This window comes from Microdochium trichocladiopsis (genome assembly GCF_020744255.1).
Source record: "Microdochium trichocladiopsis strain MPI-CAGE-CH-0230 chromosome Unknown B0I36scaffold_2, whole genome shotgun sequence".
Lineage (NCBI taxonomy): Eukaryota > Fungi > Ascomycota > Sordariomycetes > Xylariales > Microdochiaceae > Microdochium > Microdochium trichocladiopsis.
The window spans coordinates 4594956-4647500 of record NW_025763545.1 but is presented as its reverse complement, the minus strand read 5'-3'; the positions used below and the strand labels follow the sequence as shown (position 1 = coordinate 4647500).

At 55.5% G+C, this 52545-nt stretch overlaps 14 protein-coding genes across 14 annotated transcripts; 4 read left to right on the top strand and 10 right to left on the bottom strand.

Annotated features, from left to right (window-relative positions):
• Positions 1-3591: 3591 nt before the first annotated feature.
• Positions 3592-4369, top strand: B0I36DRAFT_346417 (uncharacterized protein; the record flags this gene model as incomplete). Its single annotated transcript, XM_046156461.1, has 2 exons — positions 3592-3735; positions 3866-4369. The coding sequence occupies 2 exons, from the start codon at positions 3592-3594 to the stop codon at positions 4367-4369; spliced, it is 648 nt and encodes a 215-aa protein (XP_046017598.1).
• A 641-nt stretch (positions 4370-5010) lies between these two features.
• Positions 5011-6151, bottom strand: B0I36DRAFT_316385 (uncharacterized protein). Its single transcript, XM_046153026.1, has one exon. The coding sequence runs from the start codon at positions 6000-6002 to the stop codon at positions 5175-5177; it is 828 nt and encodes a 275-aa protein (XP_046017597.1). The 5' UTR covers positions 6003-6151; the 3' UTR covers positions 5011-5174.
• Positions 6152-8757: 2606 nt separating this feature from the next.
• Positions 8758-9815, bottom strand: B0I36DRAFT_316383 (uncharacterized protein). Its single transcript, XM_046153025.1, has one exon. The coding sequence runs from the start codon at positions 9599-9601 to the stop codon at positions 9020-9022; it is 582 nt and encodes a 193-aa protein (XP_046017596.1). The 5' UTR covers positions 9602-9815; the 3' UTR covers positions 8758-9019.
• Positions 9816-10499: 684 nt separating this feature from the next.
• B0I36DRAFT_316382 (uncharacterized protein) lies at positions 10500-11755 on the bottom strand (the record flags this gene model as incomplete). Its single annotated transcript, XM_046153024.1, has 1 exon — positions 10500-11755. Exon 1 carries the CDS (start codon positions 11705-11707, stop codon positions 10502-10504), a length of 1206 nt encoding a protein of 401 aa, XP_046017595.1. The 5' UTR covers positions 11708-11755.
• A 4524-nt stretch (positions 11756-16279) lies between these two features.
• Positions 16280-17390, bottom strand: B0I36DRAFT_316377 (uncharacterized protein). The gene has a single exon (XM_046153023.1). It carries the CDS (start codon positions 17112-17114, stop codon positions 16470-16472), a length of 645 nt encoding a protein of 214 aa, XP_046017594.1. The 5' UTR covers positions 17115-17390; the 3' UTR covers positions 16280-16469.
• Positions 17391-20120: 2730 nt separating this feature from the next.
• Positions 20121-20996, bottom strand: B0I36DRAFT_316374 (uncharacterized protein; the record flags this gene model as incomplete). The annotated part of the gene is made up of 1 exon (XM_046153022.1): positions 20121-20996. The coding sequence occupies one exon, from the start codon at positions 20994-20996 to the stop codon at positions 20121-20123; it is 876 nt and encodes a 291-aa protein (XP_046017593.1).
• Positions 20997-25612: 4616 nt separating this feature from the next.
• On the bottom strand, positions 25613-26670 carry B0I36DRAFT_316372 (uncharacterized protein). Its single transcript, XM_046153021.1, has one exon. The coding sequence runs from the start codon at positions 26454-26456 to the stop codon at positions 25875-25877; it is 582 nt and encodes a 193-aa protein (XP_046017592.1). The 5' UTR covers positions 26457-26670; the 3' UTR covers positions 25613-25874.
• Positions 26671-31565: 4895 nt separating this feature from the next.
• On the top strand, positions 31566-32665 carry B0I36DRAFT_346415 (uncharacterized protein; the record flags this gene model as incomplete). The annotated part of the gene is made up of 3 exons (XM_046156460.1): positions 31566-31669; positions 31830-32307; positions 32594-32665. The coding sequence occupies 3 exons, from the start codon at positions 31566-31568 to the stop codon at positions 32663-32665; spliced, it is 654 nt and encodes a 217-aa protein (XP_046017591.1).
• Positions 32666-35322: 2657 nt separating this feature from the next.
• On the top strand, positions 35323-36158 carry B0I36DRAFT_428849 (uncharacterized protein; the record flags this gene model as incomplete). The annotated part of the gene is made up of 2 exons (XM_046162470.1): positions 35323-35426; positions 35587-36158. The coding sequence occupies 2 exons, from the start codon at positions 35323-35325 to the stop codon at positions 36116-36118; spliced, it is 636 nt and encodes a 211-aa protein (XP_046017590.1). The 3' UTR covers positions 36119-36158.
• A 1121-nt stretch (positions 36159-37279) lies between these two features.
• On the top strand, positions 37280-38057 carry B0I36DRAFT_346413 (uncharacterized protein; the record flags this gene model as incomplete). Its single annotated transcript, XM_046156459.1, has 2 exons — positions 37280-37423; positions 37554-38057. The coding sequence occupies 2 exons, from the start codon at positions 37280-37282 to the stop codon at positions 38055-38057; spliced, it is 648 nt and encodes a 215-aa protein (XP_046017589.1).
• A 677-nt stretch (positions 38058-38734) lies between these two features.
• On the bottom strand, positions 38735-39837 carry B0I36DRAFT_316363 (uncharacterized protein). Its single transcript, XM_046153020.1, has 2 exons — positions 39680-39837; positions 38735-39584 (listed from the first exon to the last, which is right to left on the bottom strand). The coding sequence occupies exons 1-2, from the start codon at positions 39759-39761 to the stop codon at positions 38908-38910; spliced, it is 759 nt and encodes a 252-aa protein (XP_046017588.1). The 5' UTR covers positions 39762-39837; the 3' UTR covers positions 38735-38907.
• A 2429-nt stretch (positions 39838-42266) lies between these two features.
• On the bottom strand, positions 42267-43526 carry B0I36DRAFT_316359 (uncharacterized protein). Its single transcript, XM_046153019.1, has 2 exons — positions 42772-43526; positions 42267-42712 (listed from the first exon to the last, which is right to left on the bottom strand). Exons 1-2 carry the CDS (start codon positions 43470-43472, stop codon positions 42508-42510), a joined length of 906 nt encoding a protein of 301 aa, XP_046017587.1. The 5' UTR covers positions 43473-43526; the 3' UTR covers positions 42267-42507.
• Positions 43527-44151: 625 nt separating this feature from the next.
• B0I36DRAFT_316357 (uncharacterized protein) lies at positions 44152-45411 on the bottom strand. Its single transcript, XM_046153018.1, has 2 exons — positions 44657-45411; positions 44152-44597 (listed from the first exon to the last, which is right to left on the bottom strand). Exons 1-2 carry the CDS (start codon positions 45355-45357, stop codon positions 44393-44395), a joined length of 906 nt encoding a protein of 301 aa, XP_046017586.1. The 5' UTR covers positions 45358-45411; the 3' UTR covers positions 44152-44392.
• Positions 45412-47150: 1739 nt separating this feature from the next.
• B0I36DRAFT_316353 (uncharacterized protein) lies at positions 47151-48241 on the bottom strand. Its single transcript, XM_046153017.1, has one exon. The coding sequence runs from the start codon at positions 48095-48097 to the stop codon at positions 47303-47305; it is 795 nt and encodes a 264-aa protein (XP_046017585.1). The 5' UTR covers positions 48098-48241; the 3' UTR covers positions 47151-47302.
• Between the last annotated feature and the right edge of the window lie 4304 nt (positions 48242-52545).

Here is a 52545-nt window from a genome sequence, read left to right as displayed (position 1 = left end):
TAATTGCTTATACTTAGACATGCATGGCTTAATCTTTGAGACAAGCATATGACTACTGGCAGAATCAACCAGGTAACTATCGTGCGCCGGGGTTGGCCAACCACCTGCCGAAGCAGGCGGAAGAATTAGTTACTGATCGTTACACTACAGTGAAGTAGTGAGACGGCACAGCGTGTCCGGGCAGAAGCCCTTCGCGCCATGAACCGCCTTCCGCTTTTCCCCTCTACATTCCCCAGAGCACTGGTCCACCGCACACCTACAGAGGCCGAACCCGACCACAAAAAGAAGCGATTCATCGCTCCAGGCTACCAACGACACCACCAGTGTCCCCGCCTGCCGGCATCTAGCATCGTCTCGCACCCTGCGCAGCACGTCATCCACCTCTCGTCCCTCCCTCGGTACTGCCACAGCAGCAATCGTGTGTCCTCCCTCCTTCCACACTTCCTCCGTATGTAGCAAGGACGGATCAACCGTCCCCTGGCCTCGCGCCATCCGCACAACGATCCCCCTGTTGTCAGTCCCTGCTGTCGCTCTGCTGTGTTTCTGCCAGAAAAAGAAAAGAAGAAGAAATGAAATCCTCTGCATTCTTCCAGGAGGGCTCCCGCCCTCCTTTGTAGTTTGCCATGTGGGAGAAAGTGGCCCACTTTCGTCCCTTTTAGGTAACAGATATGGGCCAGCAGGCCCATCTCTGATAGGGTAGCAAGAGATGGAGCGAGGCTCCACTCTGTCAACGGTCAACGCCCATCTTACAAGTGAATCATACAGAGCTCGCACCAAATGCTCGCTAGATGGGCGTTCTGATTCGCTCAAATCGCGAAATATTCCCTGTCGTATCCACTTTGGTCAACGAACTTCGTTGACGACGACCCCTTGGCTCGCCGTCGCCTCGTCCGTCTGTTGGTCACGCGCCATGCCACCTTCGGCGTCAGCCACGCTCCCAGCTTCCAGCGTTGTTGTTGTTATAGCCATATGTTCTACTAGTAGTAACAGCATTCATTCTTCATGTCTCTTCGAGTTATTCGCCACGGCTGCTGCGCAGCTAGTGGCACAGGGCTGCCGCCCCGTACCCCGCGGTTCCGGAAAAGAAGTACCTCTTTTTAAGGAATTTATCTGCACAAGCAGGGTAAAAGCATGTCTTAGGACACGCATCTTGGTGGGTGAAGCTGCACACACACAGCGTTTGCAGGATCTCACGATCTTTTTAGGTGGTTTGTTCCACTTCTTAGTCAATCATTTCATGCAATCACTCTGTTCATTTGTCTGTGGTTCCACGGATCACGCTGCTCATCATCATGTCTGCTCACGCCGTGCATGTACTGGTTCGACTGACACAGTCTTTCTATTACCTCCTGCTACCACTCCGATTCTATGCTCTGCCGACACTGAAAACACACAAGCCCACCCAGGGCTGCACAACACGGAGAAGTGCCCCGCACCGACCAACAGCCAAGCTGCACCACGATACTCTCGCGGAGGATGACCCAGGGCTCACGCCCCAGGCTCCCAGGAAATCGTCCTCATCACACTGATCATGGACTCATGCTGCTTACCATCAACACGATACCGCCAGAAGGTGAAATGCACGTCACGCGTCCCACTGCCGTTCCTCATCTCGCCCGACCGGGCCGAAAGCACCCAGAGACCACGCTCCATATAGTCCTCCGAGCGCTCCGGTTCCCAGAACCAGGTATACACGAAAGGCTCCCGCCCGCATGCAAGTAGCCTCGGTCGAACTACCTCGAGGAAGTTCTCCATATCATGATCCGAGATCTCACCCTTCGGTGCTGGTGTAAAGCAACACTGTCGTCCATCTCTCCGACGCTCACAGGGGCACCGCCAACGGCCCCATGACTGACAAGAAGCAGGGAAGCCCCTCCGGCTCCCGCACTGATGCCAACGCTCTATCTGTCCCGGACAGACATCGCTGCGCACAAAGAGCCACCAGTCGAGCACCGCCTGGTCGTGCACCGTCCTCTCTGATCGTCTCACTCCTCCGGTATCGCACAACTTCTCCCACTCCGTATGCGCAATCTCCTCCCGGATCTTCTCGTTGCGCTCCCGCATCGCCACGGTCTTCCGCAACCGCGACATATCCACGCTATCCGCTTTCGCCATCTCCGCCACCGCGCGGTTCACATCTCTGACCATCTCGCTCCACTCCACATCTGCCTGCCGTCAGTCATGCCTCGTTCCCACCATCGGCATAGATTTCTTGCTACCACAGTAGCCTGCCGCTCCCGCGTCTCTCAGGATCAAATACCTTCAGCAACAGCCGACTCCGTCGCGCCCTCTACTCGACTCTCCGTCCCAGAGGTACCGCGCAAGCGCGAAAGGAGACCCATCTCGAATTCCTCGCTCTGGGGAACACCCTCCGTGTACTGTTCTCGTCCCTGCTATCGCTCTGCTATTGCTTGCTCCTGCAAAGTAGAAGGAAGAAATGTCCTGCCAGTTCATTCTTCGAGGAGGGCTCCCGCCCTCCCTTTGTACTTTCAAGGTTGGTCCAAAGTGGCCCACTTTGTCCCTTTTAGGTAACGGATTGTGGCCAGCAGGCCACATCCTCATAGGTCAAACAGGTAGGTCCGAAGGACCCACTCTGTCAACGGTCAACGCCCATCTTACAAGTGAATCATACAGAGCGCCCATACAAATGGTCGCGAAGATGGGCTGTGATTCGTCCAATCGACGAAATATTCCCTGTCGTATCCACTTTGGTCAACGAACTTCGTTGACGACGACCCCTTGGCTCGCCGTCGCCTCGTCCGTCTGTTGGTCACGCGCCATGCCACCTTCGGCGTCAGCCACGCTCCCAGCTTCCAGCGTTGTTGTTGCATAGCCATTATGTCTCTCTAGTAGTAGACAATATGATTTCATCATTTCACTTCCGTGTATTAAGCAGCGTCGCTACGCTCGAGCTGCACAGGGCTGCCGCCCCGTACCCCGCGGATCCGGAACTCTAGCTCTCTTTTTAAGGAATTTATCGGTACCAGACCGAAAGCATGCTTGAAGGCACGCATCTTTGTGGGGTGAAGCCACAACTTGTGACTGTTAGTGCATCTCACGATGATTACTGGTGTTTCGCACACTACTTTCATTGCATCACTCCGCTCTTCTGGTTGTTCCACTACACATTTCATTTGATTGTTCATCTACTTGGTTGTTCCACGATGCACTTCGTCTACTATTCATCACTCATTTCATTTGCTCATTTGTTCATGTCACAGATCATTTCATTCACTGCAGTTCTACTTCCTAGTTGCACAGCCTCCTGCCCGAGTAAAGGACACCGTCCTGTCCTACAAGGATCATGGTAATACCGATGCATCGCACGATGTTCTCCGGCGCACAGCACCAGAGGAAGAAAGGAGGAAAGAAGGGAAAAGGCTTCGCCACCTCACCTACCTGGTCTGAACACACCTCTCCCTCTCCCGGGAAGAGAGAATAGCACCCAAGAGAAGAATCCTCCCTCATGACAACGCACCTCCACGGTACAACCCGTGCATCCACCCGGAAGAACCCTCTGCTAGGGATCTGGCTCCTCGTTCTCTTGTCCTCCTGCCCGCAAGTCGGAAGCACTGGGCTGTTTCGGCACACATGCCTTCAAGCAAGCCAAAGGCTGGCGAACATCTCCACGCCGCCTCTCACGGCAGCACCTTCGCGCTCCTGACTCTACTGCCGCTTGCCCCCGCTCGCGGCTCACAGACAGCCTGTCGGACTGACTTCCACTGCCGAACCAAGGTCGTTGCTCCAACCAGACGCCCATGTCCTCCTGCGACACACTCTCCACTAGAGCTCGTCCCTCGCCCGCCTGTGCTAGCGCACGCAACCACTGACGCACACTCTCACCCTGCCCACTCCGCTCGGGCAGAACAATAACAGTCAAAGACCACACATCTCCGCCCTCCTGGCCACAAGAGAAGAGACCATCCTGTTCCTTCCTGACGAACCACCGCGAGGCACAAGTGCCCAGCCGTCGGTACCACACACCGACATCTGCACTCCGTCCAAGGAGAGTAGTAACGATCCTCCAGTCCCCGTCCCGCTCTCGCACCTCTGTCTCCCCAGACAAGATAGAAGCCGCACTTACCCGTGCCCGCATCTCCAAGTAAAGGCTGCCCAGCCTTGTCAGGACTCGAATAGATCCCTCGTCCCCAACGATACCTGCCCTCCGGAAGGCAGCGTCCATCCTGGTTCCAAGGAAAGAGAAAAAAAAGAAAAGTGCACAACGATCCCCTGTTGTGGTACTCCGTCTGCCGCTCTGCTGTTTTCCTCCAAGAATGAAGGAAAGAAGGAAGAGAATGTCTGCACCCCATCCATCTCTTGGAAGGGCCCCAGCCCTTCCTTTAGTATCTTCGAAGGTGGTAGAAACTGACCCAGTTTCGTCCCAAATAGGTAACCAGACTGGGCCAGCAGGCCCAGTTCTGATTGGAAGGTAAGCGGGGGGTCAGGACCCACCCGCGTCAACGGTCAACGCCCATCTTACAAGTGAATCATACAGAGCTCGCACCAAATGCTCGCTAGATGGGCGTTCTGATTCGCTCAAATCGCGAAATATTCCCTGTCGTATCCACTTTGGTCAACGAACTTCGTTGACGACGACCCCTTGGCTCGCCGTCGCCTCGTCCGTCTGTTGGTCACGCGCCATGCCACCTTCGGCGTCAGCCACGCTCCCACACTCTGTGTTTGTTGTTGCATAGCCATGGTTTCTCTCTGTGAGTAGAAAATATGATTTCATCATTCACTCTCGTGTATTAAGCAGCGTCGCTACGCTCGAGCTGCACAGGGCTGCCGCCCCGTACCCCGCGGATCCGGAACTCTAGCCATCTTTTCCGACAGCATGCGGATTAAGTAGTGTAAGCATGTCTTAGCGACACGCATCTTCTAGTTTGAGGCCACACTTTCTCAGTGTTTATGTCATCTCACGATGATTCTTGGTGGTTACTCCACACTTTCACTCCATTCAATTGCTTGTTCCACACTTTCACTTCATTCATGGTTCACATCACGTTTCATCACGCTGTTTATGCAATATCTCTGGTTCTACACTCCGCCTCCATACTGGATTGTTCCACAACTTGTTCCATCGCACACGAGATGCGAAGAGGTCACAACCCGGTACAAAGCACCTCTCGCCAATTGGCTACGCGCACCTTGTCCAGCCACCGCTGGTGTTCATCTCAGCTAACGCCTGACGGAGAAGTCCGGTACTGCTGCCACAGCACCAACGAAAGATCTCTCTCGTCCGCCCCCGGCATGACAGAGATGAAGTCCCGGAGGTAGGGAGGCCCCAAGAGGCAAGGACAACACTCACGCTCCCCGACTCCGCACGAGGCCAGCTCCAGTACACGTCGCTGCTGGTCCATCCAGGAAAGAAACCCAAGACCCAAGGGTTTACATGCCTCCAAGCGCATCACCAAATGCTCCACTTCGCCAGCCATCAGGCTCAGACAGTCCACGCCAACTAGCTTGCCCAGCAGATGTACCGTATACGCCGTATACAGCAGACTCGCCAGAACCACGTCCCGATTCAGAGCGAAGCGCGACAGGTAAGCAAACACCAACTCACCTTGCGCCTCACTATCCTGGTGACACGTACACGTGCATCCAAGAGACCACTGCCTCTTAGGTCGGTCCATCAAATGTCGCACAGCGATCCAGTGCTTCGCACCGAGACGGTCCCTGTAGTAGCGTCCCGCACCAGCCCAGCCAACATGCACCAGCATGAGGCAGGACATGTCAAACGCAGACAACCTGTACAGCCCTCGTCCACAAGCCTCCGGGCGTCCATGACCTTCCAGCTCAATCCCAAACGTCTCCGCCCACGAGACCAGCGCACCTGTCAAGCTCCGCTCCAACCGTCCCAGGTCTACACTCTGGAGATCCGCACGCAGCTCCTCTCGCACCTCCCGTGCCAACCTCATCCAGCAGCTCTCCATCATCTCGCTGCTTCTTCCCGGGCCCGACAACAGGGCCACGGGTACACTCCTCACATGAGGAAAATACATTCGCTCCGGTGCCCCCCTCCGCTGTAGGCACTGCTCCTCCGGAGAAAGAAGGAAAGAAGAAGAAAGAAAATGCAACCGATCCTCCTGTTGTTGAGTCCCTCCTATCGCTCCACTGTGTTTCTCTCCGAGGAAAAAGAGGAAGAGAAATGAAATCCTTTGCCTTCTCTTGGGAAGGGTGCACACCCTTCCTTTGTACTTTCCATGTGGGAGAAAGTGTGCCCACTTTCATCCCTTTTCGGTAACGGAACTGGGCCACCAGGCCCCGTTCCTATAGGTCAGCCAGTCGGGGTCCAAGGACCCACTCTGTCAACGGTCAACGCCCATCTTACAAGTGAATCATACAGAGCGCCCATACAAATGGTCGCGAAGATGGGCTGTGATTCGTCCAATCGACGAAATATTCCCTGTCGTATCCACTTTGGTCAACGAACTTCGTTGACGACGACCCCTTGGCTCGCCGTCGCCTCGTCCGTCTGTTGGTCACGCGCCATGCCACCTTCGGCGTCAGCCACGCTCCCAGCTTCCAGCGTTGTTGTTGCATAGCCATTATGTCTCTCTAGTAGTAGACAATATGATTTCATCATTTCACTTCCGTGTATTAAGCAGCGTCGCTACGCTCGAGCTGCACAGGGCTGCCGCCCCGTACCCCGCCGATCCGGAATCTTAGCTCTCTTTTCCGACAGCATGTGGTACCAGACTATCAGCAGTCTTTAGCTGCACGCATCTTGTGGTTTGAGGCTGCACACCCTCACTATTTTTACATCTCACGATATTCTTTGGTGTTTCACACATGTTTTTCAGTCAGTCACCCTGTTCTTCTAATGGTTCTACTAGTCACTCCGTTCATTGTTTATTTCATCCTCTACTCCATGCATCTGTTGTCCTAGTAGTTCATTTCATTCACGATTCCAGTATCCTGATCATCAGTTGAATTGTTCCACCAAGACTCTATGCACTCCCGTTCTTCCTACTCCGAAGCGACATACCATTTGCCACGCTACCTCCCGGAGACACTGCACGCGACAGTGAACTCGGTGTTCCACCCTGCTGTTACGGCGCAGCCTATGGATCATGCTCTACCTTCAGCACAAGTTTGTACCCGACCACCGGGTGCAGGACCTCCTCGCTTCGATACGCTCGTAGAAGACACAGCTCTACCACAGCATAGTCCTCCGTGGGCTTACCAATAGAGGCCCCGTGCACCATCCAGACGCCGTCCAGACTGCCCTTCGAGTTGCGTGCTCCAGCCATCCACAGCTGATTGAATGGCGCCTTACGTAGGCGCCCATAGGTCTCCGAATTCCACACAAGACCATCCAGGTCTGCGATTGCGGCCCGACGTAACTCCTCCGTGCCCCACTCTCTTCCACGCGCACTCTCGTGCCCTCGCGACAACACACGATAGCTCGCCCGGCTCACCACGCACTCTGATGTCCCTGACTGCCCACAGGGCTCATGCTCCTTGCCCGCGCAACGATAGTCTCGTGCCTCCAGCCCGTCAGGGCCCTGCAACACCATCTCCAGATGTCTCATGTCAAACGGGACAACCACAGCAGACCATCCTTCCCTTCCTGTCTCATGTCGCGGCCACGCCCGTGCCGCCGTGCCCCACAACCACTCCTCGTCCTCCTGCAGTAGCTCCCACAGGTCGCCTCCATGGGGAAACCGGCCAAAGTCCAGAGAACCCCTCCGTGTCATCTCCGCGAATGCATAACCGCCCTGCGAATGCGTGGTCCCTTCCTCCACCGGCGCCTCACGAATCTTCGCCGACCCTCCGGGTGAACGGACTACCAGCCTGCGTGCACTCATCTTCCCCGGTTGAACCCACAACCGTCGACTCTGCCCTCACAAGTCAATCTGCAGCCTCCACAGCTGCCGTACTCCGTCTCCCCTTCTGCCGAAGGACAAGAAAAGGAAAATGAAAGGACAACGATCCTCTTGTTGTCGCACTCCGTAGTGTCGCTCTGCTTGCTGTTTTTCCGCCCGAAAAATAAAAAAGGAGGGAAGAATGAGCTCCGCTGCCTCTCCCTGGGGAGGGTGCACACCCTCCCTTTGTAGTTTGCCAAGTAGGCAGCAACTGACCCAGTTGCATGCCCAAAAGAGTAACGAAACTGGGCCACCAGCCCCGTTTCTGATAGGTGGAGCGGTAGGGTCCAGGGACCCACCCGCGTCAACGGTCAACGCCCATCTTACAAGTGAATCATACAGAGCTCGCACCAAATGCTCGCTAGATGGGCGTTCTGATTCGCTCAAATCGCGAAATATTCCCTGTCGTATCCACTTTGGTCAACGAACTTCGTTGACGACGACCCCTTGGCTCGCCGTCGCCTCGTCCGTCTGTTGGTCACGCGCCATGCCACCTTCGGCGTCAGCCACGCTCCCACACTCTGTGTTTGTTGTTGCATAGCCATATGTTCTACTAGTAGTAACAGCATTCATTCTTCATGTCTCTTCGAGTTATTCGCCACGGCTGCTGCGCAGCTAGTGGCACAGGGCTGCCGCCCCGTACCCCGCCGATCCGGAATCTTAGCTCTCTTTTCCGACAGCATGTGGTACCAGACTATCAGCAGTCTTTAGCTGCACGCATCTTGTGGTTTGAGGCTGCACACCCTCACTATTTTTACATCTCACGATATTCTTTGGTGTTTCACACATGTTTTTCATTTCATTCACTCAATCATGCACCCTGTTTATGAATAGTCCCACGCATCATTCCATCCCTATGCTTCCACGAATGTTTCCACACAAAAGTCGTGCCACAATATCCAGATGATCCTATCTACTTCCACCCAGTTTCATAAGTACACAGTCCTCCACCTACGGCCGTATACACAGAAGGCCTCCGCAAGTGCTACAAACGTAACACCAATACCTCCTCCAAGCGCGCTGCAAAGAGAGACCCTCTCCACATCCAGCCTCTGCTAGTTCTGAACACCCGCCACTGCGGACAAGTCACGTCAAGTCCGGGAGCTACCGCTCCCCGTGGCCAAGGCACCACCAAGTACCCATAGACATGTTCAACACTCGCCCTCCGGACCAGACCCAACTACTGTTGCAGGCAAGTTGGAAGTGCGCCAGCGAAAGGAAGACGAGGAGGAAGAAAGGTGCGCGCCCGCGCGACCGGGGCCCTGCAATGTCACACCACTACCATCCGGCTGCACCACATCCTCACACAACTGCCGCCCTCCCTCCCGGAGAGAGCCAAGCACACTCACAGCCCTCTGCAAGGCTGCCTCACTCTGAGTTGGATCCACCAACTGAGTCAGAACAAACTTCACGCGCTCAGCGACGTACTCACCAATCTCGCTCGCCATCTGCTCGATCACCAGCCCCGTCTCCGTCGGTGCTTCACGTCCTGCTGTCCCGCTCCTCGTCCCTTTCCGAAACCGAGACAATAATGGTGACTCCTCTCCCCAGGACTCACCATCCTCCTGGCTGCTACCGGACACCTCAATCCGTCGCCTCTTCCGCCCTCGCTCCAAACGAGGCGGTGAACTAGGACACGACGAAGACGAGATCATCACAGGCACCGCTGCTGACCCGGATAAGCCTGCCCTGCCAGGGCGAGGCGTGCATGGCACCAGAGACTCACGCTCCATAGACTCGTCCTCCGAACTTGAACAAGTCGAGCTCCCTAGGGACACCGCCCCAAAGTCGCCCTGCTCCCTATCCTTCACCACGAAGGAACCGATCGACCACCTGTCGCTCTCCTCCGAGTCGTCTACAACTCCTCGTCAGCGTCCGCACACGTGTCCATCCATGACACTTACCATCTCCGCGAGGCCCACGTGCCTCTGTCAACAAATAGTCGCCCACCGAGCGACCCCGCATCCCGCTAGTATCGTCCCTCGAGTTCCCGCCAGGAATGAAAAGAAGAGAAGAATGGAAATCCCCCCATCTTCTGGGAGGGTGCACACCCTCCCTTTGTAGTTTGCCAAGTAGGCAGCAACTGACCCAGTTGCATGCCCAAAAGAGTAACGAAACTGGGCCACCAGCCCCGTTTCTGATAGGTGGAGCGGTAGGGTCCAGGGACCCACCCGCGTCAACGGTCAACGCCCATCTTACAAGTGAATCATACAGAGCTCGCACCAAATGCTCGCTAGATGGGCGTTCTGATTCGCTCAAATCGCGAAATATTCCCTGTCGTATCCACTTTGGTCAACGAACTTCGTTGACGACGACCCCTTGGCTCGCCGTCGCCTCGTCCGTCTGTTGGTCACGCGCCATGCCACCTTCGGCGTCAGCCACGCTCCCACACTCTGTGTTTGTTGTTGCATATCCATTATGTCTCTCTAGTAGTAGACAATATGATTTCATCATTTCACTTCCGTGTATTAAGCAGCGTCGCTACGCTCGAGCTGCACAGGGCTGCCGCCCCGTACCCCGCGGTTCCGGAAAGGAAGTACCTCTTTTTAACATTGTTTGCGGTACCAGACCGAAAGCATTCTTCAGCTGCACACATCTTCTAAGTTCATGTGGTACCAGACCACAAGACATCCTCATTTCATTGCCTTTTTAAATAAACTACACGTAACCTTTACTTGCACCACCGAATCCTCCGCATACTTACGCCAGACCTTCTTGCGCAAGGGATTGTTATCCTCATTGCAGGTCCAAATAACTGGCTTGCCCAATGCCAGACGAACAGTAGGTTTGAACTTATCCGTCCCGTTAAACCACCGCTGACAGCCAAGCATCTCGCGCGTGTACTTGAAATCCGCCAGGACTACGTCATTGAGCACAATGTGCGTGCAGTCTTCCCGCCAATCGTCTAGACGAAAGTTAGTGTTCACAATGAGGGGATTACCAAAGGACTCCGCCCATGCGGTCTTGCCAGTCCTAGTGGGCCCTGTCAGGACCAAGGCTTGGGGCCTCTCCGCCGCACCGTAAGGCTGGTCAATCCATTTCGCCTTCCACTCCAGCATGGCCTGCGGAATGTAGACGGGGTCAAAGTGAAAGACCGGTCCAACCGGGGGCAGAAATCGTCGCCTCTTCCTGTTGGCAAGCGCGCACGCCTGCGTGTGTCTCCAGACATAGTTCACCGGATCCCCCTCCGCCAGGATCTCGTGCACCTCCTCAGCCGTCTCGGCTTTGATGGCAGCTATGCACAGCTCTTCGCGCTTCCTCTTGGCTACCGCCCTGTCACCCACAGCCTCGATCTCCCGACCGAAAACGAAGTCCCACGACTCCTTCCTCACGTACGCCTGGGTCTTGTTCAGGAAGAACTCCAAGTTCTGCTCCTTGCGCATCACGCTAAGACGGACAGACCGAGTGTCTGGTCCAAGGCCATCCTCTGTCATGGCCAACAGCCGCAACTTCTCCCAAGGATCCCTCCAGTGAGGGGGCTTACCTAAAGCTACCACAACATGGTAATGGGGACGCCCGCTGGCGTGCAGCTCCCTAGAGCCGAAATACTGTACCCCAAAGTCTTCCAGCTGCGCATCAGGCTTGCTGGTGTAACACCTCCGGAGTGTTTCGCGAAAACGCTTCTCAAACTCAGACACATCCATGATCTGACTCTTGCTGTACGTCAGCATAAAATACTTCGTCCGAAGTATAAACACCTTCTCTCCATCCCGATCGTTCGGTCGAATGTCCGCCCACTCATCCTGAGCTGGATCAGGAACCTCGTCTTCCTCGTACGTCTGCACGACCACCTCGTGCCCCTCCGGCAAAACCACGGCGCACTCCTCCTGCACCTCCATCCTGCCTGCCGCTCCGCTTGCTGTTTTTCGTCCCGAGAAAAGAGAAAGACAAGAGAGAAATCCTTTGCCCTGCTTGTAGGGGGGCTCGAGCCCCCCTTTGTAGTTCCACGTGGGAGCCAGTGTGCCCACTGGACTCCCGATTAGGTAACGAAACTGGGCCACCAGCCCCGTTTCTGATAGGTGGAGCGGTAGGGTCCAGGGACCCACCCGCGTCAACGGTCAACGCCCATCTTACAAGTGAATCATACAGAGCTCGCACCAAATGCTCGCTAGATGGGCGTTCTGATTCGCTCAAATCGCGAAATATTCCCTGTCGTATCCACTTTGGTCAACGAACTTCGTTGACGACGACCCCTTGGCTCGCCGTCGCCTCGTCCGTCTGTTGGTCACGCGCCATGCCACCTTCGGCGTCAGCCACGCTCCCACACTCTGTGTTTGTTGTTGCATAGCCATGGTTTCTCTTTGCAGTAGAAAATATGATTTCATCATCTCACTTCCGTGGTTATTCGCCACGTCGCTACGCTCGTGTGGCACAGGGCTGCCGCCCCGTACCCCGCCGATCCGGAATCTTAGCTCTCTTTTCCGACAGCATGTGGTACCAGACTATCAGCAGTCTTTAGCTGCACGCATCTTGTTGGGGCAAACGAAGCCCCTCACTGTTAGTGTTTCTCTAATCTCACGATGTTTTTTGGTGGTTGGCTCCACCACATTTCATTTCATTCATTTCATTCCATTGCATCAATCACTCTGTTCACTCGCACACTCCGTTCATTCAACGTAACATTTCTCCAGATCCAAGATCTCCCACTACGGCCTCTCCGACACACGCTTCTGCTGCTCTCCTATCTAACCAGTGGTGCCACGCACGTCCAGCCTCCTTCCAGGACAGCAAAACATATGAGCATCCAGCATCCACGGATACCTAATACCCAATCCTTTCATGCTGCGCCCTACGGCGCAGGAGTACCGCTCGAGTCTCCCGATCCACGGAGCGAAGATCATCCCAGAGGCAGTCCTCCGCAGTCATCGTCGCACATATGCACGGCTTGTCCTCCGTACAACATACCTGGTTGCGCCAGCGCGCCCGTACCTCCACAATAGAAGGCTCACTCCAGCCCATGACGGCAGGAGTACCAAGGCTCATCACCCATTCTTCGACCCACTCCGACAACACCTGCACACAGCTGAATTTGGTCTTCATGACAATCTGCCTGGCCAAATAGGCAGAAGCAAAGAGACTCGCAGCGACCCACTGCCTCCTCGTCGCGAATCTCCACAGGAGAGAGACATACCTGTCAGGGTCCGCCCCAGCGGACGAAGGGTGACAAGCGCACCTGCACCATAGCGCATCCTGCACCGCCACCGGCACGTAAAACCAAGACCGCACAAGACGCAGCTCCTCTGCCGAGCGAAGGGGATATCGAAACCCCCAGCGAACACGCGTCGCCATCAGGCTCGCTAATCGAAACGTCGCAATGGGGAGACCCTCTCCGTCCATCTCCCCCGGGGAAGAAAAACCCTGCAAGGGAAAGCCAAACTCCGTGCACCACTGCCACAGTGCCTGCGTGAAGCCTCGCTCCACTTCCTCAAGCGAGTAGTCGGGACCTCTCGGTCTGTCCCCGTCCCGCACGTGTTCAATCGTCTCCGCCATCAACGCAACCCACCGCTGCTTCGCCGTCACCAGGCTCGAAAATCGATACCAATCTCGCCTCTCCGCCTCCGGCGACAACTTGAGCAGGTACACGCCCTGCTTCAACGACTCTTCATGAGGCTCCGCCCTATCAGCATCGCTTGCGCTCTCGCCCATCTTCCCAGCGAAAAGGGAAGAAAGCCAGGAAAATGAACAACCCCTCCCGATCGTTGTTGCGTCCCTCCCGCCGCGCTGCTTGGTTTTCTGCCCGAAAAAAAGAAAGGAAGAAAGATTGGAACTCTGCTGCCAACTTTCAGAAGGGCACAGCCCTTCCTTTGTATCTTCGAATGTGGGGCCAGCGCCACAGCGCTAGGCCCTAAAGGGTAGTCGAACTGGGCCACCAGGCCCCGTTCTCATAGGTCAGCCAGTCGGGGTCCAAGGACCCACTCTGTCAACGGTCAACGCCCATCTTACAAGTGAATCATACAGAGCTCGCACCAAATGCTCGCTAGATGGGCGTTCTGATTCGCTCAAATCGCGAAATATTCCCTGTCGTATCCACTTTGGTCAACGAACTTCGTTGACGACGACCCCTTGGCTCGCCGTCGCCTCGTCCGTCTGTTGGTCACGCGCCATGCCACCTTCGGCGTCAGCCACGCTCCCACACTCTGTGTTTGTTGTTGCATAGCCATGGTTTCTCTCTGTGAGTAGAAAATATGATTTCATCATTCACTCTCGTAGTTATTCGCCACGTCGCTACGCTCGTGTGGCACAGGGCTGCCGCCCCGTACCCCGCGGATCCGGAACTCTAGCTCTCTTTTTAAGGAATTTATCGGTACCAGACCGAAAGCATGCTTGAAGGCACGCATCTTGGATTGAATGAAGCTGCACACACACAGCGTTTGCAGGATCTCACGATGTTTTTGGGTGGTTTACTCCACCTTTTAGTTCAATCACTCCGCTCATTGTTGGTTCCACTAGTCATTTCATTCATTTCACAAGACTGCCCACGCTACTTGTGGTTCCTCTGCACCGCTCATGCTATGGTCACGACAAATCTCCACACTGCCCACTCACGTGTGCATCCTCCGTCCACTGATCCCCAGACTGTCAAGCTCGTTCGGCCCTCGCAACACTACTACGTCACCGACATACTACAAACCGAAGCAACATCATGCAAAGACGACCTACAACATTCTCACGATGTCGCTAGCAAGGCTGGTCATACCCCATAGACCAGGGAACACCATCGATCCTGCGCACATACCATCTGCCATCCATGGTCTGGGTCAGCTCCGCCTCCTGCATCTCGATCGCGTGAGCCACCAAACTCAACAGCCGTAAGGCCCGCCTCGCACTGCTCGCAAAGCCAACAGGTGTCTGGAAGACAATCCCTACACAGTGAATAGCCTCAAGGCAACACACCAGGTTGCCGTACTGCCACTGCGCAGGTGTGCAATGACGATCCATCAGGTGAAAAAGCGCCTCCGGCGTCCAGCTACTCTTCTTGACAACAGCGCACTTCGTCGCAGCCAGGATCTCTCCCCACATCCTCCGGTCTCTCTTCGTCGGCTCATCGCCATGAGCTCCGCGCACCAGCTGATGCACAAGCCAATGCATACGCTTCACGAGCCACTCCACGTACTGAAAGCCCATCTGGGCCTCCGTGGTCACCCGCTCCACCGCGGCCGGGTATCTCATCACGCGCACCCGAACATTCGTCTGCGCCGCCCAGCGACACAAACACTCCACCAGCGTCCCGCCGGACAAGTCCACGGCCACCAGAGCCGTGTCCAGACCAAAGACATCCGCCATAGCGGACACGAGATCACTCACCTCCTCCGGAGAACAGCTTGTCAGCCTCCGCTTCCCCCACGCCACAGCGTGCGACCCCTCGTCCACGACGGGAAGGTAGGCAGCCCCAGCAGCCTGCCCATCATCTCCGACCGCGGTGAACCACGTCTCCAGGACCCTCCGAGGCCCCAGAAACAGACACCCGTCCGTCTCCTCCATGTCTTCCGACAGCGAAGAGGGCTCCTCTCTCGCCCTCATAACTCCTCCGGAGAAAAGAAGAAAGAAAAAGAAAGAAAGCGCAACCCTCCCGTCGTTGCTGCACCCCGTGTTGCCGCTCCACTGTTGTTTCCCCCGGAAAAATAAAATAGAAGGAAAGAAATGCTCGACCCTCCCATTCTTGGAAGGGCCCCAGCCCTTCCTTTAGTATCTTCGAAGGTGGTAGAAACTGACCCAGTTTCGTCCCAAATAGGTAACCAGACTGGGCCAGCAGGCCCAGTTCTGATTGGAAGGTAAGCGGGGGGTCAGGACCCACCCGCGTCAACGGTCAACGCCCATCTTACAAGTGAATCATACAGAGCTCGCACCAAATGCTCGCTAGATGGGCGTTCTGATTCGCTCAAATCGCGAAATATTCCCTGTCGTATCCACTTTGGTCAACGAACTTCGTTGACGACGACCCCTTGGCTCGCCGTCGCCTCGTCCGTCTGTTGGTCACGCGCCATGCCACCTTCGGCGTCAGCCACGCTCCCACACTCTGTGTTTGTTGTTGCATAGCCATGGTTTCTCTCTGTGAGTAGAAAATATGATTTCATCATCTCACTTCCGTGGTTATTCGCCACGTCGCTACGCTCGTGTGGCACAGGGCTGCCGCCCCGTACCCCGCGGTTCCGGAAAGGAAGTACCTCTTTTTAACATTACTAGCGGTAATCGTAGGGTAAAAGCATGCTTACACAGCACGCATGGTCCCGGGAGAAGCGAGGCACACTTGTTGGTGCCGTCGAAGGGGGTAGGAGCTTAGGGTTAGAAAAAAGGGAGCGCCCCAGCGCGACCCAGGGCCTCTAGAAAAGATACTCTCATCACTCTGTTTTACGTACATCACTCATTTCATTTCGTGGTTTGTTCTACCAGTTCATTCTATTCATTTCATTCATGGTTCTGTCTCTGTCTGTAGTCGGTGCATCTTCGCACCTGCTGGGTGGGGGAAGTGAGGCCCCACTGCACTAGTGTTGGAGTCATCTCGCGATGTTCTGTGGTGGTTCGTGCACCACCAGGGAAAGAAAGAAGAGAGATCAGCTCTCTCCCGTAGCACCTCGCGTCGCCAGGCGCACCCACTGCCTGCTACCCCGCAGCCTGGTCTACAAGGAAGGCACGTTCCACTGTGTTGGATACCATACTACAGTCTCCCCCATAGAGACTACCCAGCTTGGTAAGCTGCATCAGCACGTATGCCAGCTGAAAGACACCCAGGTCCTTGGCCGTCCCTCGCCACTGGAATAACTTCAGCTTCGGACAGGAACACCATCCGAGATTCCTGCTCGCCGAGCAATGGCTACCAAGACTCATCATGTACTCATCCACACTCCTCGTCGCATCCCTGATACGCCTCCAGCATGCACTCCGCAGCTCCTCGTTTACCGGCCCGGAACACTGCACTCCCCAGTGGAACACCTGCACCGGGGTCAGGCTCCCATCGCCTGCCATCTCCTCGGCTCGGATCTCCTCGACAGTAACTGCCACACAACAATCCCGGCACCAAGCCTCCAGGGCTTCTGACATCTCTGTGCCCATCGCTGCCCACTCCGTAGAGAGCTCCGCTCGATGTTTGTCGAAAATAGCCATAATCTTGCTCTGCAGTACACTCCCGCTCGGTCGCACAGTCCCCGGACGTACAACCCTCCTCATGTGAAGAGGAAGAAGAGGTCGAAGCCTCACCAGGCGCGCCACCCCCGTGGCCTGCTGCCCCTCCGTACCCGTCGTGGCCATCTCGTCTCACTGTCGTTCGTGTCGCCGATGCACGCAGTGCATCAGTAGGCTTGGTTCTTGGCCACAAGAACATAAGAAGAAAAAAATAGGAAGCCCCCAGGCTTCCGTCTGTCCTCTCGTCCCTCCTACTCACCTGTTCGTCCGTGCCCAAGGCACTGCTCTCCTGAGGGAGAAAAGAAGAAAAGTAAAGAACAACGATCCTCCTGTTGTTGCGTCCCTCCTGCCGTGTCCACTGTTTTCCTCCAGGAATGAAGGAAAAGAAGGAAAGAACTGCTCGACCCTCCCATTCTTCGAAGGGGCACCAGCCCCTTCTCTTGTAGTTTCAAAGTCGGGTGCAGTGTGCCCACTGCAACCCTAAAAGGGTAACGGATTGTGGCCAGCAGGCCACATCCTCATAGGTCAGCCAGTCGGGGTCCAAGGACCCACTCTGTCAACGGTCAACGCCCATCTTACAAGTGAATCATACAGAGCTCGCACCAAATGCTCGCTAGATGGGCGTTCTGATTCGCTCAAATCGCGAAATATTCCCTGTCGTATCCACTTTGGTCAACGAACTTCGTTGACGACGACCCCTTGGCTCGCCGTCGCCTCGTCCGTCTGTTGGTCACGCGCCATGCCACCTTCGGCGTCAGCCACGCTCCCAGCTTCCAGCGTTGTTGTTGTTATAGCCATATGTTCTACTAGTAGTAACAGCATTCATTCTTCATGTCTCTTCGAGTTATTCGCCACGGCTGCTGCGCAGCTAGTGGCACAGGGCTGCCGCCCCGTACCCCGCGGTTCCGGAAAAGAAGTACCTCTTTCTGACAGCATTCGGTACCAGACTAAAAGCATGTTTTAGGACATGCATCTTTTGAGGGCATGCACACACAGTGTTCTGCAGATCTCACGATCCTTCTTGGTGGTTAGTGCACCACACTTCATCTCATTTCATTCAATCAGTCACGCTGTTCAATTTCTATCGTTCCTCTTATTCATGCACGCAGCTTCCACTACTTATGATACATCCATCTCATCCTGTCTCAAGCCTGCTGCTGCACTACGCATCGCATGGTCCCTAATTCCACCTTGACCACAAAAGAAAACCACCGTCGACTCCGTCTCTACGCCAGCTCATCGCCACGTACTAGTCCAGCTCCGGCGGGACGATGCACAACTGAATGTTAAAAGAAAGGGTAGCTCTCCGAGCAGCCAAGCGGGGAGAACAAAGACGGCCCGCAGCGGCCTGTACACTAACCAGAACGTAAGCCATACTAACCAAGTACCACTGCTCACGCGTGCAATGCGCATCAACGAAATGATGCAGATCTTCCAATCGGCCCACAGGATCCTGGGAAGAATGCCTCCAGCACATAGAACAGATCCTATGAGAGCGCAGCTCACGCACCACCGGCACATCGAAAGACACACACGCATCACCGCGCCGCGCTGCAGCAGACGCCATGGCAAGCACAAGCCCCGCGAAATACGGAACAAGCCCCGACACCACAGGGCTCCTCTCCCCCTCCGTGGAAGGCAACGGCCGACTCTCCATGGTCAGCCCACGGTCCCGCGCCCAGCGCAGAAGGGAAGTAGACAACAGTCGCTCCGCACCCTGCAACTCGGACAAAGTCCCGCGACCACACCGAGTCATCACTCCATCTAACATCGCCTCCAGCTCTAGCGCAACAGTCAAGCGAAGATCCGGGTCCTGCGAGGACACCTGATCCAACCACTGCTCCGAGGTCTGACTCCATCCTACCAAGTATTGATCCTCAGCACACTCCATTCTGCTCGACCCCCGGTCAGGGAAGACCAGTCACAACCGTTCCTCTCTCACGTCCACCAGGACGCTACTGTAAGAAAACAAAGCGCCACAAGCGCTCCTCCTCTCTGCCTTCGTACACAACCAAGCCTTGCTCGTGTTCCGACGCCGCGCAGCGGCTATCTGAGGGGACCACCAGTCCCCGTGCTGCCTCCGCTCCTCCTAATCGCTCACTGTCGTTCGTGTCGCCGATGCACGCAGTGCATCAGTAGGCTTGGTTCTTGGCCACAAGAACAAAGGGAAAAGAAAATCCAAAGGACAACTCCTCCGTCTCGTTGTTCCGTCCCGACTGTCGCTCTGCTATTGCTTGCTCCTGCAAAGTAGAAGGAAGAAATGTCCTGCCAGTTCATTCTTCGAGGAGGGCTCCCGCCCTCCCTTTGTACTTTCAAGGTTGGTCCAAAGTGGCCCACTTTGTCCCTTTTAGGTAACGGATTGTGGCCAGCAGGCCACATCCTCATAGGTCAGCCAGTCGTGGAGGCAGGCTCCACTCTGTCAACGGTCAACGCCCATCTTACAAGTGAATCATACAGAGCGCCCATACAAATGGTCGCGAAGATGGGCTGTGATTCGTCCAATCGACGAAATATTCCCTGTCGTATCCACTTTGGTCAACGAACTTCGTTGACGACGACCCCTTGGCTCGCCGTCGCCTCGTCCGTCTGTTGGTCACGCGCCATGCCACCTTCGGCGTCAGCCACGCTCCCACACTCTGTGTTTGTTGTTGCATAGCCATGGTTTCTCTTTGCAGTAGAAAATATGATTTCATCATTTTACTCTCGTAGTTATTCGCCACGTCGCTACGCTCGTGTGGCACAGGGCTGCCGCCCCGTACCCCGCCGATCCGGAATCTTAGCTCTCTTTTCCGACAGCATGTGGTACCAGACTATCAGCAGTCTTTAGCTGCACGCATCTTGTTGGGGCAAACGAAGCCCCTCACTGTTAGTGTTTCTCTAATCTCACGATGTTTTTTGGTGTTTCACACACGTTTTTCATTTCATCTCATGCAATCATTCATTCACTCTGTTCAATTTCAATCACCCTGTTCACTGGTTGTTCGACTCATCTCATCATCCATCCTGTTTGTCATTCCCATTCCACTAATCTACAAGTGCTCCGCGCGTGCATAGCACAAGACTCTGTTCGCGTGTATACAAATCCCCATGGTGAAACCACGCGAGTAGAAAGAGAAGTCTACCGCCACCGGTCTAGTACGCATACCTCTGGCAGAACAGCCTGTATCTCCCAAGAGCCCCACGTAGTCCTGGAGGGGCAAGAATGAGATCATCCTCCGACCAACAATCCTTCACCGCCAAGCTAACGCAAGTGCACGGCTTCTCCTCCGTGCAGGATACCTGGTTCCGCCACTGATCAGCTGCGGCCCAGAAAGAAGACGCAGTCCAACCCAGCACTGCGGTGCTACCAAGGCTCATCAGCCACTCTTCCACGCAGAGTGAGACAACATCCATGTCTTGTATCTGGGCCCACTGGCCAATATATCTAGCCAAATAGGCAGAAGCAAAGAGACTCGCAGCGACCCACTGCCTCCTCGTAGCAAATCTCCCCAGGAGACTCACGTACGGATCAGAGTCCGCCCCAGCGGACAAAGAGTGACAAACACATTCGCACCCAAGTGCGGACTTCACAGCCCTCGGCACAAACCGCCGAGCATTCCCGAAGAACTGCTCCCTGACGTCCCGAGACGACACCTCATACCGGTGAGGCGCACGCATCGCCATCAAGCTCGCGAGCTGGAACGTGCTAATAGGGAGACCCTCTCCCTCCATCTCCCCCGGGGAAGAAAAACCCTGCACAGAGAGTCCGAACTCCTCGCACCACTGCCACAGTGCCTTGGTAAACGTCCGCTCCACTTCCTCAATCGAGTGCTCCAGACCTCTCGGTCCATCGCCGTCCAAAACCTGTCCCGTTGTCTCCGCCATCAACGCAGACCATCGCAAGCGAGCAGCGTCCTTAGGAAGCCTGCAGCTCCACTGCTGAACCTCCGCATCCTCTCGGAGCGTAACAAAATACACGCCCTGCTTCACTTCGTGTCCCCGAGGGGCACTATCTCCGACAAGACCCATCCTGGTCCAGATCTTCTGCGAAGAAGGAAAAGAAAAAGAAAAGTGCACAACGATCCCCTGTTGTGGTACTCCGTCTGCCGCTCTGCTGTTTTCCTCCAAGAATGAAGGAAAGAAGGAAGAGAATGTCTGCACCCCATCCATCTCTTGGAAGGGCCCCAGCCCTTCCTTTAGTATCTTCGAAGGTGGTAGAAACTGACCCAGTTTCGTCCCAAATAGGTAACCAGACTGGGCCAGCAGGCCCAGTTCTGATTGGAAGGTAAGCGGGGGGTCAGGACCCACCCGCGTCAACGGTCAACGCCCATCTTACAAGTGAATCATACAGAGCTCGCACCAAATGCTCGCTAGATGGGCGTTCTGATTCGTCCAAAGGCCAAATTATTCCCTGTCGTATCCACTTTGGTCAACGAACTTCGTTGACGACGACCCCTTGGCTCGCCGTCGCCTCGTCCGTCTGTTGGTCACGCGCCATGCCACCTTCGGCGTCAGCCACGCTCCCAGCTTCCAGCGTTGTTGTTGCATAGCCATGGTGTTTCTACTAGTAGTAACAATATGATTTCATCATTGCTCTTCGAGGTGAGCGCCAGGGTCCTGCGGACCACGGCACAGGGGGCTTCCCCCTGTAACCCCCTTCTTTCCGGAATAGAAGTACCTCTTTTTGACAGCATGCAGTCAAAGTAATAAAGGCATGCTCTAGGGCACGCATCTTTGCACAAGTGAGGCTCCACTTCTACAGCATTTCACGCATCTCACGATACTTTCTGGTGTTTTCCACACTGCACAGGTTACTTGTTCCACATATTGCCATTCGTCCCCTCATGGGTTCACTCTCATTCTTACTCATCGTCCCATGTTCAACTTCGCACCACAGTGCGACACAGCCTACGCTACCGAGCACATACTCCAGCAAGGATGCAGCCTCAACTGCAGAGGGTCACCAAGACCTGGAAAAAGAAGACACGTCCCGGGTATGCCACACATCCATGCACCACCGGCACACCCAAAGCTCACCCACGCTCGCAATAGATGCAACACCTCCCTCGTCCACACCGAGGACTCGGACGCAGCACCAACCCCTGGTTGATTCTGCCAGTAGTCATATGCTTGTCTCAAAGATTAAGCCATGCATGTCTAAGTATAAGCAATTATACAGCGAAACTGCGAATGGCTCATTACATCAGTTATCGTTTATTTGATAGTACCTTACTACTTGGATAACCGTGGTAATTCTAGAGCTAATACATGCTAAAAACCCCGACTCACGAAGGGGTGTATTCTCCAAGGCCTCCTGCCATCCAATGATTAGCTCGTGCCAGCATATGTAATGCCTGTCATCCACCGCTGCTCTCTTACCATCGCCAAAGGTCCTCCCAGGTAGGACCGCTCGTGCCACATGTGAACGCCTCTCGTCCCCATCGCTAGTGATCATGCCGCTCCACGCAAGGAATCAACGCTTCCACCGGAATCTCCTCGTCTGCCGACTCATCCTGTGCTTCCACCAGCCCCTCCGGCGCAACCATGACCTCGGCTCCCCTCGTAGTAGACTGTCGCCCTTTCCCCTCCCGGGATCGCACCGCCCCGCGTGCCTGGAAATACGCTCGTCGCCCCGCCGACTACAACGTTAGCCACTGCCGTGACCACTTCCTGACGGCCTCCGCCAACATCCGCCCCACGAGGTCGGATAGTCAAGGTAAGACCTACTCGAATCTTCGGCCCCTCCTTCCCAGTCGTGCTCCCTACGGAAGACATCGTTCCACAGCCTCGCCCTGCAACTAGCAAGTATCACTCCGTCACGTCAGCCTCCGTCCGACAACGACTACTATCTCGGCATCCTGCCATCTCACAGCGCTGCAACGCACCCCCGTGCACTGCATCCATCCAGGACGTTCACCTCCGGCAAACACATACCAACGTATCCTACCGCTCCCGCAACACCTCACTCCGTTCTTATCGCCCCGCTGCTGTTTTCCGCCGGAAAATGAAAAGAAGGAAGAAGAGAAATCCTTTGCTCTCTCCTGGGGAGGGCCTCAGCCCTCCCTTATGTAAATCCATGTGGGTCTCTGGTTTGCCCACCAGAGCCCTAAAAGGGTAACCAGACTGGGCCAGCAGGCCCAGTTCTGATTGGAAGGTAAGCGGGGGGTCAGGACCCACCCGCGTCAACGGTCAACGCCCATCTTACAAGTGAATCATACAGAGCTCGCACCAAATGCTCGCTAGATGGGCGTTCTGATTCGCTCAAATCGCGAAATATTCCCTGTCGTATCCACTTTGGTCAACGAACTTCGTTGACGACGACCCCTTGGCTCGCCGTCGCCTCGTCCGTCTGTTGGTCACGCGCCATGCCACCTTCGGCGTCAGCCACGCTCCCACACTCTGTGTTTGTTGTTGCATAGCCATGGTTTCTCTCTGTGAGTAGAAAATATGATTTCATCATTCACTCTCGTAGTTATTCGCCACGTCGCTACGCTCGTGTGGCACAGGGCTGCCGCCCCGTACCCCGCGGTTCCGGAAAAGAAGTACCTCTTTTTAAGGAATTTAGTGGTACCAGACCACCAGCATGCTTGAGCTTACACGCATCTCGCACATTTGAGGTCACACAAGTGACTGTTTCACGCATCTCACGATTCTTTCTGGTGGTTTACTCCACACATTGTTGCAGCCAATTCAGTCACTTCATTGATCACGCTGTTTGTTCATGCACTCATTTCATTTCGTTGTACTGCTTGCTCCAATTCATTCTATTCATGATTTGGTCCAGCCATCCTGATAACTCCACATGCTCTAGAGAGTAGTCGCCATAAACTCCTGCACATCGTCGAGAATCCTCTCATCCTTCTTCGCCCGCTCCAGCGTCACACGCCCCGCAGGGGTATGCGGCTCGGAAAGCGACAACACACGTCTCGGCTGCCGCAACACAGTCCGGGTACACAACCTGACCAAAGCAGAAAGGAACCTGCCATCTCGCCCCGGGCTCTGGCATAATGCTTGCGTGATAAGAGGAAAAGGCTGGACAATCCTGTCCGCGAAGACACATTCCGCAGCCATCATGTGCTTGCACTCCCGTATCCGGTAGCCCACCAGGTCCTCCTCGTCCACCACGACGAGCCTGAACCCAGACCTGGGACACGAGAACAGGCCGAAACGTGCGCTACACAGCTGCTGCTTGCGCAGAAAGAATTCCGAGGTCCGTCCCTTCTTGGCCTGCTTCCTCATACATTTCGCAACATCCTTCTCCGAGGAAGAACAACCCAGTCTGTCCTGCAAGAAGTGCACCAGGTACCCCACCTTGGTAAGAGCACGACCATATGGTTCCTCCAAGGCCATCTTCGAGGGCACCAAGATCGTCAACCACTCCTCCTTCATCACGCCCGACCAATAGAGGTCAAGCGGTCCCGCCGCGCAGGCTTCTGCACCTCCCAGTGCAGCCAAGAAAGAGGACACGTCCTGCTCCTCCATGAGCCCTGTCTTCCATAGCCACTTACTCACCATCTCTCGATGGCGCTCACGTGGAGTCTCCGCCCCCCGCGTATCCACCAGCCTCTGCATGTCGCCCACCGGGTCATCCTCCCGAGCTACCAGAATCTGCTTCCGCAGCTCAGCCGTCACTTCCCTCCTCTTCTCCTGCAACACATCGTCCCATGTTGAAGTACTCGCCGCCATCTCGTCTCGTGTCCCTCCCGGATGCACGCAGTGCAGCCACAAGGCTTGGTTCTTGGCCACAAGAACATAAGAAGAAAAAAATAGGAAGCCTCCAGGCTTCCGTCTGTCCCTCCCTTCTCCCGAAGAAGAGGTATGCACAAAGTCTCCGTCGATTGTGTGTTCGTCCCGCGTGTCGCTCCGCTGTGTTTTTCCTCCGAAAAAGGTGTAGAAGGAAAGAACGCCGTTGCTCTCCTTCCGATGGGCTCCCGCCCATCTTTGTAGTTTGCCAAGTGGGGCCAGAACTGACCCAGTTCCTGTCCCAAAAGGGTAGTCGATATGGGCCAGCAGGCCCACTTCTCATTGGGTAGCGAGGTAGGTCCAAGGACCCACTCTCGTCAACGGTCAACGCCCATCTTACAAGTGAATCATACAGAGCGCCCATACAAATGGTCGCGAAGATGGGCTGTGATTCGTCCAATCGACGAAATATTCCCTGTCGTATCCACTTTGGTCAACGAACTTCGTTGACGACGACCCCTTGGCTCGCCGTCGCCTCGTCCGTCTGTTGGTCACGCGCCATGCCACCTTCGGCGTCAGCCACGCTCCCACACTCTGTGTTTGTTGTTGCATAGCCATATGTTCTACTAGTAGTAACAGCATTCATTCTTCATGTCTCTTCGAGTTATTCGCCACGGCTGCTGCGCAGCTAGTGGCACAGGGCTGCCGCCCCGTACCCCGCCGATCCGGAATCTTAGCTCTCTTTTCCGACAGCATGTGGTACCAGACTATCAGCAGTCTTTAGCTGCACGCATCTTGTGGTTTGAGGCTGCACACCCTCACTATTTTTACATCTCACGATATTCTTTGGTGTTTCACACATGTTTTTCATTTCATTCACTCAATCATGCACCCTGTTTATGAATAGTCCCACGCATCATTCCATCCCTATGCTTCCACGAATGTTTCCACACAAAAGTCGTGCCACAATATCCAGATGATCCTATCTACTTCCACCCAGTTTCATAAGTACACAGTCCTCCACCTACGGCCGTATACACAGAAGGCCTCCGCAAGTGCTACAAACGTAACACCAATACCTCCTCCAAGCGCGCTGCAAAGAGAGACCCTCTCCACATCCAGCCTCTGCTAGTTCTGAACACCCGCCACTGCGGACAAGTCACGTCAAGTCCGGGAGCTACCGCTCCCCGTGGCCAAGGCACCACCAAGTACCCATAGACATGTTCAACACTCGCCCTCCGGACCAGACCCAACTACTGTTGCAGGCAAGTTGGAAGTGCGCCAGCGAAAGGAAGACGAGGAGGAAGAAAGGTGCGCGCCCGCGCGACCGGGGCCCTGCAATGTCACACCACTACCATCCGGCTGCACCACATCCTCACACAACTGCCGCCCTCCCTCCCGGAGAGAGCCAAGCACACTCACAGCCCTCTGCAAGGCTGCCTCACTCTGAGTTGGATCCACCAACTGAGTCAGAACAAACTTCACGCGCTCAGCGACGTACTCACCAATCTCGCTCGCCATCTGCTCGATCACCAGCCCCGTCTCCGTCGGTGCTTCACGTCCTGCTGTCCCGCTCCTCGTCCCTTTCCGAAACCGAGACAATAATGGTGACTCCTCTCCCCAGGACTCACCATCCTCCTGGCTGCTACCGGACACCTCAATCCGTCGCCTCTTCCGCCCTCGCTCCAAACGAGGCGGTGAACTAGGACACGACGAAGACGAGATCATCACAGGCACCGCTGCTGACCCGGATAAGCCTGCCCTGCCAGGGCGAGGCGTGCATGGCACCAGAGACTCACGCTCCATAGACTCGTCCTCCGAACTTGAACAAGTCGAGCTCCCTAGGGACACCGCCCCAAAGTCGCCCTGCTCCCTATCCTTCACCACGAAGGAACCGATCGACCACCTGTCGCTCTCCTCCGAGTCGTCTACAACTCCTCGTCAGCGTCCGCACACGTGTCCATCCATGACACTTACCATCTCCGCGAGGCCCACGTGCCTCTGTCAACAAATAGTCGCCCACCGAGCGACCCCGCATCCCGCTAGTATCGTCCCTCGAGTTCCCGCCAGGAATGAAAAGAAGAGAAGAATGGAAATCCCCCCCATCTTCTGGGAGGGTGCACACCCTCCCTTTGTAGTTTGCCAAGTAGGCAGCAACTGACCCAGTTGCATGCCCAAAAGAGTAACGAAACTGGGCCACCAGCCCCGTTTCTGATAGGTGGAGCGGTAGGGTCCAGGGACCCACTCTGTCAACGGTCAACGCCCATCTTACAAGTGAATCATACAGAGCTCGCACCAAATGCTCGCTAGATGGGCGTTCTGATTCGCTCAAATCGCGAAATATTCCCTGTCGTATCCACTTTGGTCAACGAACTTCGTTGACGACGACCCCTTGGCTCGCCGTCGCCTCGTCCGTCTGTTGGTCACGCGCCATGCCACCTTCGGCGTCAGCCACGCTCCCACACTCTGTGTTTGTTGTTGCATAGCCATGGTTTCTCTCTGTGAGTAGAAAATATGATTTCATCATCTCACTTCCGTGGTTATTCGCCACGTCGCTACGCTCGTGTGGCACAGGGCTGCCGCCCCGTACCCCGCGGTTCCGGAAAAGAAGTACCTCTTTTTAAGGAATTTAGTGGTACCAGACCACCAGCATGCTTGAGCTTACACGCATCGGCCCACATGAGGCTGTACTCTCGTACTGTTTCACGCATCTCACGATTCTTTCTGGTGGTTTGTTCTACCACCACACATCTCATTTCATTCAGTCATTCATTCACTCCGCTCATTTGTTGTTCCACCCTGTTTGTTCCAAGGTGCATTCATTTCATTGTTTGTTCACTGAACTGGTTATTCATTCACTCCGTTCGTTTCAATCATACATGACTCTATACGCTCCATCACACGGCTGGTCTGATGCACTGCTTCCTGCAGACACCCCGTCTACACCACACGACCGAGAGACCTCCGCAAGGTCTACCACGCCTCTGAAGTGAGCCGCCAGCACTGGCTGGTCAGGGGGAAGACACCAGCGTCTCGCTACGCTCCGAGCGATCATCGGCCTCACGGCCCTGCATGGACTCCTGCTCCGAAGAGGAATCCTCCCAAAGATCAGTCCCCTCCAAGACATAGCCAGACAGCTGGCCCTCACGCATACTGTCCGTCTCCTCCGAGATCGTAAACACAGCCCGAGGCTGACAGGCAAAAAAGTGCTCGTCCCTCCTCCCATGACTCATCCAGAGCTGCGAGCCATCTCGCTCTACCACACGGCCGTGTCCGACCGTGATGAAGGGGAAAGGCACCACCAACCTGTTGCCAAACAGACAGACACACTCCAGCGTGTTTCGACTCATACATACCTGGCAGTCCACCAGACGCGACTCCCCTACAGGGTACTCGGCTACCTGCACGCAGAACCCATCTTGCCCCTCCCTCGTCGGCGGCCGGAAAAGAGTGCTCACACCACCACGCACTCCCTTGCTCACGACCGGCGTCACGTTCGCATAACCCTGCGAGTCCACAAAGTAAGTCACAAGAGCTGCTCGACCAGCTCGATCTCGTTCCTCGTCCGGGACCAAAATCGTCATCGTCCTCCCTGCCGACGCAGAGGGCAGGCACACCCGGCCCGCCACAGATCCTGCAATACAAGACCCCGTCTCACCAAGTAAGCGACGCAGCGCACGCCCACTCCCTGGCGCTATGAACCCCGACGCCTCCAGCGCCTCATCTACCGGCGGACGAGAGTCCACCACAAACGTCTTCAGTCCCAGCATCGACGTACCTAGGCAGAACCCATCCTGCCCTTCCTTGCACTCCGCGCATCGCAAGCCGGGAAGACACGCTTCCCATAGTGCCCTCTCCATCCTGGTTCGAAGAAAGAAAAGAAGAAAGAAAGAACAACCTTCCTCCGTCTTTGTTGTGCCACTCCGTTGTTGTCGCGTCCGCTGTCGTTCCCCCCGGGAATGAAAGAGGAAGAGAAAAGAAACTCCCTTTGCTTTCTCTGGGGAGGGCTCCCGCCCTCCTTTGTAGTTTGCCATGTGGGAGAAAGTGGCCCACTTTCGTCCCTTTTAGGTAACAGATATGGGCCAGCAGGCCCATCTCTGATAGGGTAGCAAGAGATGGAGCGAGGCTCCACTCTGTCAACGGTCAACGCCCATCTTACAAGTGAATCATACAGAGCTCGCACCAAATGCTCGCTAGATGGGCGTTCTGATTCGTCCAAAGGCCAAATTATTCCCTGTCGTATCCACTTTGGTCAACGAACTTCGTTGACGACGACCCCTTGGCTCGCCGTCGCCTCGTCCGTCTGTTGGTCACGCGCCATGCCACCTTCGGCGTCAGCCACGCTCCCAGCTTCCAGCGTTGTTGTTGCATAGCCATGGTGTTTCTACTAGTAGTAACAATATGATTTCATCATTGCTCTTCGAGGTGAGCGCCAGGGTCCTGCGGACCACGGCACAGGGGGCTTCCCCCTGTAACCCCCTTCTTTCCGGAATAGAAGTACCTCTTTTTGACAGCATGCAGTCAAAGTAATAAAGGCATGCTCTAGGGCACGCATCTTTGCACAAGTGAGGCTCCACTTCTACAGCATTTCACGCATCTCACGATACTTTCTGGTGTTTTCCACACTGCACAGGTTACTTGTTCCACATATTGCCATTCGTCCCCTCATGGGTTCACTCTCATTCTTACTCATCGTCCCATGTTCAACTTCGCACCACAGTGCGACACAGCCTACGCTACCGAGCACATACTCCAGCAAGGATGCAGCCTCAACTGCAGAGGGTCACCAAGACCTGGAAAAAGAAGACACGTCCCGGGTATGCCACACATCCATGCACCACCGGCACACCCAAAGCTCACCCACGCTCGCAATAGATGCAACACCTCCCTCGTCCACACCGAGGACTCGGACGCAGCACCAACCCCTGGTTGATTCTGCCAGTAGTCATATGCTTGTCTCAAAGATTAAGCCATGCATGTCTAAGTATAAGCAATTATACAGCGAAACTGCGAATGGCTCATTACATCAGTTATCGTTTATTTGATAGTACCTTACTACTTGGATAACCGTGGTAATTCTAGAGCTAATACATGCTAAAAACCCCGACTCACGAAGGGGTGTATTCTCCAAGGCCTCCTGCCATCCAATGATTAGCTCGTGCCAGCATATGTAATGCCTGTCATCCACCGCTGCTCTCTTACCATCGCCAAAGGTCCTCCCAGGTAGGACCGCTCGTGCCACATGTGAACGCCTCTCGTCCCCATCGCTAGTGATCATGCCGCTCCACGCAAGGAATCAACGCTTCCACCGGAATCTCCTCGTCTGCCGACTCATCCTGTGCTTCCACCAGCCCCTCCGGCGCAACCATGACCTCGGCTCCCCTCGTAGTAGACTGTCGCCCTTTCCCCTCCCGGGATCGCACCGCCCCGCGTGCCTGGAAATACGCTCGTCGCCCCGCCGACTACAACGTTAGCCACTGCCGTGACCACTTCCTGACGGCCTCCGCCAACATCCGCCCCACGAGGTCGGATAGTCAAGGTAAGACCTACTCGAATCTTCGGCCCCTCCTTCCCAGTCGTGCTCCCTACGGAAGACATCGTTCCACAGCCTCGCCCTGCAACTAGCAAGTATCACTCCGTCACGTCAGCCTCCGTCCGACAACGACTACTATCTCGGCATCCTGCCATCTCACAGCGCTGCAACGCACCCCCGTGCACTGCATCCATCCAGGACGTTCACCTCCGGCAAACACATACCAACGTATCCTACCGCTCCCGCAACACCTCACTCCGTTCTTATCGCCCCGCTGCTGTTTTCCGCCGGAAAATGAAAAGAAGGAAGAAGAGAAATCCTTTGCTCTCTCCTGGGGAGGGCCTCAGCCCTCCCTTATGTAAATCCATGTGGGTCTCTGGTTTGCCCACCAGAGCCCTAAAAGGGTAACCAGACTGGGCCAGCAGGCCCAGTTCTGATTGGAAGGTAAGCGGGGGGTCAGGACCCACCCGCGTCAACGGTCAACGCCCATCTTACAAGTGAATCATACAGAGCTCGCACCAAATGCTCGCTAGATGGGCGTTCTGATTCGTCCAAAGGCCAAATTATTCCCTGTCGTATCCACTTTGGTCAACGAACTTCGTTGACGACGACCCCTTGGCTCGCCGTCGCCTCGTCCGTCTGTTGGTCACGCGCCATGCCACCTTCGGCGTCAGCCACGCTCCCAGCTTCCAGCGTTGTTGTTGTTATAGCCATATGTTCTACTAGTAGTAACAGCATTCATTCTTCATGTCTCTTCGAGTTATTCGCCACGGCTGCTGCGCAGCTAGTGGCACAGGGCTGCCGCCCCGTACCCCGCGGTTCCGGAAAGGAAGTACCTCTTTTTAACATTACTAGCGGTAATCGTAGGGTAAAAGCATGCTTACACAGCACGCATGGTCCCGGGAGAAGCGAGGCACACTTGTTGGTGCCGTCGAAGGGGGTAGGAGCTTAGGGTTAGAAAAAAGGGAGCGCCCCAGCGCGACCCAGGGCCTCTAGAAAAGATACTCTCATCACTCTGTTTTACGTACATCACTCATTTCATTTCGTGGTTTGTTCTACCAGTTCATTCTATTCATTTCATTCATGGTTCTGTCTCTGTCTGTAGTCGGTGCATCTTCGCACCTGCTGGGTGGGGGAAGTGAGGCCCCACTGCACTAGTGTTGGAGTCATCTCGCGATGTTCTGTGGTGGTTCGTGCACCACCAGGGGAGGGAGAAAAGGGAGGAAGTCTCACGACCAAACTACTCCCGTATCCAGGCGCGCCAGTCACCTGCTATCGCAAAGGCCGGACATCTCTGAGGTCTGCCGAAGACCATCTCCCCGACGGTCCAACGTGGTCCCCCAAGCAGGATCACCTGCCCAGCAACGCCCACGGCGTGCATCATGGCCACCGAGCAGCATGTCTGCCGCCCCTATGGTAACGATACCACCCCAGTGGCAACGAGTCTCATCACCGACACAACCGCGTGCGGACGCGGCTCTCCTGGGTACATGACCCAGAACGTGAAGACAACCTTCCGCTGCTTCCAATGCTCCGCATCAGTCCAAGAAGCCGGCCTGGCCGAGATGATCCAACTCATACCGTCCCGCTGCTCCCCTCCCGGGCTCTTCCGCCCCCAAGCGGTCCTGTCACACACCCACTGACAGACAAAGTGCAGACGGTCAAGAAGGGGCTCTAGCTGCCATCCTGCCAACGCAACAAACTCGCCCAGCTCGGTCTCGTCAATCCCAGACGGCCCACAGGCCGTCCTCTGCCGGTAGCCAAACGCGTGCGCCACGCATCCATGGCCGCTCGTCCACTCTGCGTCCCTCGTACAAGCCTCTCCGTCCCTGCCACAGCAGTGAACAACCATCGGTCCCCGAGGACTACCAACCAAACTCCGTGGGAACAAGTACGCAGGAACACATCCTGCACGCACCACCATCACCGGACTATGGTGCTTCTGTCGCTCCCGCTCCTCCTCCTCCACGATGCCTTGCATCTGCTCGATCCATCTCGTCCACTGCTCCTCAGTCATCGCCCCCTTCGGCGACTGCACGTCCTCCGTCCCACCGCCACTCCCCGTGTCGTCCATCCTGCCTTCGCAGAGAGAAAGAAGAAAAAAGAAGAACAACTCACCCTCCGGTATGGTTGTGCACCCCGTGTTGAAGCGCCGCTTGGTTTTCTCCGAAAATGAATGAGGAAGAAAGAGAACTCCTTTGCTCTGTTCTTGGAAGGGCCCCAGCCCTTCCTTTAGTATCTTCGAAGGTGGTAGAAACTGACCCAGTTTCGTCCCAAATAGGTAACCAGACTGGGCCAGCAGGCCCAGTTCTGATTGGAAGGTAAGCGGGGGGTCAGGACCCACCCGCGTCAACGGTCAACGCCCATCTTACAAGTGAATCATACAGAGCTCGCACCAAATGCTCGCTAGATGGGCGTTCTGATTCGTCCAAAGGCCAAATTATTCCCTGTCGTATCCACTTTGGTCAACGAACTTCGTTGACGACGACCCCTTGGCTCGCCGTCGCCTCGTCCGTCTGTTGGTCACGCGCCATGCCACCTTCGGCGTCAGCCACGCTCCCACACTCTGTGTTTGTTGTTGCATATCCATGGTTTCTCTTTGCAGTAGAAAATATGATTTCATCATCTCACTTCCGTGGTTATTCGCCACGTCGCTACGCTCGTGTGGCACAGGGCTGCCGCCCCGTACCCCGCGGATCCGGAACTCTAGCTCTCTTTTTAAGGAATTTATCGGTACCAGACCGAAAGCATGCTTGAAGGCACGCATCTTGGATTGAATGAAGCTGCACACACACAGCGTTTGCAGGATCTCACGATGTTTTTGGGTGGTTTACTCCACCTTTTAGTTCAATCACTCCGCTCATTGTTGGTTCCACTAGTCATTTCATTCATTTCACAAGACTGCCCACGCTACTTGTGGTTCCTCTGCACCGCTCATGCTATGGTCACGACAAATCTCCACACTGCCCACTCACGTGTGCATCCTCCGTCCACTGATCCCCAGACTGTCAAGCTCGTTCGGCCCTCGCAACACTACTACGTCACCGACATACTACAAACCGAAGCAACATCATGCAAAGACGACCTACAACATTCTCACGATGTCGCTAGCAAGGCTGGTCATACCCCATAGACCAGGGAACACCATCGATCCTGCGCACATACCATCTGCCATCCATGGTCTGGGTCAGCTCCGCCTCCTGCATCTCGATCGCGTGAGCCACCAAACTCAACAGCCGTAAGGCCCGCCTCGCACTGCTCGCAAAGCCAACAGGTGTCTGGAAGACAATCCCTACACAGTGAATAGCCTCAAGGCAACACACCAGGTTGCCGTACTGCCACTGCGCAGGTGTGCAATGACGATCCATCAGGTGAAAAAGCGCCTCCGGCGTCCAGCTACTCTTCTTGACAACAGCGCACTTCGTCGCAGCCAGGATCTCTCCCCACATCCTCCGGTCTCTCTTCGTCGGCTCATCGCCATGAGCTCCGCGCACCAGCTGATGCACAAGCCAATGCATACGCTTCACGAGCCACTCCACGTACTGAAAGCCCATCTGGGCCTCCGTGGTCACCCGCTCCACCGCGGCCGGGTATCTCATCACGCGCACCCGAACATTCGTCTGCGCCGCCCAGCGACACAAACACTCCACCAGCGTCCCGCCGGACAAGTCCACGGCCACCAGAGCCGTGTCCAGACCAAAGACATCCGCCATAGCGGACACGAGATCACTCACCTCCTCCGGAGAACAGCTTGTCAGCCTCCGCTTCCCCCACGCCACAGCGTGCGACCCCTCGTCCACGACGGGAAGGTAGGCAGCCCCAGCAGCCTGCCCATCATCTCCGACCGCGGTGAACCACGTCTCCAGGACCCTCCGAGGCCCCAGAAACAGACACCCGTCCGTCTCCTCCATGTCTTCCGACAGCGAAGAGGGCTCCTCTCTCGCCCTCATAACTCCTCCGGAGAAAAGAAGAAAGAAAAAGAAAGAAAGCGCAACCCTCCCGTCGTTGCTGCACCCCGTGTTGCCGCTCCACTGTTGTTTCCCCCGGAAAAATAAAATAGAAGGAAAGAAATGCTCGACCCTCCCATTCTTGGAAGGGCCCCAGCCCTTCCTTTAGTATCTTCGAAGGTGGTAGAAACTGACCCAGTTTCGTCCCAAATAGGTAACCAGACTGGGCCAGCAGGCCCAGTTCTGATTGGAAGGTAAGCGGGGGGTCAGGACCCACCCGCGTCAACGGTCAACGCCCATCTTACAAGTGAATCATACAGAGCTCGCACCAAATGCTCGCTAGATGGGCGTTCTGATTCGTCCAAAGGCCAAATTATTCCCTGTCGTATCCACTTTGGTCAACGAACTTCGTTGACGACGACCCCTTGGCTCGCCGTCGCCTCGTCCGTCTGTTGGTCACGCGCCATGCCACCTTCGGCGTCAGCCACGCTCCCACACTCTGTGTTTGTTGTTGCATATCCATGGTTTCTCTTTGCAGTAGAAAATATGATTTCATCATTTTACTCTCGTAGTTATTCGCCACGTCGCTACGCTCGTGTGGCACAGGGCTGCCGCCCCGTACCCCGCGGTTCCGGAAAGGAAGTACCTCTTTTTAACATTACTAGCGGTAATCGTAGGGTAAAAGCATGCTTACACAGCACGCATGGTCCCGGGAGAAGCGAGGCACACTTGTTGGTGCCGTCGAAGGGGGTAGGAGCTTAGGGTTAGAAAAAAGGGAGCGCCCCAGCGCGACCCAGGGCCTCTAGAAAAGATACTCTCATCACTCTGTTTTACGTACATCACTCATTTCATTTCGTGGTTTGTTCTACCAGTTCATTCTATTCATTTCATTCATGGTTCTGTCTCTGTCTGTAGTCGGTGCATCTTCGCACCTGCTGGGTGGGGGAAGTGAGGCCCCACTGCACTAGTGTTGGAGTCATCTCGCGATGTTCTGTGGTGGTTCGTGCACCACCAGGGGAGGGAGAAAAGGGAGGAAGTCTCACGACCAAACTACTCCCGTATCCAGGCGCGCCAGTCACCTGCTATCGCAAAGGCCGGACATCTCTGAGGTCTGCCGAAGACCATCTCCCCGACGGTCCAACGTGGTCCCCCAAGCAGGATCACCTGCCCAGCAACGCCCACGGCGTGCATCATGGCCACCGAGCAGCATGTCTGCCGCCCCTATGGTAACGATACCACCCCAGTGGCAACGAGTCTCATCACCGACACAACCGCGTGCGGACGCGGCTCTCCTGGGTACATGACCCAGAACGTGAAGACAACCTTCCGCTGCTTCCAATGCTCCGCATCAGTCCAAGAAGCCGGCCTGGCCGAGATGATCCAACTCATACCGTCCCGCTGCTCCCCTCCCGGGCTCTTCCGCCCCCAAGCGGTCCTGTCACACACCCACTGACAGACAAAGTGCAGACGGTCAAGAAGGGGCTCTAGCTGCCATCCTGCCAACGCAACAAACTCGCCCAGCTCGGTCTCGTCAATCCCAGACGGCCCACAGGCCGTCCTCTGCCGGTAGCCAAACGCGTGCGCCACGCATCCATGGCCGCTCGTCCACTCTGCGTCCCTCGTACAAGCCTCTCCGTCCCTGCCACAGCAGTGAACAACCATCGGTCCCCGAGGACTACCAACCAAACTCCGTGGGAACAAGTACGCAGGAACACATCCTGCACGCACCACCATCACCGGACTATGGTGCTTCTGTCGCTCCCGCTCCTCCTCCTCCACGATGCCTTGCATCTGCTCGATCCATCTCGTCCACTGCTCCTCAGTCATCGCCCCCTTCGGCGACTGCACGTCCTCCGTCCCACCGCCACTCCCCGTGTCGTCCATCCTGCCTTCGCAGAGAGAAAGAAGAAAAAAGAAGAACAACTCACCCTCCGTCTCGTTGTTCCGTCCCGACTGTCGCTCTGCTATTGCTTGCTCCTGCAAAGTAGAAGGAAGAAATGTCCTGCCAGTTCATTCTTCGAGGAGGGCTCCCGCCCTCCCTTTGTACTTTCAAGGTTGGTCCAAAGTGGCCCACTTTGTCCCTTTTAGGTAACGGATTGTGGCCAGCAGGCCACATCCTCATAGGTCAAACAGGTAGGTCCAAGGACCCACTCTGTCAACGGTCAACGCCCATCTTACAAGTGAATCATACAGAGCTCGCACCAAATGCTCGCTAGATGGGCGTTCTGATTCGCTCAAATCGCGAAATATTCCCTGTCGTATCCACTTTGGTCAACGAACTTCGTTGACGACGACCCCTTGGCTCGCCGTCGCCTCGTCCGTCTGTTGGTCACGCGCCATGCCACCTTCGGCGTCAGCCACGCTCCCACACTCTGTGTTTGTTGTTGCATAGCCATGGTTTCTCTCTGTGAGTAGAAAATATGATTTCATCATTCACTCTCGTGTATTAAGCAGCGTCGCTACGCTCGAGCTGCACAGGGCTGCCGCCCCGTACCCCGCCGATCCGGAACTCTAGCCATCTTTTTAAGGAATTTATCGGTACCAGACCGAAAGCATGCTTGAAGGCACGCATCTTTGTGGGGTGAAGCCACAACTTGTGACTGTTAGTGCATCTCACGATGATTACTGGTGTTTCGCACACTACTTTCATTGCATCACTCCGCTCTTCTGGTTGTTCCACTACACATTTCATTTGATTGTTCATCTACTTGGTTGTTCCACGATGCACTTCGTCTACTATTCATCACTCATTTCATTTGCTCATTTGTTCATGTCACAGATCATTTCATTCACTGCAGTTCTACTTCCTAGTTGCACAGCCTCCTGCCCGAGTAAAGGACACCGTCCTGTCCTACAAGGATCATGGTAATACCGATGCATCGCACGATGTTCTCCGGCGCACAGCACCAGAGGAAGAAAGGAGGAAAGAAGGGAAAAGGCTTCGCCACCTCACCTACCTGGTCTGAACACACCTCTCCCTCTCCCGGGAAGAGAGAATAGCACCCAAGAGAAGAATCCTCCCTCATGACAACGCACCTCCACGGTACAACCCGTGCATCCACCCGGAAGAACCCTCTGCTAGGGATCTGGCTCCTCGTTCTCTTGTCCTCCTGCCCGCAAGTCGGAAGCACTGGGCTGTTTCGGCACACATGCCTTCAAGCAAGCCAAAGGCTGGCGAACATCTCCACGCCGCCTCTCACGGCAGCACCTTCGCGCTCCTGACTCTACTGCCGCTTGCCCCCGCTCGCGGCTCACAGACAGCCTGTCGGACTGACTTCCACTGCCGAACCAAGGTCGTTGCTCCAACCAGACGCCCATGTCCTCCTGCGACACACTCTCCACTAGAGCTCGTCCCTCGCCCGCCTGTGCTAGCGCACGCAACCACTGACGCACACTCTCACCCTGCCCACTCCGCTCGGGCAGAACAATAACAGTCAAAGACCACACATCTCCGCCCTCCTGGCCACAAGAGAAGAGACCATCCTGTTCCTTCCTGACGAACCACCGCGAGGCACAAGTGCCCAGCCGTCGGTACCACACACCGACATCTGCACTCCGTCCAAGGAGAGTAGTAACGATCCTCCAGTCCCCGTCCCGCTCTCGCACCTCTGTCTCCCCAGACAAGATAGAAGCCGCACTTACCCGTGCCCGCATCTCCAAGTAAAGGCTGCCCAGCCTTGTCAGGACTCGAATAGATCCCTCGTCCCCAACGATACCTGCCCTCCGGAAGGCAGCGTCCATCCTGGTTCCAAGGAAAGAGAAAAAAAAGAAAAGTGCACAACGATCCCCTGTTGTGGTACTCCGTCTGCCGCTCTGCTGTTTTCCTCCAAGAATGAAGGAAAGAAGGAAGAGAATGTCTGCACCCCATCCATCTCTTGGAAGGGCCCCAGCCCTTCCTTTAGTATCTTCGAAGGTGGTAGAAACTGACCCAGTTTCGTCCCAAATAGGTAACCAGACTGGGCCAGCAGGCCCAGTTCTGATTGGAAGGTAAGCGGGGGGTCAGGACCCACCCGCGTCAACGGTCAACGCCCATCTTACAAGTGAATCATACAGAGCTCGCACCAAATGCTCGCTAGATGGGCGTTCTGATTCGTCCAAAGGCCAAATTATTCCCTGTCGTATCCACTTTGGTCAACGAACTTCGTTGACGACGACCCCTTGGCTCGCCGTCGCCTCGTCCGTCTGTTGGTCACGCGCCATGCCACCTTCGGCGTCAGCCACGCTCCCACACTCTGTGTTTGTTGTTGCATAGCCATGGTTTCTCTCTGTGAGTAGAAAATATGATTTCATCATTTTACTCTCGTGGTTATTCGCCACGTCGCTACGCTCGTGTGGCACAGGGCTGCCGCCCCGTACCCCGCGGTTCCGGAAAAGAAGTACCTCTTTTTAAGGAATTTATCTGCACAAGCAGGGTAAAAGCATGTCTTAGGACACGCATCTTGGTGGGTGAAGCTGCACACACACAGCGTTTGCAGGATCTCACGATCTTTTTAGGTGGTTTGTTCCACTTCTTAGTCAATCATTTCATGCAATCACTCTGTTCATTTGTCTGTGGTTCCACGGATCACGCTGCTCATCATCATGTCTGCTCACGCCGTGCATGTACTGGTTCGACTGACACAGTCTTTCTATTACCTCCTGCTACCACTCCGATTCTATGCTCTGCCGACACTGAAAACACACAAGCCCACCCAGGGCTGCACAACACGGAGAAGTGCCCCGCACCGACCAACAGCCAAGCTGCACCACGATACTCTCGCGGAGGATGACCCAGGGCTCACGCCCCAGGCTCCCAGGAAATCGTCCTCATCACACTGATCATGGACTCATGCTGCTTACCATCAACACGATACCGCCAGAAGGTGAAATGCACGTCACGCGTCCCACTGCCGTTCCTCATCTCGCCCGACCGGGCCGAAAGCACCCAGAGACCACGCTCCATATAGTCCTCCGAGCGCTCCGGTTCCCAGAACCAGGTATACACGAAAGGCTCCCGCCCGCATGCAAGTAGCCTCGGTCGAACTACCTCGAGGAAGTTCTCCATATCATGATCCGAGATCTCACCCTTCGGTGCTGGTGTAAAGCAACACTGTCGTCCATCTCTCCGACGCTCACAGGGGCACCGCCAACGGCCCCATGACTGACAAGAAGCAGGGAAGCCCCTCCGGCTCCCGCACTGATGCCAACGCTCTATCTGTCCCGGACAGACATCGCTGCGCACAAAGAGCCACCAGTCGAGCACCGCCTGGTCGTGCACCGTCCTCTCTGATCGTCTCACTCCTCCGGTATCGCACAACTTCTCCCACTCCGTATGCGCAATCTCCTCCCGGATCTTCTCGTTGCGCTCCCGCATCGCCACGGTCTTCCGCAACCGCGACATATCCACGCTATCCGCTTTCGCCATCTCCGCCACCGCGCGGTTCACATCTCTGACCATCTCGCTCCACTCCACATCTGCCTGCCGTCAGTCATGCCTCGTTCCCACCATCGGCATAGATTTCTTGCTACCACAGTAGCCTGCCGCTCCCGCGTCTCTCAGGATCAAATACCTTCAGCAACAGCCGACTCCGTCGCGCCCTCTACTCGACTCTCCGTCCCAGAGGTACCGCGCAAGCGCGAAAGGAGACCCATCTCGAATTCCTCGCTCTGGGGAACACCCTCCGTGTACTGTTCTCGTCCCTGCTATCGCTCTGCTATTGCTTGCTCCTGCAAAGTAGAAGGAAGAAATGTCCTGCCAGTTCATTCTTCGAGGAGGGCTCCCGCCCTCCCTTTGTATCCAAGGAATGTGGGAGAAAGTGGCCCACTTTCGTCCCTTTTAGGTAACAGATATGGGCCAGCAGGCCCATCTCTGATAGGGTAGCAAGAGATGGAGCGAGGCTCCACTCTGTCAACGGTCAACGCCCATCTTACAAGTGAATCATACAGAGCTCGCACCAAATGCTCGCTAGATGGGCGTTCTGATTCGCTCAAATCGCGAAATATTCCCTGTCGTATCCACTTTGGTCAACGAACTTCGTTGACGACGACCCCTTGGCTCGCCGTCGCCTCGTCCGTCTGTTGGTCACGCGCCATGCCACCTTCGGCGTCAGCCACGCTCCCACACTCTGTGTTTGTTGTTGCATAGCCATGGTTTCTCTCTGTGAGTAGAAAATATGATTTCATCATTTTACTCTCGTAGTTATTCGCCACGTCGCTACGCTCGTGTGGCACAGGGCTGCCGCCCCGTACCCCGCGGTTCCGGAAAAGAAGTACCTCTTTCTGACAGCATTCGGTACCAGACTAAAAGCATGTTTTAGGACATGCATCTTTTGAGGGCATGCACACACAGTGTTCTGCAGATCTCACGATCCTTCTTGGTGGTTAGTGCACCACACTTCATCTCATTTCATTCAATCAGTCACGCTGTTCAATTTCTATCGTTCCTCTTATTCATGCACGCAGCTTCCACTACTTATGATACATCCATCTCATCCTGTCTCAAGCCTGCTGCTGCACTACGCATCGCATGGTCCCTAATTCCACCTTGACCACAAAAGAAAACCACCGTCGACTCCGTCTCTACGCCAGCTCATCGCCACGTACTAGTCCAGCTCCGGCGGGACGATGCACAACTGAATGTTAAAAGAAAGGGTAGCTCTCCGAGCAGCCAAGCGGGGAGAACAAAGACGGCCCGCAGCGGCCTGTACACTAACCAGAACGTAAGCCATACTAACCAAGTACCACTGCTCACGCGTGCAATGCGCATCAACGAAATGATGCAGATCTTCCAATCGGCCCACAGGATCCTGGGAAGAATGCCTCCAGCACATAGAACAGATCCTATGAGAGCGCAGCTCACGCACCACCGGCACATCGAAAGACACACACGCATCACCGCGCCGCGCTGCAGCAGACGCCATGGCAAGCACAAGCCCCGCGAAATACGGAACAAGCCCCGACACCACAGGGCTCCTCTCCCCCTCCGTGGAAGGCAACGGCCGACTCTCCATGGTCAGCCCACGGTCCCGCGCCCAGCGCAGAAGGGAAGTAGACAACAGTCGCTCCGCACCCTGCAACTCGGACAAAGTCCCGCGACCACACCGAGTCATCACTCCATCTAACATCGCCTCCAGCTCTAGCGCAACAGTCAAGCGAAGATCCGGGTCCTGCGAGGACACCTGATCCAACCACTGCTCCGAGGTCTGACTCCATCCTACCAAGTATTGATCCTCAGCACACTCCATTCTGCTCGACCCCCGGTCAGGGAAGACCAGTCACAACCGTTCCTCTCTCACGTCCACCAGGACGCTACTGTAAGAAAACAAAGCGCCACAAGCGCTCCTCCTCTCTGCCTTCGTACACAACCAAGCCTTGCTCGTGTTCCGACGCCGCGCAGCGGCTATCTGAGGGGACCACCAGTCCCCGTGCTGCCTCCGCTCCTCCTAATCGCTCACTGTCGTTCGTGTCGCCGATGCACGCAGTGCATCAGTAGGCTTGGTTCTTGGCCACAAGAACAAAGGGAAAAGAAAATCCAAAGGACAACTCCTCCGTCTCGTTGTTCCGTCCCGACTGTCGCTCTGCTATTGCTTGCTCCTGCAAAGTAGAAGGAAGAAATGTCCTGCCAGTTCATTCTTCGAGGAGGGCTCCCGCCCTCCCTTTGTACTTTCAAGGTTGGTCCAAAGTGGCCCACTTTGTCCCTTTTAGGTAACGGATTGTGGCCAGCAGGCCACATCCTCATAGGTCAGCCAGTCGTGGAGGCAGGCTCCACTCTGTCAACGGTCAACGCCCATCTTACAAGTGAATCATACAGAGCTCGCACCAAATGCTCGCTAGATGGGCGTTCTGATTCGCTCAAATCGCGAAATTATTCCCTGTCGTATCCACTTTGGTCAACGAACTTCGTTGACGACGACCCCTTGGCTCGCCGTCGCCTCGTCCGTCTGTTGGTCACGCGCCATGCCACCTTCGGCGTCAGCCACGCTCCCACACTCTGTGTTTGTTGTTGCATAGCCATGGTTTCTCTCTGTGAGTAGAAAATATGATTTCATCATCTCACTTCCGTGGTTATTCGCCACGTCGCTACGCTCGTGTGGCACAGGGCTGCCGCCCCGTACCCCGCGGTTCCGGAAAAGAAGTACCTCTTTTTAAGGAATTTATCGGTACCAGACCGAAAGCATGCTTGAAGGCACGCATCTTGGATTGAATGAAGCTGCACCACTACGCTTCTGCACACATCTCACGATCTTTTCTGGTGTTTGTTTCACTGCACACATTACATTTCATTTCATGCAATCACTCCATTCTTCTGATTGTTCCACTGGTTATTCCATCACTCCGTTTCTTATTATACTGGACACATGCTCCCCATACACGATCTCCATTCCTCCACATGCATGTACTATAACTCTGACTGCCTACTCATAGCCTTCTTGCCTTTGCCCCGCTTGGGCACACGGATCCTCGTCCTGTTCTCCTCTGCCCACGTCGAAGAGTCATACTGCTTCGCACCCACGTTCGCAGCAGCCCTCATACTAGGAAAAGTCTTTCCGTAGTCCAAAGCGCTTCGGGAAAAACCCACGGGCACTTCCTTGCCGAGCGGACACCTGATCCTCAGGAAACAATAGTTAGCACGATACGACGACCACTGCACATCCGTGCCTACCTGTACTCTTGCGGCTCCTGCCTCACACTGAGACCCTTTTCGCCCAGATGCAAAAGCAAACTCTGCCGATCACCCGGATGGCGAACAGAACAAACCTCGGGTCCCCCCTCGTCAATCTCCGACCACCCGGAATACTTCACACGCATTGACTGCTTACTGTCCGGACGCATGTCATCGGCCACCCAGTAGCCTCGCTGCGCAAACGTGATATGGGGGAAAAGCGAGAAGACCACTCCTCGCCCGGTCAAATACGTACCCACCATGGTACCATACACCCGGCTGGTAATCACCTCCTGCACCCGCATCTTCAGCCGCACAACGTGGACCACCGACAAGAGCCCATGCTCTCCGCGCGTCAAACACGCGACAGACCCCTCCGGGAGTCCCGTCCACTCTCCCAGCGTGTGTCGACAGGATCCCCCGCTCACAGCATAGCCACAACGCAGCAGATACTGCATCACCTCCGACTGCGCCGCCCCAGGCGGGCATAGCACGTCCAACGAGAACGCACCCGTGGCCAACTGCCACTTCGTCTTCCATGACATACCGACAGCCCCAAGAAGGGCCGTCCCGGTTACCACCGCGTTCTGCTTCCGCAGCATGTCGAGAAACCGTCTCGGCTCCGTCACGCCGAACATCCAGAACAAATCGCGCCTCCGGGCGACCTCAGCACCACTGGCAGATGACTCCCCGTCACCCATCGTATCGCCAGCTCCGCAGCGCACACAAGATCGAAGAAAGAGAGAGGAACAAAGACAACCTTTGTTTCCTCCAACAAAAGGGCAGCCCCTACCCTTATACCCTCCAGGCCCCGCCCATCGCCTCCCCCTCGGGCCAATCAGCCCCCGGCACATGGTCTCCGACCCACTCTCCGCGTTTCGCGCTAGCCAAGTCCGGGTTCCAGTGGCCACAGCCACCGTCCCCTTCAATAGTACGACTGTTCGCCCTTCGGCTCCCAGTCTATTAGGTAAGCGGTAGGGTCAGGACCCACCCGCGTCAACGGTCAACGCCCATCTTACAAGTGAATCATACAGAGCTCGCACCAAATGCTCGCTAGATGGGCGTTCTGATTCGTCCAAAGGCCAAATTATTCCCTGTCGTATCCACTTTGGTCAACGAACTTCGTTGACGACGACCCCTTGGCTCGCCGTCGCCTCGTCCGTCTGTTGGTCACGCGCCATGCCACCTTCGGCGTCAGCCACGCTCCCACACTCTGTGTTTGTTGTTGCATAGCCATGGTTTCTCTCTGTGAGTAGAAAATATGATTTCATCATCTCACTTCCGTGGTTATTCGCCACGTCGCTACGCTCGTGTGGCACAGGGCTGCCGCCCCGTACCCCGCGGTTCCGGAAAAGAAGTACCTCTTTTTAAGGAATTTATCGGTACCAGACCGAAAGCATGCTTGAAGGCACGCATCTTGGATTGAATGAAGCTGCACCACTACGCTTCTGCACACATCTCACGATCTTTTCTGGTGTTTGTTTCACTGCACACATTACATTTCATTTCATGCAATCACTCCATTCTTCTGATTGTTCCACTGGTTATTCCATCACTCCGTTTCTTATTATACTGGACACATGCTCCCCATACACGATCTCCATTCCTCCACATGCATGTACTATAACTCTGACTGCCTACTCATAGCCTTCTTGCCTTTGCCCCGCTTGGGCACACGGATCCTCGTCCTGTTCTCCTCTGCCCACGTCGAAGAGTCATACTGCTTCGCACCCACGTTCGCAGCAGCCCTCATACTAGGAAAAGTCTTTCCGTAGTCCAAAGCGCTTCGGGAAAAACCCACGGGCACTTCCTTGCCGAGCGGACACCTGATCCTCAGGAAACAATAGTTAGCACGATACGACGACCACTGCACATCCGTGCCTACCTGTACTCTTGCGGCTCCTGCCTCACACTGAGACCCTTTTCGCCCAGATGCAAAAGCAAACTCTGCCGATCACCCGGATGGCGAACAGAACAAACCTCGGGTCCCCCCTCGTCAATCTCCGACCACCCGGAATACTTCACACGCATTGACTGCTTACTGTCCGGACGCATGTCATCGGCCACCCAGTAGCCTCGCTGCGCAAACGTGATATGGGGGAAAAGCGAGAAGACCACTCCTCGCCCGGTCAAATACGTACCCACCATGGTACCATACACCCGGCTGGTAATCACCTCCTGCACCCGCATCTTCAGCCGCACAACGTGGACCACCGACAAGAGCCCATGCTCTCCGCGCGTCAAACACGCGACAGACCCCTCCGGGAGTCCCGTCCACTCTCCCAGCGTGTGTCGACAGGATCCCCCGCTCACAGCATAGCCACAACGCAGCAGATACTGCATCACCTCCGACTGCGCCGCCCCAGGCGGGCATAGCACGTCCAACGAGAACGCACCCGTGGCCAACTGCCACTTCGTCTTCCATGACATACCGACAGCCCCAAGAAGGGCCGTCCCGGTTACCACCGCGTTCTGCTTCCGCAGCATGTCGAGAAACCGTCTCGGCTCCGTCACGCCGAACATCCAGAACAAATCGCGCCTCCGGGCGACCTCAGCACCACTGGCAGATGACTCCCCGTCACCCATCGTATCGCCAGCTCCGCAGCGCACACAAGATCGAAGAAAGAGAGAGGAACAAAGACAACCTTTGTTTCCTCCAACAAAAGGGCAGCCCCTACCCTTATACCCTCCAGGCCCCGCCCATCGCCTCCCCCTCGGGCCAATCAGCCCCCGGCACATGGTCTCCGACCCACTCTCCGCGTTTCGCGCTAGCCAAGTCCGGGTTCCAGTGGCCACAGCCACCGTCCCCTTCAATAGTACGACTGTTCGCCCTTCGGCTCCCAGTCTATTAGGTAAGCGGTAGGGTCAGGACCCACCCGCGTCAACGGTCAACGCCCATCTTACAAAGCCTCCTCGCACTCAACTCCGTACCGATCCCCCAGGATCAAAAGCGCGCACAGCGCATACACCAGCTGGAACAGCCCAAGGTCGCCTCTGCTCCCTACTCGCCTGAACTGCACCGCCACGGGACAGCGACACCGCCGCCACTCGCCCCCGGCAACACAGAACCTGCACTGCACCGCAAGCCTTCTCTCCAGGCTCTCGAAAGCCGACTCCACCCGAGTCGGACATAGGCTCCTCAGCGTCTCATCCTTCTCATAGCAACAGAGCACCGCCCAGTGGAAGACCTCCTTCCTCGACAGCACTTCTGCCCCCGCCATTTCCTGGCTCCATATGTCCTCCGTCTCCATGTGAATTTGGTGCTCCCGGCACCACCCGCGCAGCGCTCCTTCCGCGTCCTCCGCAGCCCTGTCCCAGGTTCCCCAGCCTTCCATCTGGTATGCATCACATACCATCCTACCGATCCGGTCGTTCAGTGCCCTCACTTCCTCAGCTCCCGTCCCGGTACTACCCGCCCGCAACCAGCGGTCGCTTGGCTCACGCCATGGTATCCAAAAGAGGGAGCGCCCCAGCGCGACCTTCTCTCCGCGCATCCTCGAGAAAGAAAGAAAAAACAGCCTCCGTTCTCTGTTTGCACTCCGTTGTCGTCGTTCCCCTATGTTTCCGCCGGAAATGAAAAGAAAGAGAAAGATCGTCCCTCCCATTCTCCAGCAACGGAGGGCTGCGCCCTCCTTATGTAAATCCAAGTGGGGCCAGAACTGACCCAGTTCCTGTCCCAAAAGGGTAGTCGATATGGGCCAGCAGGCCCATCTCTCATAGGTCAAACAGGTAGGTCCGAAGGACCCACTCTGTCAACGGTCAACGCCCATCTTACAAGTGAATCATACAGAGCGCCCATACAAATGGTCGCGAAGATGGGCTGTGATTCGTCCAATCGACGAAATATTCCCTGTCGTATCCACTTTGGTCAACGAACTTCGTTGACGACGACCCCTTGGCTCGCCGTCGCCTCGTCCGTCTGTTGGTCACGCGCCATGCCACCTTCGGCGTCAGCCACGCTCCCAGCTTCCAGCGTTGTTGTTGTTATAGCCATATGTTCTACTAGTAGTAACAGCATTCATTCTTCATGTCTCTTCGAGTTATTCGCCACGGCTGCTGCGCAGCTAGTGGCACAGGGCTGCCGCCCCGTACCCCGCGGTTCCGGAAAGGAAGTACCTCTTTTTAACATGCGAGGTGGTACCAGACTAAAAGCATGCTTCAGGACATGCATCTTGTTGGGGCAAATGAAGCCCCACACTAGTAGTATTTAAAAATCTCACGATCTTTTCTGGTGTTTTGTTTCACTGCACACTCATTTTAATCATTCACTCTGTTCAATTACTTAGTTCTACTGATTACTCCGCTCACGACATTGTTTCACTAGTGCACTCTGTTTCATTCATCCTACTGTCGCAGGCTACTGCTCGCATGCTGATCGCATAAGAAAGGTACTCTGTTATCCTCATCCTGATCTGCTACGTACGGGTGCACCCCGTCTAAGTCCTGCATCCTCCAGTTCCACCAGTGTCCTGTGGTCATCCTCACCTCGTGTCTCGTGCATCCCACGCGCGCATCATCCAGCCTGTCTGCGCTATGCTGTCTTGGTTCCCCAGGAACGCGAACCGAAACGTCGTAGCTCCTCCTCCACGCCACGGTCATTCTTCCCGAAGTACCTGTAAAAGGTAGCCCACTGCTCCTTCACATCAACCGGTTGAAAGGTAGCACCCTGCGTGCCACCTGACATCGTGAAGGCGGCCACGACCACGAGCCGACCATGGTCCCCATCTTCCTCATGAGTGGTACTCTCGACAAAGGCAAGCGACACGCTGTGCCCATTGCGCTCATCTACAAACAGCTCCACGTCGGCTGATTTGTCCCAGTCCCCGGGGGTCCTGAGGCGCATCACAGTCCAAGAGTGATACTGACAGTCACCACTTTGTGCTCCAACCGTCTCGCGCGAAAGTGTTCTCATAACCAGTGCACCCAACTGGTGAAATGCCCACCGGGCTTCCTCATCTCGTCTCCACAGGCGACAATACCTGAGCTCCTCCTCTCCCTTCCGAGGGAAATCATCACACACCGTCCCGTCGTGCCGCACCACCGCCGTGCACTGCAGCTTGCCTGGATCATCAAAATCCAGCTTGATCAGACGATCAACCAGGGTCTCCACCTGTCTCAGCTCCTCCACAGTAAAGCTGGTCCAGTCCCCTATGCCTGGAAACCACCGTGCATCCATATCTTTTGGCACGCTCCGCTGCCCCCGTCTCGGCTTGGATCTAAGATCCTGCGCCATCCGCAAGTCAACCATCCTCGACGTCCCGCCCTCACCCATCATCTCTCCGATGAAGAACAAGTGATCGCCCCTTCGTGTCGTCGTCGTGCTCATCAAGTGAAGCACGATTGCTGCACTCCGTGCAAAAGGAAAGAAGAAGAAAGAAAAAGAAGCAACCGTCCCTCTGTTGCTGCACCCCGTGTTCCCGCCCCGCTATTCTTTTCGCCGAAAAATAAAAAGGAGGGAAGAAATGAAATCCTCTGCATTCTTCCAGGGAGGGCTCCCGCCCTCCTTTGTAGTTTGCCATGTGGGAGAAAGTGGCCCACTTTCGTCCCTTTTAGGTAACAGATATGGGCCAGCAGGCCCATCTCTGATAGGGTAGCAAGAGATGGAGCGAGGCTCCACTCTGTCAACGGTCAACGCCCATCTTACAAGTGAATCATACAGAGCTCGCACCAAATGCTCGCTAGATGGGCGTTCTGATTCGTCCAAAGGCCAAATTATTCCCTGTCGTATCCACTTTGGTCAACGAACTTCGTTGACGACGACCCCTTGGCTCGCCGTCGCCTCGTCCGTCTGTTGGTCACGCGCCATGCCACCTTCGGCGTCAGCCACGCTCCCACACTCTGTGTTTGTTGTTGCATAGCCATGGTTTCTCTCTGTGAGTAGAAAATATGATTTCATCATTCACTCTCGTGTATTAAGCAGCGTCGCTACGCTCGAGCTGCACAGGGCTGCCGCCCCGTACCCCGCCGATCCGGAACTCTAGCCATCTTTTCTGACAGCATGCGGATTAAGTAATAAAAGCATGTTTTAGGACATGCATCTTCTAGTTTTGAAGCCACACTTCCCCAGTGTTTGTTGCATCTCACGATCTTTCTTGGTGTTTTGTTCCACTTCTCACTTCATGTCATTCACTTCGTTCATTGTTGGTTCCACTAGTCATTTCATTCATTTCATTCCATCGTTTCATAGATCGACCAAGTCGCACGGCTCGTACAACTCGCCTCCAACCTGACGTGAATTCTACTATCCCGTGATAGCTCATGCTCACCACGACCAGTCTCCGACAGGTCCACTAGGCCATCGGTCAGCACAGCCGACATCCCGCGCACAAGTGCACCCAGGCACCTCACCTGTCCACCGCGCCGCTCAGTCATAAGCACCGCAACAATGCTTGCTGCAAAAGTTTAGCCAAGCACCACAAATGACTTCCAGCTCCGGCTCCTCGAGAGCCTCGGCTAGCAAGCGAAAAGCAATGGCGCCCATGAAGAATCCGAACCCGACAGCGTCGGCTGGGCCCCAGACAAGGAAGCCTCTCTTCTCCTCCATAGAAGAAAGAATGCTCTGTCCCGAAGCACCGCATGCCTCCATGCCATACCGGTTACAGTGGGTCCGAACCAGCTGCCAGACACGGCCAGCACAGCGCTCCTCCTCCGGCTCCCCAGCAAGATCCTCACACATACAGTGCCAAGCCTGCCCTGGCTCATCACTGTCCTCCAGTTGTTGGAAGATATGCTGCGCACATCCCACATACGACAATATCAGCTCCGGCTTCGTCAACGTCCCCGACTGCTCCATACCTCCCATAGGTAGATCCACGGACACCAAGTCCAGATCCAACTGCCGCGCCCATCGCGCCAGTACAGACCACAGCATCTGCTCCACGCGTGCCAGGGAAAGAGAACCATCAGCTGCCTCCAGCACCACACACACCTGTGACAAAAGACGCTCCGCCATGTCCTCCTTCTGCTCCTTCGGTCGCACTCTCAGCGCGTGCCACACTCCAAGCGGCACAATCCACGCCTCAGAACCCTCCCGGTCTTCTTCATACTCCTCCGCGCCTTCCCAGGCCGGGACAGCTCCCACTCCCGTGTCGCCCAGCTCTCCTCCAGTGTACCCGCTCCCAGCGGACATGAACTCCTCCACGGGCACAAAGCCCGGAGTTGATCCACCAACTCTCACATACCTCGTTCCCACAGCAGAGCTCGCCATCGTCCCTCCGCTGCTTCCAATGCTCCGCCGCCCAGGTACAGAAAAAAGAACAAAAGGTCCCCTACTTTGTATCGTCCCTGCTATCGCTCCGCTGTTGTTTGCTGCTGCAAAGAAAGGAAGAAAGAATGCCGCACCCCAACATCTTTCCAGGAGGGCTCCCGCCCTCCCTATGTACTTTCAAGGTTGGTCCAAACTGACCCAGTTTGTCCCGATTAGGTAACGGATTGTGGCCAGCAGGCCACATCCTCATAGGTCAGCCAGTCGTGGAGGCAGGCTCCACTCTGTCAACGGTCAACGCCCATCTTACAAGTGAATCATACAGAGCTCGCACCAAATGCTCGCTAGATGGGCGTTCTGATTCGTCCAAAGGCCAAATTATTCCCTGTCGTATCCACTTTGGTCAACGAACTTCGTTGACGACGACCCCTTGGCTCGCCGTCGCCTCGTCCGTCTGTTGGTCACGCGCCATGCCACCTTCGGCGTCAGCCACGCTCCCACACTCTGTGTTTGTTGTTGCATAGCCATGGTTTCTCTCTGTGAGTAGAAAATATGATTTCATCATTCACTCTCGTGTATTAAGCAGCGTCGCTACGCTCGAGCTGCACAGGGCTGCCGCCCCGTACCCCGCCGATCCGGAACTCTAGCCATCTTTTCTGACAGCATGCGGATTAAGTAATAAAAGCATGTTTTAGGACATGCATCTTCTAGTTTTGAAGCCACACTTCCCCAGTGTTTGTTGCATCTCACGATCTTTCTTGGTGTTTTGTTCCACTTCTCACTTCATGTCATTCACTTCGTTCATTGTTGGTTCCACTAGTCATTTCATTCATTTCATTCCATCGTTTCATAGATCGACCAAGTCGCACGGCTCGTACAACTCGCCTCCAACCTGACGTGAATTCTACTATCCCGTGATAGCTCATGCTCACCACGACCAGTCTCCGACAGGTCCACTAGGCCATCGGTCAGCACAGCCGACATCCCGCGCACAAGTGCACCCAGGCACCTCACCTGTCCACCGCGCCGCTCAGTCATAAGCACCGCAACAATGCTTGCTGCAAAAGTTTAGCCAAGCACCACAAATGACTTCCAGCTCCGGCTCCTCGAGAGCCTCGGCTAGCAAGCGAAAAGCAATGGCGCCCATGAAGAATCCGAACCCGACAGCGTCGGCTGGGCCCCAGACAAGGAAGCCTCTCTTCTCCTCCATAGAAGAAAGAATGCTCTGTCCCGAAGCACCGCATGCCTCCATGCCATACCGGTTACAGTGGGTCCGAACCAGCTGCCAGACACGGCCAGCACAGCGCTCCTCCTCCGGCTCCCCAGCAAGATCCTCACACATACAGTGCCAAGCCTGCCCTGGCTCATCACTGTCCTCCAGTTGTTGGAAGATATGCTGCGCACATCCCACATACGACAATATCAGCTCCGGCTTCGTCAACGTCCCCGACTGCTCCATACCTCCCATAGGTAGATCCACGGACACCAAGTCCAGATCCAACTGCCGCGCCCATCGCGCCAGTACAGACCACAGCATCTGCTCCACGCGTGCCAGGGAAAGAGAACCATCAGCTGCCTCCAGCACCACACACACCTGTGACAAAAGACGCTCCGCCATGTCCTCCTTCTGCTCCTTCGGTCGCACTCTCAGCGCGTGCCACACTCCAAGCGGCACAATCCACGCCTCAGAACCCTCCCGGTCTTCTTCATACTCCTCCGCGCCTTCCCAGGCCGGGACAGCTCCCACTCCCGTGTCGCCCAGCTCTCCTCCAGTGTACCCGCTCCCAGCGGACATGAACTCCTCCACGGGCACAAAGCCCGGAGTTGATCCACCAACTCTCACATACCTCGTTCCCACAGCAGAGCTCGCCATCGTCCCTCCGCTGCTTCCAATGCTCCGCCGCCCAGGTACAGAAAAAAGAACAAAAGGTCCCCTACTTTGTATCGTCCCTGCTATCGCTCCGCTGTTGTTTGCTGCTGCAAAGAAAGGAAGAAAGAATGCCGCACCCCAACATCTTTCCAGGAGGGCTCCCGCCCTCCCTATGTACTTTCAAGGTTGGTCCAAACTGACCCAGTTTGTCCCGATTAGGTAACGGATTGTGGCCAGCAGGCCACATCCTCATAGGTCAGCCAGTCGTGGAGGCAGGCTCCACTCTGTCAACGGTCAACGCCCATCTTACAAGTGAATCATACAGAGCTCGCACCAAATGCTCGCTAGATGGGCGTTCTGATTCGTCCAAAGGCCAAATTATTCCCTGTCGTATCCACTTTGGTCAACGAACTTCGTTGACGACGACCCCTTGGCTCGCCGTCGCCTCGTCCGTCTGTTGGTCACGCGCCATGCCACCTTCGGCGTCAGCCACGCTCCCACACTCTGTGTTTGTTGTTGCATAGCCATGGTTTCTCTCTGTGAGTAGAAAATATGATTTCATCATTCACTCTCGTGTATTAAGCAGCGTCGCTACGCTCGAGCTGCACAGGGCTGCCGCCCCGTACCCCGCCGATCCGGAACTCTAGCCATCTTTTCTGACAGCATGCGGATTAAGTAATAAAAGCATGTTTTAGGACAT

Coding starts and splice junctions, on each gene's coding strand:
- B0I36DRAFT_316385 (XM_046153026.1), bottom strand. CDS start 6,002: ATGTATTTTCCTCATGTGAGGAGTGTACCCGTGGCCCTGTTGTCGGGC.
- B0I36DRAFT_316383 (XM_046153025.1), bottom strand. CDS start 9,601: ATGGAGCGTGAGTCTCTGGTGCCATGCACGCCTCGCCCTGGCAGGGCA.
- B0I36DRAFT_316377 (XM_046153023.1), bottom strand. CDS start 17,114: ATGGCCACGACGGGTACGGAGGGGCAGCAGGCCACGGGGGTGGCGCGC.
- B0I36DRAFT_316372 (XM_046153021.1), bottom strand. CDS start 26,456: ATGGAGCGTGAGTCTCTGGTGCCATGCACGCCTCGCCCTGGCAGGGCA.
- B0I36DRAFT_316363 (XM_046153020.1), bottom strand. CDS start 39,761: ATGGGTCTCCTTTCGCGCTTGCGCGGTACCTCTGGGACGGAGAGTCGA. Junction 39,585..39,679: donor GGAGTCGGCTGTTGCTGAAG/GTATTTGATCCT, acceptor GACGGCAGGCAG/ATGTGGAGTGGAGCGAGATG.
- B0I36DRAFT_316359 (XM_046153019.1), bottom strand. CDS start 43,472: ATGGGTGACGGGGAGTCATCTGCCAGTGGTGCTGAGGTCGCCCGGAGG. Junction 42,713..42,771: donor CAGGAGCCGCAAGAGTACAG/GTAGGCACGGAT, acceptor CCTGAGGATCAG/GTGTCCGCTCGGCAAGGAAG.
- B0I36DRAFT_316357 (XM_046153018.1), bottom strand. CDS start 45,357: ATGGGTGACGGGGAGTCATCTGCCAGTGGTGCTGAGGTCGCCCGGAGG. Junction 44,598..44,656: donor CAGGAGCCGCAAGAGTACAG/GTAGGCACGGAT, acceptor CCTGAGGATCAG/GTGTCCGCTCGGCAAGGAAG.
- B0I36DRAFT_316353 (XM_046153017.1), bottom strand. CDS start 48,097: ATGAGCACGACGACGACACGAAGGGGCGATCACTTGTTCTTCATCGGA.